The sequence below is a fragment of the Oxyura jamaicensis genome, chromosome 20 (genome assembly GCF_011077185.1).
Source record: "Oxyura jamaicensis isolate SHBP4307 breed ruddy duck chromosome 20, BPBGC_Ojam_1.0, whole genome shotgun sequence".
NCBI lineage: Eukaryota > Metazoa > Chordata > Aves > Anseriformes > Anatidae > Oxyura > Oxyura jamaicensis.
In genome coordinates this window covers 1,118,169-1,183,225 of record NC_048912.1, presented here as the reverse complement: position 1 = coordinate 1,183,225, position 65,057 = coordinate 1,118,169, and the positions used below count along the sequence as shown (strand labels likewise).

General features: G+C 44.6%; 3 protein-coding genes and 1 non-coding gene across 8 annotated transcripts in view; 2 read left to right on the top strand and 2 right to left on the bottom strand.

Annotated features, from left to right (window-relative positions):
• Window positions 1–11,705: 11,705 nt before the first annotated feature.
• On the top strand, window positions 11,706–11,777 carry TRNAE-UUC. Its single transcript has one exon. It is a non-coding gene; the product is annotated as a tRNA-Glu (tRNA).
• A 2,842-nt stretch (window positions 11,778–14,619) lies between these two features.
• On the top strand, window positions 14,620–49,024 carry RBM39 (RNA binding motif protein 39). Of its 5 annotated transcripts, none has more exons than XM_035343516.1 (17): window positions 14,628–14,975; window positions 18,162–18,224; window positions 20,060–20,109; window positions 24,123–24,317; window positions 30,797–30,862; window positions 30,973–31,023; window positions 32,374–32,491; window positions 33,077–33,229; window positions 33,708–33,845; window positions 35,752–35,817; window positions 36,715–36,919; window positions 37,121–37,198; window positions 43,283–43,315; window positions 44,419–44,494; window positions 44,667–44,772; window positions 47,853–47,931; window positions 48,025–49,024. In XM_035343516.1, the coding sequence occupies exons 2-17, from the start codon at window positions 18,174–18,176 to the stop codon at window positions 48,123–48,125; spliced, it is 1,566 nt and encodes a 521-aa protein (XP_035199407.1). In that variant the 5' UTR covers window positions 14,628–14,975; window positions 18,162–18,173; the 3' UTR covers window positions 48,126–49,024. The 5 variants fall into 5 exon arrangements, 3 of the variants coding, with proteins under 3 accessions (XP_035199407.1, XP_035199408.1, XP_035199406.1); XM_035343515.1 differs by having other exon boundaries at window positions 14,631–14,975; window positions 30,970–31,023; XR_004755443.1 differs by lacking the exons at window positions 47,853–47,931; window positions 48,025–49,024 and adding an exon at window positions 39,234–39,414 and having other exon boundaries at window positions 14,620–14,975; window positions 30,970–31,023; window positions 44,667–44,685.
• A 1,823-nt stretch (window positions 49,025–50,847) lies between these two features.
• ROMO1 (reactive oxygen species modulator 1) lies at window positions 50,848–52,984 on the bottom strand. Its single transcript, XM_035343518.1, has 2 exons — window positions 52,817–52,984; window positions 50,848–51,040 (listed from the first exon to the last, which is right to left on the bottom strand). Exons 1-2 carry the CDS (start codon window positions 52,945–52,947, stop codon window positions 50,932–50,934), a joined length of 240 nt encoding a protein of 79 aa, XP_035199409.1. The 5' UTR covers window positions 52,948–52,984; the 3' UTR covers window positions 50,848–50,931.
• A 9,005-nt stretch (window positions 52,985–61,989) lies between these two features.
• The window catches only part of SLA2 (Src like adaptor 2), a 4,839-nt gene continuing 1,771 nt past the window's right edge, over window positions 61,990–65,057 (bottom strand). Inside the window, exons 5-8 of the mRNA XM_035344295.1 lie at window positions 64,478–64,581; window positions 63,460–63,609; window positions 63,189–63,315; window positions 61,990–63,109 (exon numbers count right to left, since the gene is read on the bottom strand). Coding sequence (XP_035200186.1) covers window positions 62,950–63,109; window positions 63,189–63,315; window positions 63,460–63,609; window positions 64,478–64,581 — 541 coding nt within the window. The 3' untranslated portion in view covers window positions 61,990–62,949. The remainder of the gene's footprint in view (window positions 63,110–63,188; window positions 63,316–63,459; window positions 63,610–64,477; window positions 64,582–65,057) is intronic.

The window sequence follows — 65,057 nt, the reverse complement described above, 5'->3', positions numbered from 1 at the left end:
CTCCATCGGAGCGGGTTGCGCGTTGCCGGCGGCCGCGCCGGGGCCCGCGGGCCGAGGGCAGCCCCTGGCGGCGGCTGAGGGCGGTCCGCGGCCCGCTCCGGCCCGGCCCCGGGGCTTCCTCTGGGCACCCGGGTCGGGGGTTTGGGGGACTCGGGGGCGGACCGGGGCATCCCGAGGCTTGGTGGGGGCTGCGGAGGGGAGGCTGCGGAGGGGAGCCAGGACCCGCTCCGACGGAGCCCCTGGGAGGTGTGCGGTGGTGGAGACGGCGGGGCTCTGGCGCCAGGACTCCGGCCCCCAAGCGACAGCAGCAGTTAGCGACAGGGAGCCAGATGGTGCCGCTTCTTCAGAAATGAGCTACGGGACCCGCGCCCCCCTCCCCGGCTGTGCTTCAAAACGAAGCTCCACAGTTACCCAAGTCGCCTTTTCCACGAGGAGACAATAACCCCTGCGGGAAATGGCTAAAGCGCACAGGGCTGCGGCATGCGTTGCCCCTAGAGGGAAATTCTGCTCCCCTGGGCACCGTCCAGCACAGGCAGCACGAAGATGGAGAGGTCGGGAATGCAGCCGTGCTGCATGCAGGCCTCTGCATCCTTTGTGATGCCAGGACGCATGTAAGGATTTAACTCCTGCATTTTTCAAAGTGTTTCTTTAAACTCATTAGTGGGAACAACGAAAGGTGTCTGAAATAAGCATAAAGCAGTTCGGTTGCATCTGTTAAGATGAGGACTTTCTCTGTTTATCAGTGTCCTGAGTCTGGATGAGGCTGTGCAGAAACACCAGGCATGTCCTCACACCGGGAGGAGGCAGAGCCCTGCTCCAAGCACCCCCAAAAGCCTTCGATATGAGTACTCGTAAGAAATGAGCCATGCACTGAAGGCCAGCCCTGCTCAGTGAGCTCAGCCTTCTGTCAGCCACCCATTCGGAGAATGTCACTTGGCACAGTGACACAGCAGAGCCCACATCACAGGGGCTGCTGCAGTGCCCCCAGTGCATTTTGGACAGGGTCCTGTTCTTGCAAATGAGGAGAAACCCTCCTCAGGGGGTTCCTGAGGGAACTTCAGGCCCCTCTCACTGGGGGTGTGAGACTTGGCAGATACTGGGTGGATTTTGTCACTAGCAAAGTGAGTTTGGGGTTGTCACACAGCATGGCAAATTTCTGATACAGCCAGAAATGTGTCCATGCAGCTTGTTAATCACAGCATACCCCAGGCAAGTCAGCCGGCGGGGGCTCCGCACAGAAGGATCCAGCCCTCGCAGTGCTCTCTCACAGACGCCGTTTTGGCACTGCTGAATAACTTTGGAGTAACTTAATCCAAAGACACTCACGCAAAGTCCCCCTGTACTTGTAAATAACAAATAGAGAGACAGTGAGATCATGGCCGCCGTGCTCATGGGCTGGACACGTCAGGGCTGGGAGAGCAGGCCGGCAGCAGCAAAGCCCCCAGCTGGGTGCAGTGAGGAGATGCCTGGTGGCACCACAGGACAGGGGACAAGGAGGGGCTGAGTGCTGCAGGCAGCAGAACTTGGGGACCACGGTATAAACAGGCAGAGGAGAAAAACAGGAGTTAAAGTAGGTCTGCACTGGAAATGGAAGTTTGCTGGTGTAGCTGTAAAATGTGGTTAAACTGGCAGCGTTCCTTGTGGAGATGCAGATGCTATACGCCTTTGCCAATAAAGGCTGTACCTGTCCTCTGAGGGACACAGCAAATCTGTGAAAATGCTTACAGCAGCCTGACAGCCTCTGTTCAAGGACTGTTGTAGATTTAGACTCAGTGTGTAAAAATGTTAACACCCTGTTTGACTTTGCTGTGCTGGCAAGAGCCCTTAGGCAGACTGCAAATAGCAGCTGGGGAGATGGGAGGTCACAGGAGCCCCAGTTTCAGGGACCCCGAAAAGGAGTGACCCAATGAAGTGCACAGGAGGTTGGCTGCAGGAGGGACCAGATAAGAATTCATTTTTTTTCCGTGATGTTGTCATTTTATTTAGCATTTTTCACTATGCAGTGATAATGTGTAGGCTATTTCCAACCTACCCCCCTAACAGGCTTTGGGAAGAGCATTAGTAACTCCATTACTGAGCTGCTGGGGCATTGTGGCTGAAACTCTTGGGATGTGCTTCTGCACACAGTGCTCTACACCCTGCCATGGTCACTTGGTCCCGCTCCCCTAGCCATTTGCTGCCTCCTCACTGTGGAGCTGTGCTCTGAGACCTCCTCTCTGAGACAAGCTTCAAGCAGAGCTGTGGGAGCACAGCTTCCCATCACTGCATGACCCAGTTGCCCGCCCCAGGGGAAGGTGGCACCAGCGTGCACAGCACCCCTAGTTCAGGTGATGGGAGAAGTCTTCTCTCTCAAGGCCAAAGCAGATTCCTGGAGGCACTCAGGGTTGTAGGAGATACACTGAGATGACACCTTCAGACCAGCCCAACTCATGGGCTAGCAGCTGTTTTACACAAAGTCATGCAAATAAAGATCAGGGAAACAAATATGAAGGCAGAACCTCCCACCAGAAAATGGTCATGTACCCACTGGCACCAAGGACACAACTCCACCACTGGTGGATGATGGCTGAGTGAAAACAGATTAACTACCAGACACTATAGGTGGGTTTGTGAGGCTGTGACTTGCACATGCATGCAGAGCTGTCAGAGCAAGGTCATTCTCTTTGGGAGAGCCAGGTGGATGTGAACTGCATGTGTGCAGCGTATGCAGTGACTCAGGGAGGAGGAGAGAGATCATGGATGGGAGGAGCACCTAAGGGGAAATGCCTCTTTTGTAGGACCTCTGCAGTGCCTTTCTCAGAGGCTTTCACTGTGCAGGCTTCATGGGCTGAGGAATACTTCTACCTGGTGCAATAGCATATAGAGATCCTCCTTCAGTGATAAGGGTGGGTAACACTGTGACACACACGTGGGAAATAAGGCAACCAGCCATGGTGCCTGCCATTAATACACCAAAGACAGCAGCAGGAGGGAAACATGAAGTGTCTGCAACAGTCTTTGAGAGCATGGCAAAGACATCACAGCATCTCCAAGAACAGAAGGTCATAAACCCCTGGCCCTTTTGCTAGTAATGGAACCACATTGTCTGTAAGACTTTGGAAGAAACAACCTTCATGAATTATGAGGCTGTGAACACTAGATCACTGCAAGATGAATTAAGAGATGTATGACAAATGTTTCCAGGCCAAAGTATCCCCCTGCTGTCTGTTCATGGCTGAAGGATATTTCCCACAACTAGCACTGAAGAACTGCAAAAAGAGCCAGGTGCCTGAGATCATGCTCAAATTGTTCCTTCAGATGCTGCTCCTGGGTGGAATAAACTGTGCCTGGAGTCATGCACCCACCCCTCTTTTCATGAAGCTGCTCAGCTGATGGATGTGTGCACACACTGCATGTCAGGAAACTGCAGTGGGAGGACCTCACATGAGGGGTCTTCCTCACCTGCGGGTCTGGAAGAACCGGTGACACTAAAGGTAAGGACAGCTTGGTATTGTATAGCTGCTGCCCTGCCCACATTTGCAGGGCTGGGGAGATGGGGCAGTACCCAGGCAGAAGTGCCACAGCTGCAAGCTGACCCAGAATGCTGTCCCAGAGGTTTGGGCCAGTGGGCACTGCCCTGGCTCTGCCTCTTCTAACAAACAAGACTGCTCAGCCCAGAACCTGTCCAGACCACTACCAGCCCCACGGTGAGTGTCTCCACGTACATCAATGGGGAGACTAGGAGCTTCAGTCAGGTGTGAAGGAGAGACTGGTGATACTGGGAGATGATGCCAAGGTTTGGGTGCCTGGGCTTATGGCCAGCACTGACCTGGTGTGTCTCCAACCTGAGATAAGCCTGCCAGGGCACCAGTGCTGGTGGGAGGCTAAGCTGAGGGATGTCTCACGAGGGGCTCCCTGCTCAGCTCAGGAGGGTCCTCATCCTCAGCACCTGCTGGAATCAGGCTGCAGCAAAGCCTGTTCCAGCCCTGGCGTCTTGCTGTCCTGACCCACCATCTATCGCCACCTTGGGCCTGCCTCATCACTGTGGACTCATCAGCAATCACTGGTGTGACTGGTTACCACCACAGGACCTGCTCTGCTCCTCTTGCAGGGTGGGACTGTGTCATCGGGTATAGCACTGCCCTGCTGTCACCTCAGCTGTTCTCTGCTACTGCTCCCCTGCACCATGAGCTCCCACAGCTGGGAGGGAGAGCAGGAGCAGGAAAAGAGCAGCCCGCTCCTGCCACAGCCCCCACAGCTTCCCAGGTTCCAGGAAGATGCAGTGCTTTGGATGCTCAAGTGCATAACCCAGGGGGTGGGTTATGCCATCTCAGCAGTGACAGCTCTGCCTCCCATTCCCTTCACTCCCCTTCCATTTCATGGTAGCTGCAGCAAGCCCCAGCTCTGTGCAGTTCTGTACGGAAGGAGCCAATACTACTAGAAACCATTCAAAGTATTTCCAAGCTACTGCAAGTACCTACATGTGGGTGAGATTTCTCACAGTGGGCAGCTCTTTGTTGTTCCAGTAGACGTGATAAAGTGTTAGGTTCATAAGGGGGTACAGCTTACCCACACAGAATCACAGAATAGGTGGGGTTGGAAGAGACCTCTGAAGACCATCTAGTCCATCCCCCCTGCCAAGCAGGATCACCCAGAGCACGTTGCACAGGATAACATCCAGGCAGGGTTTGAGTATCCCCAGAGAAGGTGACTCCACAACCTCTCTGGGCAACCTGTCCCAGTGCTCTCTCACCCTCCCAGTAAAGAAGTGCCCCCTCATATTGAGCCTCCTGTGCTTCAGTTTGTGCCCGTTGACTCTCGTCCTGTCGCTGGGCACAACAGAAAAGAGGCCGGCTCCATCCCCTCAACACCATCCCCTCAGATATTTATATACACATTGATGAGAGGTCTCCTCTCAGTCTTCTTTCCAGGCTGAACAGGCCCAGTTCTCTCAGCCTGTCCTCATATGACGTGCTGCAGTTCTCTAATCATCTTCGTAGCCCTTCTCTGAACTCACTCCAGTAGTTCTATGTCCCTCTTGTAGGTAATTAGAGCATAGGTGATTGGCTCTCCATCCCCAGAGATTTTCAAGGACTGGCTACAAAGAGCCATGACTGACCTGATCTAGCATTGGTGATGCTCCCACTTCAAGGTTCTGGGCTAATGACCTCCAAAGGTCCCTTCTGATCAACACATCTGCAGTTCTGCAATTCTATGTCAAGGGGCTTGAGGTTCAAGCTGGACAAGCCGTTGTGGTGAATTCTCCATTGTTTCAGAGCACAGACATCTTCTATAAAATATCTCATATCCCTTACTGAGTGAGACCTTGCTGACCTCCATGTGTGAGCTGCTGGCTGAGGTTCTCTGGATTGCACAGTTAATCTTCTCCAGCAAATGGTCTTAGCATGTATGAGGCAAATAAAAAACATCCCTGTTCTTAATTAACCTTGTCTGTGTTTTGAAGCTGACTGAAGCCATCATTTGGAAAGAGCTAGTTGGAAATATATGGCCATTTGTAAAAATACCTGTTTTTAAGAAGCAATCAACAGTGTTGATTTTTTTATTTTATTTTTTATTTTTTTATAGTGGGCATGAATTAAATTTATATAACAAGCCAGATGTTCTGCAATGGGGCTTTTTAAAAATCATCCTGTCCCAAATTTTTCCATCTTACCATCTTTCTCTGCCTTGCAAAGTAAGCAGTCACACTATCACGTTACTGATTGGCAATGGCAGCAGCTGGCTGTAACCCAACCTTAGCAGCATGGGACACGGAAACAGATGGAGGAGCAAATGCTCTTTGTTTCCTCTCCTGCTTAATAAAACAGATTGTGACTAAAAACACAGAGGAGAGGTTTCTGCCATCTTTCCTGCTGCTGTGGCTCCCTGGTTGCCTGTAAAGCTGTGGACTGAGCTTTGGCAGGGGTTACAGCTCCCCACAGCATGGGAGAGCTCTGCCTTTTTAGAGGGGACTGGGAAGAGGGGAAGGACATCTGAGACAATGATTACAGGCCCCTGGAGGGGATTCATAATGAATTTGAGTGAGACATCTGAACTGAGCTGAGGGCTCCCTGTGCATTGAGTCCTGTTCCTCCTGCCGTTCTGTGGCTTGGTTCTGGTGTTCTGCTGAGCCTGGGTAAACCACATCAGGTCATTAAATTGGTGGTGAGCAGAGGTGAGTGGTGATTTGCCAGGCTAGGAACCTGAACTAGATGATCAGGCCACCAGTGGGACAAGTACAAGGAGGAAAGCCACACACCAGAACTGTGAGTGAGGGGAGAGAAGAGCCAGGGAGGAAGGTGGAAGTGGGAATGCCCCTTGTGAACTGTGAGATCAACCCTGCCGTCCTTGGTAGTCCTTGTCCAGAGCTAGACAGACATGGGAAGGGAAGTCTCAGCTCCCAAGTCACTTCCTATGAGCTGAACTCTGAAGCTGTTGGTAATGAAGGTCAGGAAGAAATCCACAGCATATGTGTCGTGCCTTACTTCAAGACTCCCAGGGTCTCAACCAAGGCCAGAGCACAGAGACACCAGAGTAGGAACCTTTCTAAAAAAAGGTGCATGTCCCTGCCACCACATCAGTTACAGGTTCCCAAGGGACTTCTACTCTGTTGCTGTCCCTCACACCTCTTTGTGCCTGTTAAGAGCTCTGCTGCTTTCAGTTTGTCCCCTAAGAGTTCACCCAGCAGTCCAAATGCACAAGCTGGGCTGTGGTGCTCTCTCCCACTCAGGAGACATCATGAACTGTAAAACATGATGCTGTGTGCATGGGTCAGCAGCGTGAGGCCTTCCACTGGCTGCCTTGGGCTGGGAGACAGCTGCTCCAGGCAGAGGACACTGATCAGAGACGAGTGGGTGAAGCTGACAGTACAAGACTGCAACGTTGGACCCAAGCAGCAATGTGAGCAGTGGTGACACAGGTGTCCCAGCACACTTTTAGCTCACTGTTCCCTCTCCCACCAAGCTACACAGGCTGGTGGAGCCATCTGGGTTTGCTGTGGCTGATATTCATGCCAGACAATGTAATGTAGGTACGTGCCAAGAACTGAGCTACTTTTTTAGCCACAAACAGAACCTGTAATTCCTAAAGCTCTGATTTTTTTTTTTCTTACAAGCCTTGACAAATTAATTGAATCCCCATTTCTGTGAGAAACCTGCACAGAAAGTCCCACAGTCAGAACTCCAGAGATGAGGAAGAAAGGGGATTCATAAGGTCACCAGTGCAGAGGCTCTGGCTGGCCTTGTCTTCTGGGGACGTCATTCAAGCCTCAGAGTCCCTGTCAGGGGAATTGCATTATAATCTGCCTACATTTTCTCTGTTTTATTCCATTATTCATGTTATTCTTCACAATCACAGACACATTTGCTCCATTTTGCTGTTTACAGATGTCCCTCACTGATGTATCCGTAGGTTGCTATTTCTTACCATGTCCTTTTGGTGAAAGAATACATTTAAAAAAAAAATAAAAAAAAAAATTAAGCCCTTTTGCCCTCAGATAATGTCTTGAGTTCTGCCTGCTCACTGCCTGTTTACTAATACATATTGATAACAAAATTTCCCATACTGTGTGAGATGTGGTTTACTGCTTTTTCTTTTATAATTTCTCATACACTTAAGGCTTTGAGGACTAACCATGGTTCTGCTGAAGTTGATGGGAATGGAAGCAAGTTCTCTGCTCTACCTTGTATCCACAAGAAGAAGTTGTTTCTAAACCAGTGGTTGCCAGTGCTGCAATGCCAAACTTCCCTGTTTGCATTTGCTGCAATGACTTTGTCAGGCACGCTTAGTTCCTCTGAGTTCCCAGGTAAGCAGCTTTAGGCAAACAACTTTGAAAGCTGCTCCTTGCTAGTTTTCTAAATATCTTGGATATCTGCTGAGCGGATCAATTCAACAAACAAGTTTTTTTATTTTCATTTATCTGCTGTGCACAAAGACTGTGTGCTGACAACTTGAGTGTGTTTCTGTCCAAATATCCCCATGGCTACCCTTTGCTGTTGTCAGAGGAAACATCTGGAGTTCATCTGAGATACTGCTCAGAGGAACACCTGATGCACGCTCCGGGTACAGCACATCTGTAGGAGGCCATGGTCAGCCCCAGCAGGCTGCAGCAATCCCGAAGGGCAGCCCAGAGGCCAAGCTGTCTGGCAGCTCATGGGGATGAGACAGATGAGGGATGAGCTCAGTGATGGAGACCAGGCTCAGACACAGCCTGGTGGTGACTGGGCACAGTTAAAAGACAGAGCTGAGGTCAGGCCAGGCAGTCAGTCTGCGGAGAGACCCAGGGCTGGGCATGGACATTGACATGGGCGCAGGCTTACTCACTACAGCATAAGCTGCACATTGCTCCCAGGGGAGTGTCACTTGACATGGGATCTCATGGGATATGTCACAGGTTCTAAAAATACAGATTTGCTGGAGACAACAGTGCAGCACCCCGTGGACAAATGGCACTCTCAGCTTCACCACCAGCACTGGGGCTTGGTTTCAGGTACCTTTTATAATCATATCAAATGGAAGTAAAGTGTTCCATGTTTGAGAAATTTAAACATTGGAAGGTACTGTGATGTCTCATTCTTCCATCTATGCTTAACCGTCAGTAGTCTGCAGATTAATGGACGTGCAGTTTCTGAGGTGCATTCAACAGAGTGTTGCCAGCAGGTCAAGGGAGGTGATCCTCCCCCTCTACTCAGCCCTGGTCAGGCCATATGTGGAGTATTGTGCCCAGTTCTGGGCTCCCCATTACCAGAGGGGCATAGAACCACTGGAGTGAGTTCAGAGAAGGGCTACGAAGATGATTAGAGAACTGCAGCACGTCATATGAGGACAGGCTGAGAGAACTGGGCCTGTTCAGCCTGGAAAGAAGACTGAGAGGAGACCTCTCATCAATGTGTATATAAATATCTGAGGGGATGGTGTTGAGGGGATGGAGCCGGCCTCTTTTCTGTTGTGCCCAGCGACAGGACGAGAGTCAACGGGCACAAACTGAAGCACAGGAGGCTCAATATGAGGGGGCACTTCTTTACTGGGAGGGTGAGAGAGCACTGGGACAGGTTGCCCAGAGAGGTTGTGGAGTCACCTTCTCTGGGGATACTCAAACCCTGCCTGGATGTTATCCTGTGCAACGTGCTCTGGGTGATCCTGCTTGGCAGGGGGGTTGGTCTAGATGATCTTCAGAGGTCTCTTCCAACCCCACCTATTCTGTGATTCTGTGTTATTTCACATTCATCTGCTCATGCTGGAGTCACACATGAACAAATTTCTACCTGGCCTTTGGGTGGAGAAGCTGACAGTGGTCACCCTTCCATTCCCCAAGGAAGGTCCCTGACAAATGCTGCAGAAAGAGCAGTGAGCCCTTCCATTTACCACTTTGATAAGTTTTGTGTGTGTAAGAAAATGCTGATTTTGTGATTAAGGGTTGAGGACAGCTAGCAAAAGCAAGGAATGAGGAGCCTAAACCATTGAGCATGTGCTACAGCTGTGTTGTCCATAGCAGACATCTGGAGAGCACCTGCACCTTGGCCAGGCAGTATCAAACAGCTTGTATCCTGGCTGCATACATCACAGGGCCTCTTAGGGCAGACAGGGCATGTTCGGCAGAAGCACTGCCGCCTGGCTGTTTACCCTCCATGAGGTTGCACAAAGCAATCCACATCCTAGAACACAACCTATATGCTGAGGGCAGGCAGGGCTGTCCCTTTTATCCCTGGTACTAAATGCCCTTCAAGACCATGCTGTCTCCAGAGGTGCTGAGCAGCTCCTCAAGGTGCTCCAGCCACATGGAGTTCTGGTGGCCCTGACACCTGCCTGGCTGTCTGGTGACAACCTGGAATTCACCCCAGGAGTCCTACCTGGTTTGTTTGGGGCCTCCTGGGTATCTCCTCCAGCTCCTCACTGTGTGGTTGCTCAGCAGACAGGCTGCCACTGTGTCAGCTGCCAGGTCTCTGGGTCTTGCACCAGTAAGAACATGTCATTGGTATGTGCTTGCAGGCCACCTGCGAATACAGGTGGGCATCCAAACTGTAGCAAGACAGGTAATGAACTCTCAGTATTTGCTGAGAGGTTGCAGAGTCCCTTTGCAACTGCCATGACCAGCCTCGGGGCACTCCAGCCCTCAAGAAATGCTGCTTCATTCTTTGACCCCGGTTCCCCACATCCAATGGGTGCCTCGGGGCTGCTAGAGGGCAGTGTGACTACCACATGCAGCAGGAACGCTGCTCCTTCATACAACGGGCTTTTGGAATCTTGAAACAACCGTAGCACTGACTGCATCGGTCTGGGACACACCCGAACAGAAGCCAAACTTCATCTCTGGCATGTGCTATATCCTCCTCATGTGCTTAGCTGAGGAAGAAGCCACATAGAGGAAATAGAGAAACTGGGAGAAAGAGGATGGATAGGCCAGCTTTTGGTATTCCTTATTCTTCCTGCCTTTTTGCTTCTGTAGAAACTTATGTAATCTCTTGCTTATGTTGATAAATTTGCCTGGCAATAGTTCTGAATGCCTGCAAAGGTCTTCATGAGCAGGGCGGCCAGGAATGGGCATAACTAGTGATACCACAAGAGCTTTGATGGCTGTGGGCCTTGCACCAGCTGCAAAATATCCTTGACACACAGCCAAGCCCAGTGTGACTTGCAGCTGTGCAAGGATGGGGCAGGCAGTGCTGCAGCAGTTAAGCCACCTTGTCATTTAATCTGACCTGTAGCACAATAGCACCGAAGCCCTTCCTGGCAATGAGGATGACTGCTTGACCACAAGGCTGGGGATGTATGGCACTAACACAACAGGGAAGCCCACGCAGATGCCACCAGAAGTATCACGAGCTGTTGTGACCTCCTGCAGTGCCTGTGTTCTTTTGGCTTCTCTGCTGCACTGGGTCTGGCAGGGATGGAGTTAATTCTCTCCTAGCAGCCCATGTCATGCTGTGTTTTGGCTCTGCAACTAAAGCAGTGCTGATAACACCCTGATGTTTTAGCTATTGCTGAGCAGTGCTTGCACAGCATCAAGGCCGTTTCTGTTTCCTAGCCTGCCACCTCAGCAAGCAGGCAGGGGGTGGGCATAGAGCTGGGAGGGGACACAGTCGGGACAGCTGACCCACACAGACCCTGACCATGTCATGATCAGCAGCAAAGGCTGGGAGAAAGGAGGAGGAAGGGCTTTGTGGTTATAGTGTTTGTCTTCTTGAGTACGTTATGCATGCCGAGATCCTGCTTCCCAGGAAGTGGCTGGATATCCACCTGCCATGGGAAGTAGTGAATGAATTGCTTATTTTGCTTTGCTCACACGTCTAGCTTTGCCGTGCTTACTAAACTGTCTTTATCTCAGCCTATGATTTTTTCTGGCTTTTGCCCTTCTGATTCCCTCTCTCATCGTACTGCGTGGGTGGGAGCGAGAAATGGGGCTTACGCAAGACCCAGGGTCAACCCACCACATCTGCTCCGTGATGCTTTTCCACGTGCTGGGGCACTTGCATGATCCTGGTCCGATGAGATAAGTGAGCCAAGCGTTGCTTTAATTTGTACGGAACCAGGCACACCTTTGTGCTCATCACCCAGTTTCTGGACCTCGGTTTTGCCAACTTCCACCTCCCCCTTTTGACTGAGGCGCAGGGTCCTGGTGGCCCCGCCGGGCCGGCCGCAGCTCCACTGGCAGCCGCCAGAGGGCGGCGCGCGCGGGCAGCGGCGCAGCGCAGGGACGGGGCGCGGCGGCAGAGAACGCTCGCAAGCAGTCCCACATGGTCTAGCGGTTAGGATTCCTGGTTTTCACCCAGGCGGCCCGGGTTCGACTCCCGGTGTGGGAAAGCGCCATTGTTTTTAGCCCCTTTCTGCACTTTTTTTTTCATTTTTTTTTTTTTTTTTTCCTTTTTTCTTTTTTTGATCTGCAAGGTCGGTTTCACCGTCCACAGCACGGGACCAAACGAACGACTTCCACTCCCACTCCGAGCCCTCCGCAGGCTTTCACGGCAGTGTCGGTAGCCCCGTGTTGTCCGTAGCAGTGTCACAGATGAGGAAACCCTTGGGACGGTGATGCCAGCACAGCCTGTCCTGCAACACCCCGCACTGGAATGAGAGCAAGCCTCTCCTACAGGTCAAGCCCTGTCCCTTAACCAGGAACACTTCTGCCACAAAAGATCTCGCTGAAAGCTTCCCTGTGGCTTTCTGTCAGCTCTGCAGGTGAACCAACATAGGGTCACAGCAACCATGCCCAGCACCCTGCAGAATTTGGCCACCACCTTTATAAAACACATTTTGATTTGGAATCTATGGGTTTAAGTTCTTAGCCTGTAATTGGTTTAAGTAGGTCTGTGCACTACAGAAAAATTAGATTTTCAGGAGACAAAGTTTAAAACTTTTTTGTTTCATATTCATAGGACAAAAAAAATCCACCCATTATTGCTTATCTCGTGCTGACTTCAGTAGGAAACCCATTCAATTTTATCTTTTCCATGTTGAAGAACTGGCCTGAACTTACTGCATATTATTAAACTAAGTTTAAATACAAATGAACTGTTTTCTGGGCTCCAAGATGAAACAAAACACTGTTACTGAGGCAAGCAGATTTTATTTCTCAAGGACTTTCCAAGTTAAACCATTGAGTTCGAAGATGCTTGCAAACTGTACCCGGCAACAGCAGGGGCTTGGGCCCAAGCGCTGCCACAGCAGGCCAGGTCACTGATGATTAAAGTTGCACGTGGGTCTGTAACAGCTAAAAGGCGCTCAGACACTGGCATCCCATAGCTTCCAGAAGTTGTTCCACCAGAAGAGCCAGCCGTGACAGGAACGCAGACCACCTCAACTTCCTGCCCCAAATGTGACCTAGTTTACTACAATAAACAACAAGCTTGAAACATCTGATCTTTAGCACTATCCCTAACCATCACTTATTTCATCAGAGATGAGAAGAAAGAATGTCAACGATGTAAGCACAGACGGTGCATCCTCTGGTGCTCCCAGACCCTAACACCCACAGCTCAGGGGCTTCCTAAGCTGAACGCAGCAGACACATGTTGTGTGTTTGTCACCACAGATCAATTATTTTCACTTGTTGAAAAGGCAACAAACCTTCTTCCTCTGGCCTAACACCCTTAGCAACATTCTCACTTGTTACTGGGACTTTTAGCCTGAGGATTGACTGGAATCTTCAGAAAGGTGTTAGCTTTCTTTTACAGCAATCGTAAAGTTGTTGGATGTAAGATGTGGGTAAAAATTTAGACATTGATGTTAAATGGCTCACCTACACAGGATATATTGTTTCTGGCAAACACTATATTCCACAAACTGTGCAGTGCATTAAGGACTTCATGAGTTAATGCAGCTTTTGAAGATAAAAATCTAGAATACTGCTTGTGGTTACAAGGTGCTTAAAAATGAAAAATAACACTTCCCACAGGAAATACACCCAATCTGGACAGTACACCAGCGTATGGCTGCAACAACACCAAGAAAGCCTCTGCCAGCTGACAACAAACACACATTTTGTTGATTCAGAGACTCCAAAGTGAGAGACCACCAAAACTGTGCATTGATCACTGGTCAGTTTCTTTTCTTGTGGATGGATGATGAGACCTACCAGTGCCCTACTGCCTAATATTGTCCTCTTACAGCATGAGCTGGCCTTACAGGTGCCCTGCTTGTTTCCGCTCTCCCGGGCCCACTTTAGTTTGGCCAGTTCCCTTCTCTTCTCCCCATTTTACAAATTTTTCCTTTTCAGTTACTTTAGCTAAAAGCCCTATAAGAAAGCTTGTCAATAACCTGAATTCAAAAAGGGACCACAAGGAACACTTTGGAATCCATCCTAAAACCCGGTAGCTCAATAAGCATCCTCATGTAACTGGCAGCTGTTGTGCTTCTGCACAGTTCATATGCACACACAACTGAAGTTCTCAGCCTGCGGGAGGGAAAACTACACAGGCACAGTGGTGAAACTCCTACAGCAATAAAATTTATAAATGGTGCTAGCAAGGAGAGAGGTGACACATGACAGAAGAAAACCCAGGGGAAGTAGCAGTTGCCCCAAATGTACAAAAAGACAAAGGACTGTGCCAGGACCTCTCTCACAGGGAGCTTAGTACTAGACCTCCCAGGAGCGCCCTATAAGATTAAGGGCATGGGTGCTCCTGAACCACAGCCCCAAACAGAAGCTGGGACTCCAAACCCACAGTAACCAGTACAAGGCCTGCACGCATACTGATGAGTAAACAAAGACGGTTACATTTCACTCAAGAGGCACCTCCTGACCCACCAGGTACTGCTCAGCTGCAGGGTGCCAGCGAGCCCATCCCGCTAATAAATAAACAAAACAAACAAACAAAAACAATCAAAAAAAGAAACAAACAAACAAAAGCCTCCATAAAAATTGCCACGGCTGCCTGCAGCAGCAACTCCAACCCTCCTAGGGCTCGGAAACCCCGCAGGGACCGCAAGGTGCCGCCCGCAGACGCTGAGGGAGGGGGGCAAAATGGCGGCGCGACGCTCAGCGCCCGCGGGCCACCCCCTACCTCCCAGGGCGGGCGGGCGCGGAGCTCTCGCGAGAACCACGGTGAGGAAAGGGACGAGCAAACCCCTCCTCCCAGGCCTCGCGAGCGTTTGAGTGACGTCTTCCGTCTGCGCTGTCTCGCGAGGCGCGGCGGGCGCAGGGCCTGGCCCGGCCTTCGGGTCTCGCGAGAGCCCCTGCGCCGGGCGCTGGGCGCCCCCGTGCCGCTCGCGGAGCCTACGAGCAGCGAGACGCGGCGGGCGCCATTTCAGGGAGCAGCCGCCGCGGCCGGAGCCGGGGCCCAGCCCGGGTCTGGGGACTGCCCGCCACGGTCGCGCCGCCCCTCGCCGCCTGCCGCCCCGCGGCTGGCTGAGCGGCGCCGTCCGCCTGACCCCCAGCTGCCCGGAGAGGGCTCCCGATTGCTCGGGCCCATCCCCCACCGTCAACGCAGCCAGTGCCGGAACCGGGAGCCGCCGCCGCCGGGCCCCGGACGCCCGAACGAGGACCGCATCTGCCCGCGGCGCAGGTAACTGCCGGGCCGGGGCCGGGCCCTGGCGCTGGGAGAGCCGCGGCCTGGCCCGGAAGGGGGGTGCCGCGGCCCGGGCCCGCGGGCGGCCGAGAGGCCCGGGCCCCTCCCGCGGCCGTGGGCGCCTCGCCCCGGCCGGGCGGCCCCGCTCCCTGCTGCCGCGTCCCCTGCCCGCGACCGCCCTGCGCCTTCACGGAGCTGGAGCGGGCGGCGCCCGGCCTGCCCCTGCCCCCGCCCCGAGCCCCGCGGCCTGGTCGTGCGGGGTTTGGCTGTTCCTACGGCCACGTAGCGGGCGGACCTGGCCGGCCCCGCCGCCGCCTTGTCCCTCCCAGAGTCCCCCCACGATGGCGCTGTGCGGAGTGACTGGCCCCGGCCCGCGCGGGGCTCCGGCCCTGCCGTCGCCGGAGCCGGCAGCGGAGCGTGGCGGGGAGGAGCGGAGCGGGCCCGGGGCCCCTCACGCGTGGGGAGCGGCGCGGGGCCGCGGACGGGCGAACCGCCGGGGGTGGCAGGGCCCAGGTGGCGCCGGTGGAGGCTTAGGCTGGGCGGCAGGGGAGCAAAGGTCTCTGGCCGGTGCCCCGTGCGACGGAGCTGTCAGAGCGGGGCAGATGTAGCTGAGAACCCGAACTTGGTTTCGTTCGGGTTTGGTCCCATAGGAATCCGGGAGAATTCTGGGGTGGGCAGAGGGGTGTGTGTAGCCGAAAGCTGTGCTGTCACCCGTACAGCTGAAGTTCTTTGTAACATTTCCTGATCTTTTCCAGAAGGCTTTTTGCAAAACAAGAGTAGAGGTGTCATTTTAGCTGTGTTAATACATAACAAGAATTTCAAATAGGATGTAATCTTAAAGTGAAGTACTGACGAGATTAGTAGCAGTAAATTTAATATCTGTTTAGGTTTTATGTTAATCCAGAAAGATTCAAGTATAATTAATTCCTTGTTTGCTGGTTTCTTTTCTGCAGAGCCGTCAAGCATATAAAAATGTGTTGTTTTTGTTTTGGAGGAAGAATAAGGGCTTTTTAAGAATTATTTTGAGCTTCTTCAGTGTTTAATGAAAGATATTTGGAAATTATGACTTTTATTTATTTAAAATGCATGGACTCTTATTTGTGAGTTTTAATAGAAAACCGTGCATATTGTGATTTTTAGCTAGAATTACAAAGTTGATAGGTCTGTTACATAAACAGAATTGATGCATTGATGAAAGTTTAGTGTTATACCAACAAAAGTGTTTTGCATTGAGTATATAGATTGCATGGGGTGAGATTAAAGGTTTACCTAATCTGGTATCTTGTCTGTGATAGGGGCTAACAGCAAGTGGCCAAGAAAGAATAGAAGCACAGGACAATCATAGAGTACACAGAGAGAAGTATCACTTAGTCATCAGCTAGTTGTGTCTCAAGGTCACAAGGAGGGTCTTTGTTTAATGAAAAGCCTTTTCTGTAAACTTCTGTGTATGTTTTTTTTTTGTTTGTTTTGAAGCCTGCGTGTGTTTTTTTCTTTGTTTGCAACTACAGCACTCTGGGACAGTGAGTTCCATGGCTGAATTCCTTGTGAATGAGGACCTTTGTTTTGAACCCACCCAAATGATAGTTCACTCACTCTTATTTGGGTGAGCGCAGTAATAGTCATTCCTAATTCACTTTTTTTGTGCTGTTCATGACTTGGCTCTCCCTGTTTTGTCCCCCACGCTCCCCCTGGTCACTCCCCTTCAGGATGAGGAATTACATCCCAAGTACAGCTGGGTATGCTAGCTCAATTGCACGTATGGAAAAGTAGTTATGGGTGGGAGTTGCCTCTGGCAAGGATTGTTTCTTGTAGAAACCAGGGTTTGGCCTGGTGCTTTTTGGTGCTCCTAAATCATACTGATGTACTTGTTCATACCGAACACGGGCAGAGTAGTAGTGAATTTATCCATATGTGTATATCTACAGGACTTGTAAATACACCGGTAAAAAAGGATACAGAGCTGTTATATGTAAATGAAGTATAGCTGAACTTATAAGTGGTGGCACTATAGCCCAAGAGGTAATAACTTGAAAATGAGGTTAGTGTGCCTTATTAGTTAAGCGATTAAGTATGAACTTAAGTGCTCTGATACTGCTAAAGGATTGTGTTTTATTCTTTGATGTACTAATGCGGAAGAGTAACTTGATCCTTAAATGTAGTACAGATCTGTTACAATAATCTCAGTTATAAGGTTATGGGTGAACAGTTTAAAGAATCTTGGAAATTTGGAGCCATTTCATTATACTGGGGAAGAGTCTTGTAAGCACAGTTCTTACAGCAGGACTTGTAATCAAGGTGCAGGAACTAACCCAGATTGGAAAAAAAACTATGGCACACATGGAAGAAAATCCTCAATCTTGGGTTGTCTGACTCAGATCCGGAGGCCTGGCCTTACTTAGTTTTAGAAAGGAAAAAAAAATGAAACTGTTCTAGTAGGAGGTGAGAGGATGTTGAGTCTCTACTTCTACAGAGATCTCTGGGAGGCTCTTAACAGCGTACCTGCATAGGGAAAGAAAATGAAATGTCAATGGAATTCAGAGTATAATAAACACAAAATTACATTAGGAAGTTGAAAAGTAGTCTGAGGTGACAGGTATTACAGGGCATGGTGTTTGTTTAAACACAAAATTCCAGACTGGATGGATCTTGTGTATGCTTTTTTTAATGCTTGAATCACAGGTTTCTTCTGTGGCCTGTGCTGTGCAGGAGGTCAGATTTCTTAAAGGAAATCTAAGTCTTCAGACTAGCAAGTGTGACGGTAGCAAATGCAAGGAAACTGCAAACAGGTTTGCCTGAACATTTGTTCTTTATGTGTCTCTCTTGGGTAGTCCTTTGGTCAGGCTCTAGTATGTCTTAAGATGGCCACTAGACCCATGTTTCTGCATCATAAATTATCCGTGCTCTTTGTTTTGGAAGAAACAAGTGGAATACCTCAGGGGTTTCTACTTGGTAATTGTTTGATAGCATTTTTGTTGTTCGCAGCTGTAATTGGTTGGTGCTTTGTGTCACATTCTTTAACATCTCACTGGGTGAGCTTCATTCTAGTTCCTGTTGGAAATGTCTTCTGAGACAATGCTGTGTGAATTTGTGCTGATGCAATGATGGCCTGTTAAGCAGAGGCTTTTGGAACATAAAGCACAAAGGTGTTTTACCCTCTTAGCTGGATTTTACTTTTTCTTTCAGGTGTCCTGAAAAATGGCTGATGATATTGATATTGAAGCAATGCTTGAAGCTCCTTACAAGAAGGTGAGAAAAACGTGCCAGTGAGGTCCTGCTTACCGTAATTTAGCATTATACATGAAACTACTGCTGAACTGTAAACTAACATCCCTGGAGCCCTCATGATTTATCTTACTGGAGATGCATTACATGTAACTTGCAAGTAAATATATGCTGTTAATGTAATTATATTGTGCAGTAGTTTCACTTCAGCGTGATGAATAAATGCCCATCTATCTCTCTTTGTAGACTTGCCTAACGATATCTCACCTCTACTCCCATGAATTCACCTTTGATTCCAGTGTGAACTGTCAATCATAAGGTAGTAATTGAGTGACGTATCGCTGTACCGTGGTCCCCTAGGTTTAAAAACAAAACAAAAACCAACCAACCAAACAAAAAACAACCAACCCAAAACCAACCAAACAAAACAAACAAAAAATCCAAGAAACCAAAAACCTCTCCTAAAATTGCCAGGTCCAGTTTGGTATAGCAACAAGGTGAATGCAGTGGTTTGGGAAAACAGCAGGGTTCCAAGAATAACCTTTTCACCAGTCCCATGGCAAGTAAATATTTGAACGGTCTGCTCAGTGCAAGAAGAGAGAGACTTGCTCTTAATGCAGAAGACTGGTGATGGTTAATCTTTTAACAGAGCAGGTGGAAATCAATTGCTGAGTGGACGAATTTACCTAAATTCTTGGATCCCTGAATAGAACATTCTTAGCAAGTAAAAGACAGTATCACAGTCTGCGGTGTCATTTAAAAAAAAAAAAAGCTCTTGTATTCTTCTGTCCTAGTTGTTCAATTAGGAAATGACAATTTTGATGCAAATTTTTTTATTGATTAGTGTAGTGACGTCTCTTACCCAAACCAGCAGTGAATGAATACTGTCTTTTTTTGTTTTTCACCAAATGGTGGTAAAGTGTTAACATCATGCATGCTTTAGCACTGGTTTCACAAGTAATGTATATAAAGTTTAAGACATTTAGTAATTGTTCTTCTGATGTAACCGTTGTGATTAAATTGTAAAGCAAGTATATAAACTATATAGCAGCTATTGTTAGCCTATTCTGCAGTGTTACAAGCATCTCATGAATTTTGGATGAGCATTTGTAAGTTTTAAATGGTATATTTAGTTTATGTAATATTTAGTAGTTACATAAAATCTTGAAGAGTAATTTGTAAATTGTTATGTTAAAATTCTTGTGTCCTGGTTTAACATGGATATTTTCCATGTAAACAGGTATGGAAATAGGGAATGTTTAGGCTGGACTGGTGGATTATTGATGACTTTCTTGGGAGTCGACGTTACTAAAGCAGTGTGAATCCCTGTTTGCTTCAGGGCGAGATGTGTGACAGAGGTGGCATCAAGCTCTTACAACCCTTCAACGAAAATGAGCGAAGATCTCGGGAATGGCATCGGTCACAGGAAATCGATAGTGGCTGGCTGCTAGCATAGCCACTGGGGCTTAGGCAGAGATATAGCCTTGGTGCTGATCTGAGGGGCACGCAAACCTTAAACTTCCTCTTACATTTTATAGAAATAACTTTTAACCACTTGAGTGCTGAATTCTACAGGATAACCTAGTCTCTAAACCATGTAAGGAAGTACCTACAATTTAATATACATTTTTAAATGATGTAAGTTTTGCATTTTATAATTGTATGACTTAAAATTAAGCAGCAAAGTGGTTAAACATGGCTACCTAAATTATCTAAATCTTTCCACATTAAACTGTAAACAAGTAATTTAGTATTAAAATTTTTGTTTTGTATTTTCTTATTCCTATTCCCATTACCCTTTGACCACTTGAAATGTTTCCGCTTCGTCCTCACGATGTTCTTCTATCAACCCTGCTTAGGATGAGAACAAATTGAGCAGTGCCAATGGCCACGAAGAACGCAGCAAGAAGTAAGTATCTTCCCATACTTTGCTTTTGGGGGAGGGGGCTGTTTTTTCTAAAAACAAACAAACAACAACAAAAAACCTTTTGAATGCATGTCATTAATGTCCAAGGAAATAAACTGGATTAGCTTGATACTTGTATTTACTGCAGTTGCAGAAATCATGAAACTTTCTTCTTTTACAAATATAGTTACACCCTTGTCAGTGATGCCATCAAATCTGTGGAAACACTTATTGTTTTAGCATCAGATAAAAATACAGACTTGATAGGTTCAGCATGATTAATCTCTTATTTTTTTTGTTTGTTTTAGCAGTGCAGTAAAGTTTGAACTTCAAAATTATTTGGTGTGAAATTTTAAGCAATTTAGAACAGTTCAATGCCACTGCTTTCTTGAAAGGTTTAGTTGCAGAATCACAGAATATTAAGGTTTGGAAGGGACCTTGAAAGATCACCTAGTCCAATCCCCTGCTGGAGCAGGAACACCTAGATCAGGTCACACAGAAACATGTCCAGGCGGGTTTTCAAAGTCTTCAGAGGAGACTCCACAACGCCCCCGGGCAGCCTGTTCCAGTGCTCTGTCACCCTCAATGTGGAAAAAGTTTAGTCTCATATTTAAGTGGAACCTCTTATGTTCCAGCTTGCACCCGTTGCTCCTTGTCTTATCGTTGGGTATCACTGAGAAGAGCCTTGCTCCATCCTCCTGACACTCACCCTTTACATATTTATAAACATTAATGAGGTCACCCCTCGGTCTCCTCCAAGCTAAAGAGACCCAGCTCCCTCAGCCTCTCCCCGTAAGGGAGATGCTTCACTCCCTTAATCATCCTCATGGCTCTGCGCTGGGCGCTCTCAAGCAGTTCCCTGTCCTTGAACTGAGGGGCCCGGAACTGGACGCAATATTCCAGATGTGGTCTCACCAGGGCCGAGTAGAGGGGGAGGAGAACCTCTGTCAACCTACTAACCACAGCCCTTCTGATACACCCCAGGATGCCACCGGCCTTCTTGGCCACAAGGACACAGTGCTGGCTCATGGTCATCTGGCTGTCCACCAGGACCCCCAGGTCCCTCTCCTCTTCACTGCTCTCTAGCAGGGCAGTCCCCAACTTACACTGGTGTCTGGGGTTGTTCTTGCCCAGATGCAGGGCTCTACACTTGCCCTTGTTATATATTTCATTAAGTTTCTCCCCGCCGAACTCTCCAACCTGTACAGGTCTTACTGGATGGCAGCACAGCCTTCCAGCATGTCAGCCACTCCCAGTTTAGCGTCATCAGCAAACTTGCTGCATTGTTTCGCACTCGTTCCCCTCCTCTCCCCTATATTCTCACTACTGTTCACATTCCCAATTGAGTATTTTAGTCCTTGATTTATTAATTTGTGTAACAGCTGTTTATTTGCAATCCATTTCTTTAAATTACACTAAAACTTTTTTAAGGAACCATATTATAAGCACACATTCCTTAGGAAGCATTGCTGAAGTGTGCCCTTCTTAACTGGTCAGCGACATAATTCCAGGGTTGGAATACCAACCTCAGACTTAGGCCGTGAACATCATTCTCATGTTAAATACTGAGACCCCCTGAAACTCTATCAAAATCAGCTCTTACCAATATTTTTGTTTGGAATTTTTATCATTTCAGAATACATATATAGCTGACATGTAAAAGCTTGCTTTTATTTGAATGACTAGCCCCAAAATACAAACTGCGTTCAAAAGAAGAATAGTGTTTCCCCAATTTCAGAACTGGTTCTGACCTGGGTTTGTGGTAGATGAGGTGAATACTAGAATGTATTTCAGCTCGTAGCCTCTCAGAGATTAAAGTGATGGCATTTGTTTTCTCTCTGCCCACAGTCCCATTTTCAGCTTTCAGTCCTGTGCGCTCTGAGTTTATTTTTAATTGAGACAAAAAGTAAATTAAGTTCAGGAAAAAAAAAAGTTCCATCATTCCGAAACAGAAGAAAGTTCAGGTGTTTTGATACTGTTAGTCTTGCAGTCTGTTTTGTGTGCAGTTCTGCCTCTTTCAGCTTTCCTGATAGTACGCATGTGCATGTTCAAAAATGTTGATCCTGTGGTGTACCCTTGTTTCAGTTTTGCAGTAATTACTAACTTACTGTGTTGCAGTTTTGTAATGGTGTGGAGCTTTTTGTCCCAGAGTTGTGACTTTTATAATGCTGAAACTTAAATCCGGAAAAAATAAACAACACCACTTTGTAAATGCTAAATATCAACAGCTAAAAATGAGCATTAATTTAAGCTTTCAGCACTAGTGAACAAATAACACTATGTTTGTGTTAGATTCTTAATTCCTTAAGCTTCTCTACAATTTTGCTATGTGTCTGTACTATCTATCCAATTATGTTTGGAAGGCAGAACACAATTTTTTTTTGAGAATCTTGTCTGTTAGGAGCCTAGCGTGCAAACAAGGTTCAGCGCACAGTGAGATGGTGAATGGCTGGTAACTTCGTACTGAAGTCTAGCTGTAGTTACTAGGTAGGGTGTTGCTCAATACATTAGGCTCCAGATGGTATTTTGGGGGAACTATGATGATATGAGAGTAGGTGATTGAACTTGTTCGCTCAGAGGTTGGCGAGGCACTGAAACAGGTTGCCCAGAGAAATTGTGGATGCCACATCCCCAGACGTGTTCAAGACCAGATAAGATGAGGCCCTGGGCAACCTGGTGGTATCCCTGACTATGGCGGGGGGGTGGAGCTAGATGTACTTTAAAAAGGGACCTTCCAAGCCATTCTGTGATTTAAGGAGATAACAGTAAGTGGTGGATCTTAGGAGAGAGACTACACCTCTAACACTGTCCTATATTGTATTACAGTAGGAAGTGTGGTTAAGTGACAGCAATGCAGATCATTCCAATTGTCAGGGTGGTGTCAAAAGGATTCTGAGTATTGGGTTTTGATGCTGCACTTTCTCTGTACAAAAATAATAGAGAAACTGTTAGGGTATTGTAAAAAAAGTCAACAAGTATCAAAACACCTGAACGTTTCACTTTATTATGGCCATCTTCTAGTTCTTAAAACCAAATGACCAAATCACAAAGTTTCTCTTGAGGGATAATGACGAAGACAGTTGTAATGGGGCTTCCTAGGTAGAGATTAGAGATCAAAAGCTGCTAATGATGATAGGGCTCTGTTATATGTGGGAACTGAGAGATTTTTACTGTAGTAACTGTTTTGAATTTCAAAAGGGTTGCAGCAAGTTTGAGTATTCCCAAAACTTAGTTGGGTGGTCTAAAGTAATTGCTTGGTCATCTGTTTGAAGTGTATTACACATACATAGGTATCTTAAACTGTGAGATGGTAAATTTTTGCAGGCTGAGACTGAGATAGGAAAAAAAAAATCCACCGTTAATCCAAATATACTATGCAAGAATGAAACAGTGGCTCATTGATTTTCAAATATGAGACAGAATTGACTTAAAGGTATGCACCAAACCTGTAAGAGCCACAGATGTAGAAAAGTAAGTGGTGTAGCAAGTAGGAATCTTAAAGCAGAAGCAAAACTCTTAGGCAGCGTGTTAAAACTGGTGGCAGACAGTATCAGAAGAAAACAGCCTTCCTTTTCCTTACTTTCTTTTTTTGTTGTGTTTTGTTGTACTTTGCTATAAAAATACTGAGTTATTCTTGCTTCATGATGGTGTATTTAAAATCTTTAAGAGGTGACACATGAAGTACTGCATTTACTATGCACTAGTTTTAATACATAAAATAGTTTTTCAGTCCTGTTACTCTAAGCATGCTTTGATTACAAAAATAAATTGAACAAAAGTGCTTCAGAGCACTTTATCTTCCTCATGATGAATTTTACAAGGTTTCTGATGTGCTAAACCACCCATTTAACTAAAAGATTGATACAAATACCAGGAAGTAGCAACTTTTTCATGTTAATGTCTCTAGCATTCTGTTAGAGGAGCTGTAGAATGTGCATAAATAATAGAACTGATGATAATGAGCTGCATTTGTAACCAGAGTTGCTTTCTACCCCCCCCCCCCCCCCCCCTCCCAGGAGAAAAAAGAGCAAGAGCCGAAGTCGAAGTCATGACAGAAAGAGGAGCAGAAGCAAGGAACGCAAGCGGAGCCGAGACCGGGAAAGAAAAAAGAGCAGAAGCCGGGAAAGGAAACGGAGCAGAAGCAAAGAACGCAGACGCAGCCGTTCTAGAAGTAGAGACCGCAGATTCAGAGGCCGCTATAGAAGTCCCTAGTAGGTTACTTGTGTCAAATTGCATGCATCTTGCCTCAGTGTATGATGTGAGAGCTTAAAGTCTCACTGTCTTTCTATATTGGTTGCTAATTGCCTCAAGAAAGGGAGCGAGAGGTTAAGGTTGAAGGTGGTTCAATAAATATGGAAAGAAAAAGAGGAGGACAGTGACATATCCCATTCCTCTTAGTAGTTTTCCTTTTTATCTGAATGCAGTATTCCTGTCAGTACTCTAGCAATGCAGACAAAAATGGTGGAGGTCCCAGTCTCATTTGGCACTAAGCCACCTACATGTTGGTGTTTACATACTGCAAATACACTGCATCTGCAGGCTGTGCGTCACATTTCGTCTGCTTTCATCAGTCCTGTGTACTGATCAGCCCTGCTCTGTGTTTCACCCTGGTATGTCTCTTTTGTATCAGGATTTCTGGAGATTTGGGCTTCAGCTCCAAAGACTGCAGCGATGCACGGTTAGCTTGTGTTCTGTAGCTTTTTGGCACCTGCAAAATTACAGGAGCTAGCTGGAATGTGGCACTGTTGAGGCTCCAGACTGCCTTATAAACAGAGGATCCCCAGTCAAGATCTCTTGCCTTTCTTTCTGGTGGGGTCTGCCAGTCCTCTTATTTCTGATGTAGTGGTGTATGAAGGAGAATGCTGCTCTTCTGATGAGTTAGCTGGGAGGCACTGCCTTCTCTTGTTTGTGTTAGAAGGGTTTTCTTTGTTTTTCCTGTCATCACTGGGTGCAAGTTCTCCACCCGGAGAAATTCAGGAGCTTCAGCACCCTTGTCTTCTGAAATACATTCCCTTAGGTAGAAGTTGAAAGTGTGCATGTTACTACAATAACCCATGTCTATTCTGATGCATCCAGGTGTGTTGTGCAAGGAAGGTACACAATTATGAGAGGGCTTTTGCATTCTTAAGATATTCTGCCCTAGCTGTTCTGGGCAATTTCTCTGGTATTGAAAGATGGTGAACAAAAAGACCAGGTATTCTAGTATACCCTGGGAGGGATACTAGGATACTTACTGGTTTGACAGTGTTGCATTCTTTATTTCAATAACCAAGTGCAATTCAACTTTTAAATCAGCTTAGTGGAAGACAGGTATAGGGCAACTAACTACCCGCCTTCCAGAGGCCTTGGCAGTGACTGTTGGGGGGCCAGCAGTTAGCTCTAGTTCCTCTGCAAGTCATGGATGGTGCTTTTTGAAACAATAGATGTGCAAAGATGGCATCAAAATTCTAGGTTTTGTTCAGAAGATACAAAAGAAAAGGACCTCCTTTGGAACAAAAAAAGGCTCTGCACTGAAGTTCTCTATAGTGGATGCTGACCTTTGGGAAGTCATTAGCTGTGGTGAATGGAGTCAAATCCAGTTGGAGGCCAGTCTCTAGTGGAGTCCCCCAGGGCTCAGTACTGGGGCCAGTCCTCTTTAACATCTTCATCGATGATCTGGACGAGGGGATCGAGTGCGCCCTCAGTAAGTTTGCAGACGACACCAAGTTAGGTGCGTGTGTCGATCCGCTCGAGGGTAGGAAGGCTCTGCAGGAGGATCTGGATGGGCTGGACCGATGGGCCGAGGCCAACGGTATGAAGTTCAACAAGGCCAAGTGCCGGGTCCTGCACCTGGGGCACAACAACCCCAAACAGAGCTACAGGCTGGGAGATGTGTGGTTAGAAAGCTGCCTGGCAGAGAAGGACCTGGGAGTAGTGGTTGACAGTCGGCTGAATATGAGCCAGCAGTGTGCTCAGGCGGCCAAGAAGGCCAGCAGCATCCTGGCTTGCATAAGAAACAGCATGGCCAGCAGGTCCAGGGAAGTGATTGTCCCCCTGTACTCGGCTCCAGTGAGGCCGCACCTCAAGTACTGCATTCAGTTTTGGGCCCCTTGCTACAAGAAGGACATGGAGGTGCTCAAGCGAGTCCAGAGAAGGGCAACGAAGCTAGTGAAGGGTCTGAAGAACAAGTCTTACGAGGAGCGGCTGAGGGAGCTGGGGTTGTTTAGTTAGGAGAAGAGAAGGCTCAGGAGCAACCTTATAGCACTCTACGGGTACCTAAAGGGAGGCTGTAGCGAGGTGGGGGTTGGTCTATTCTCCCACGTGCCTGGTGACAGGACGAGGGGGAATGGGCTAAAGTTGCGCCAGGGGAGGTTTAGGTTGGATATTAGGAAGAACTTCTTTACTGAACGGGTTGTTAGTCACTGGAATAGGCTGCCCAGGGAGGTGGTGGAGTCACCATCCCTGGATGTCTTTAAAAGACGTTTAGATGTAGAGCTTAGAGATATGGTTTAGTGGAGGACTTGTTACCGTTAGGTCATAGGTTGGACTCGGTGATCTTGGAGGTCTCTTCCAACCTAGACGATTCTGTGATTCTGTAGTTCTGGAGGTGAAGTCTCCTGCATCATGAGCCTCCTTGCTTCACTTACCTTTGGATCTTCCAAAAATGATGCTTCCATGTGAGGAAATTTTCTCTATTTGCAGTGCCATCAGATCCATGTTTGATAGGTGACAAGCAGAATGCCTAATGAAATTAAAATACCACCTGCTGGATTGAGAATTCGCATCTGGAGCCTAACCTTGTGGGGTTGTTCAGACAGTTCTGAGTTGGTGTTACTGCAGGTGGTGTTGGCTGCTGCATCCAGTTCAAAATGCTTCCTGGTTGTATTGTTTACTCACTCTTAATCCTCTGATCTTTAAACTGCAAGGTGTTCTCACTGCCAGTGGTCATGCATCTCTGCAGTGCTGGAGAGTGGATATCTGTCTAGTGTAGATAATTCTGAAGGAAAAGGAGAACAGTGTGGCATGGAGAACTTGAGGACTTCGAATTTCTTGTCTTGAAGTGTGATACAGTCATTAAATGTAACTTTTCAAAATTGTGATTGGCTTTCCTTGATGAGTGTTGTAGTGGGTTTACATGGCAAGTTTTGGTAGCAGGGGGGCGATTGGGGTGGCTTCTGCGAAAAGAATCCAGAAAATGCCCAAACTTAGATAAGGGCCCTCCTGCTGGCCAGGGCCAATAAGCAATGTTGTTTGTGCCTCTTGTGAGAGCATATTTAAGATACGGAAAAAAAAAATCTGCTGAGGAACAGCATCTGGGAGAGAGAGAGGAGTCAGAAACAGCCCTGCAGACATCAAGGTCAGTGAAGGAGGCCAGGAGGTGCTCCAGGCGCTGGAGAATTTCCCTTGTGGCCTGTAGTGAGGCCCATGGTGAAGCAGGCCCCTGCAGCCCATGGAGTACTGTGGTGGAGCAGATCTCCGCGCTGAAGCCCGTGGAAGACACCAAAGTGGAGCAGGTGGATGTGGCCTAGAGGAGGCTACTTCCTGTGGAGACCCATCACAGGAGCAGATTCTGTGCTGGAGCTGCAGTCTGTGGAGAGGGGACCATGCAGGAGCAGGTGACCTGGCAGGAGCTGCTGCTGCCTGTGGGCAACCCATATCTGAAGCAGTTCTTGAAGCGCTTCTGCCTGTGGGAAGCCCACATAGGATTAGTTTGGGAAGGATGGCATCCTGTGGGAGGGACCCCACGTTGGAGCAGGGACAGAGTGACTGAGGAGTGGCAGAGACAGAGTCCTGTAGACTGACCATAACTCCCTTTCCCTGTTCCCCTGCGCTGCTCAGGGAGAGGAGGTGGAAGAGGGCGGATGGGGGGGGGGAGGCGTATTTGGTTTCTTTCCTTTGTTCCTCACTTCTCTACCTTGTTAGTAATAGGCAGTAAATCTTGCTGTCTCCCTACTCTGAGTCTCTTTTAAACATCACAATAATTGTTAAATGATATCCCCATCCTCATCTCAACCCCTGAGCCCTTTGCGTCATATTTTCTCCCCCCTCTCCCTTGAGGTGGGGGAGTGAGAGAGTGGCTGTGGTACAACTTGACTACCAACCTGAGTAAAACCACAAGTATTCACAGTGCTTTTTCCATTATGTTCTTTTTACTTATCTTGCTGTTTAAGGGTTTTACAGTTACAAGACTTTTTAAAAAACAAGCAGAAACACTTCAGCATGGCCATGTGTTCTTGCGTAGACATCTGGCTGAGAAGTCTCAGCTACTCCTAATGTACAGTAGAAGTCACTTAGACTGTACACTTGCTATTTTGAAACCAAGAACTTGGGCAAAGCTGCTGGGAATATAGTCCATATACAAACACTGACTCTCTTGGACTTTGGTCAAAGTTTACCTCATATGAGATGCTTTAGTTGGACTCCTGGATATGACAGATGTGAAAGCTGACTTTTTACTAGTTGTCTTCTCACTTGATTATTTTCTTGGGCTATGTGGAATCATGCAGTTTTAGGAAAATATTTACCTAGCTGTGCTTTTGTTATATGTGGGGCTTAATACATTTGATTTGTGAAGAAGGTAACCCCCAGACATAAAGATAAATTGCTTGTGAATCAGTGCTTCTGTTATGCATGAAGCAGGAACTGGAGAACAACTGCAAAGAGTTCTTGAAGAGGCAATAGGAGAGAAGAAAATTTCTGAGATCTACAGTTTTACAACTGTAGAACAATGCAAAGAAATGCATCTGTCAGTTACTGTTGAAAAAAGATCTGAAGTTCACTCAGACCATCATATTGCCTCAGCTTCTGAGGCCTTCCTGTTCAGTCTGTTATGCCTTTACTTTGCTGGGGTTTGTAATGTTCCTCCCTATTTGTCCTGTAAATCTGATACTGCTTGTTTGTCAAGTGTGAAGATGGATAACGTTTTTTCCTCTTCTCAGAAGTCATGCATTATTTGAAAATTTACTCTGTATCTTCTCAGTTTTTTTCACTGGGTTTGAGCAAGTATATAATAAGAAAACATCTTTTGGCGTTTGCTTAAAAGTCATGGTCTTGATGGTTAATCATTGGTTAGTTCGTCTGCGTGTTAGCATTCTGAAGATTAGGCTCACTGTAGTTAGTCATGCTGCGTATGAATTGAAATGGACAACACGGTGTGAAGGTACAGGGGTAATTCCTTCCGGTAAACCTTTAAAACCAGTGTCGATGTTTTCAGTTGCAGCTTTTGGCAGTACATATTGTAGACATTGGAGGACCTGATTAGGTGCTCCCAGCAGCCATTCATTGAACTTGAGGAGGAAATGTAGTATTTAACTGAAGGCATTTTCCAGCAGCTGTTCTCATCCACCATACTACCTAGTATGTGCCTGTTCTTTTTCTTTGTATTTTCTCATAACAAATAGCTTCTAAACTGTCTGATTCTTCCTCCCTCCCCTGCCCCCCAGTGGTACACAGAGCCATGTTTTCCTTCCCTTAAGTGGGTCAGCATGGTTTTGTATCTTAGCCTGAAGCTCTTAGCCTTAGATCTTCCACCTGTTATGGTGTCATGGCACGTTTAGAATGGGCATCTTCCTTGTTGTGGATGCTGAGCTTAACTGTCAGCATTGCTGCTTCCCTGGGTAGCAAGAAGACGTGGCTGGCTACATGGATTTAGTGAAAGACTACTTAATGTCTTCAGACCACTTTATCTTTCAGAGTGTCTTCACATCAATTTATAGCCTCAGGAGAAAGAATCAGTTCTGTGCAGATGAAAAAGCTGAAACCCCATAGCATTCAGTCTGTGCCCCTGCTGTTCAGTCGATACATGGAAAGAATGTTAACAGGTGGTGTTCTTTGCCTTGGATCTACAAGGAGATCAAGTTCAGGGAGAAGACGATAAGAGGAATCTTACTACTTGGTCACAGTTTGTTACTCTCTGCCACCATAACTAGCAAGAGGACTACCTCAGTGTGGAGGGAATGGTCAGATGACCATCTGTTGTAATAGCCTCTTTGAAGCCTGGTGAACTAAAATTAAAATCAGCCAAGAGACTGAATTCCTGTTGTGGTGGCATAACTATATAAGGTTTACTGGCTTAAATGGTTCTATGCTTTGATGTCCATTAAAAACTTTACTTAAAGGAGGAAGCTTCATTTATATATATGTAGCACTTTGTAGTGGTTGTAGCTGAGTCAAACACTAGTGAATTTCCAAGAATCTTGCTGGTATCTGCAAGCAGCTACTTGGGTTTCCACTTGCAACTTAAATCTCATGAAGTTTTCAGTTCTAAGATGTTACACCTGAGCGAGTAGTTCTGCCAGCACTACTTTGCTCAAAATTGAGGCTGAGTTCCAGGCAATAAAGGCACTGCTTTGCTGTCATCAGTGGAATATGCATGTGGACAAACATATAAATAAGATTACAACAATAACTGTAGTTCAGAGTACTCTGCATACATAAATGCTGTCTGGCTCTGGCTTCAGTTATTTCTCGGAATCCTGCATATTCTGAGTTTTTTTGCAATGCATATGAAGCTGAGCATGAAGCATATTGTATGCATGGTGGTTCAGTGTGTTATGCATAGCTTATGCATGCTATGGGCGGTGCTAATGGAAAGTGTTTACAAGTTCAACTGGAAGGGTGGGTGAATGCTGTTAATGTATTGTGAGTACAGGCAAGAAATCTTGAATTCAGTTACTCTGGTAAGTAATGTCTGTCTTTGCTTTTGCCGTAGTTCTGGTCCAAAATTCAACAGTGCCATCAGAGGGAAGATTGGTCTGCCTCACAGCATCAAATTAAGGTTTCTGAGTTTTCTCTACTTTTTACTGCATCATTAATACGTTTTCTTTATAGTAAGACCAGTATATTTGAAGTTTTTTGGTAATCTTGTTGTTAATCTCTTTACAGCAGACGACGATCCAGAAGCAAAAGTCCTTTCAGAAAAGACAAGAGCCCTGTTAGGTAGTTATTTTTGCATGTTTACTTTTTTTTACCCACCCTCAAGTGAAGCTGGAAAAGTAATGGTGAAACAATGCATGATCACTCACTGTCTGACATACAGTCACAAGTAATGCTGGGATTACTCATTCAGAAAGCCCATGAAAGGAGAGCATTAAAAATAGGTTGTTTTCTCCCTGTGTTATAAACTGCCGCCTCCCCTCCAATTATCAGTGTACAATTGCAAATAATGTCAATTTGCAAAACATGTCTTGCTTTGCTTGTAATTTTCCTGTATTTCCAAGCTCTTTCAAGTTAATTCTAATTGATGTTAGAGCTTTAAAACTTTTCTGTTAAATCTTACTAAATACAGAATTCAAAGTACTGTGAAAATGCTTTTTTTTCCTAATCACTGTTGATGTTATTTGTAGAGAAGCCAGGTAACTTTGAAATCCAGAAAGTGCTTATTCATTCTTAAGCTTTTCAATTAAGGGGCTTTGATTTAGACAGCTGCTAGTAAGATTATTTGCTAAATTAATACAGTTAAATTTAAATGATCTTGCACGTTTTTTCACTTACTAGTAAAGTCTTACTGAGATAATTTAAAATTCTCTTGTGTATTCTCGGTGACTTTTTTTCATGTAGATACATATAAGTGTAAAGGATTATACTACTAAAAACTCAATCCAGGATCTGGCATATTAATTCTATCCTGTACTTAAGTGCAATTTTTTTTTTAAGCGTTGAATCTTCAACAGTTTAAAAGTGAAGCATCTGACTGATTTCAGCTGGTGTTCAGTATTAAAATAGAACACTGATCTAGTGTCTGGGCTGACAGTAATTATTCACTATTCATGCTTTTTTTGGGTTAACAAGCTAACACTATCAAAAGGTGAGGACTGGGGAGTTCTGTTTGTATAGATGTCATGCTCTGACTGAGGTGACTGTCTGTATGTAATGCTACAGTTTGTAAAGCCAGTAAAAAGAAAAAATACTGCTTGTCTGAAGGTTTAGCTGGCTAGTCTGTGATAATTAATCCTGTTTTCTTTGTTTTCCTCTCCTTGCATCTCATATTTTTGACTGTATACTCCTTAGTGGTATGTTTACCTGTTCAGGAGAGTAGCAAAACGACAGTCTCTGCTTAGGTGGGGCTTCTGAACTTAAAATACAATTTTCCAGTCACACTTAATGCTTACGCAGTGTTTAGTCACATTCAAGAAATGTTATATTCGTATTAGGTTTTCAATTCTTGGCCTTTCTTAATATCGCAGGTGGTTTTTTACCACCAGACTTCAAAATACTGATATCCCTGAACGGCTAAAAGTTTAAATGAGTTATCTTAGATTATTTTTAATGTACCTTTCTTCTTTTCAGAGAACCTATTGATAATCTTACCCCTGAAGAGAGGGATGCTCGAACAGTATTCTGCATGCAGCTAGCTGCGAGAATTCGACCAAGAGATTTGGAAGAATTTTTCTCTACAGTAGGGAAGGTAATTACAGAGAAGTTAAAGTGATTCTGAATACTTCCTCAAGTTATCCTAGTTCAGGATTGATAGTATGCAGAATGGTAAGCGAGTGGCTTTCTGGAGATTCCTGTACAGGAAAGTAATTTATCAGGAGTTAATAATTCATAACGTTATGTGATGCAAAATACCAGGGATGCAATTCTGATACAAACAACTTCATTTTTCAGAACTTCTTGTCTTCTGCAGATGGGCCTGCCAGTTGCAATATAATTTTAATTTTAGCTTAACTTCTAATTTTGAAAATAGTATTTATTCTATCAGTTATAAGCTTTTGGTATAAAGCATTACAGTGCTGCAGGTGTTCTCTCAACCCTTTTCCTGTGGCATACTACATTCAGCTTTGAATCATAGCTTTTAATGCTAGCTTTGAATCCCAGAAATGGGATGTGTTTGTTAGGATAGTTTGATGCTATTCTAGATTTGCAGCATGATTACCAAGCTGTTGTCTTGGCAAGTAATTGTTTGTTAATCTCTCTCCGAGTTGGACTGTATTAGCTCTTTTCCTAGTGTAGCTCTCTCTGTAACGTCTTGTCTGTGCTTGTCTTCTAGGTTCGTGATGTGCGAATGATTTCTGATAGAAATTCCAGGCGTTCAAAGGGAATTGCTTATGTAGAATTTGTTGATGTTAGTTCAGTACCTTTGGCAATAGGACTAACTGGACAGAGAGTCCTGGGTGTACCAATTATAGTACAAGCATCACAGGTAAGGACTTGATAAACCTAACTTTTTAATCATGTTGAGTGGTCAGTGTTATCTTGCTAGCAGTTAACTTTTGAAAATTTGATTATCATTGAACATTTGGAAAACCGTAACAAGAATGGTTAAATAATTTAATTATAAATGGACTTTGGGTTCCAGTAGCTGACAGGCAAATTAAAGCAATTCAAACTGATAAAAGATGCATTTTGAAAATAATGATGCTAAGAAAATAGTAATGACAAAATTGTGATAGTGTTACAAAATCATAGTATATACTATGTGTATGTATATAAAAAAGCAAAGTGACAATTTACTAGGCACAAGCCAGAATTTTGCATGAAGTTGTCCAATTTGAAGACTTGAGACTTATATCTCTATACTTTGTCATGGTTTTGGCTTTTGTATTTTAAATTAGTCAGGTGGGCAGTATGCAGATAATTGAAATTATTTTTTTACATAATTTTCTTATTTTTTTCCATAGGCAGAGAAAAACAGAGCAGCAGCAATGGCAAATAATTTGCAGAAGGGCAGCGCTGGTCCTATGAGGCTCTACGTAGGATCGTTACACTTCAACATAACTGAAGATATGCTTCGAGGAATTTTTGAGCCATTTGGCAGGGTAAATTTTGATTTGGCACTGTGGTGGTGTTTATCTGAAAAACCTACATTAGTTGTTGAGCACTAAAATATCTTCTGGAAATAATTAACAACCGCTAAATATTAGCTTCACATTCTCAACTATTCTGTACCTATATGTCCACAAGTCTTTTGATACTGAGTTAGCATTTGAGGGCAAATGAGAACCACAATATGTGAGGTCCAGTGATTTTTTGACCTGAAGGCCTTATATGATGGAAAGCTGAGAATTCAATGAGTACCTAAAATTACTTAGAATCAAGCTTTGTTTGTTGTAATTTTGTAGTAGTTTAATCACTTTCTGAAGGGTTCTGTCTTAATTTTTGACTCACATTGTTAACCTTTGCAGTGTGTCCCTTCCTTCTCTGATGTAGTCCCCTTTCTTTACACTCCTGATCAGGGAGTCCCAGTTTATGGCATGACAATATGTTCACTCAGAATTAAGAAAGTGAGCAGATTGAATCTGAACTTCCCACTGGAGACCTAACAAATACTAATACAGCACTGTGCTAACTAAGGCATCCTGGGTATATAATTATTAGATAAAGTAAAGGTAATATATGCAATACGCTGCTTAAATATTTGTTGTCAATCCCATTCATATTTTTCATACTCTTAAGATATTAACAGTGCTTCATAAATATTGTAACAGTAATTTTCAGATGTTTTGTTCAGATTGAGTATGTGTATCTCTTTAATTCAGTTGTGCAAAAGCCTAGAAAATTACAGCAGTTCATTAAATTGTAATTCACATGGCTGTTCTCTTATTTTTTCTCTCAAGGTCTGGCAGTAGGATTAATGTAGATTAGGAGGTTTACATAAAGAGCTGTGAAGGCTCTTTCCTTTTCTTGATTCCACGTACTCTGGTCTTAAGCTCAGTTCTTCCTCTCACTTCTGTGTTGCTGTCTCTTTCCAACACTGTTTTCATGGCTCTAGGATGACTGACTGCATTTAAAACATACAAGTAACTGTAAACTTGTAAGAGTTACCATATACCAATAACTATTCAAAACAGGCATTCTTTTCTTAAACCCTCTGCTCAATTATGCAAACTGTGTTTCTTACTTTGTCAAATGGAGTTCCTTGGCACATGAGGTGCCATGACTATATTGTTTCAGTTAGTATTTCACAGAATCATAGTGTGGCTCAGTTAGAAAGGGACCTTAAAGATCATCTAGTTCCAACCCCCCTGCCATAGCCAGGGATGCCACCCACTAGATCAGGTCGCCCAGGGCGTCATCTAACCTGGCCTTGAACACCTCCAGGGATGGGGCATCCACAACTCCACAACCTCTCCCGGCAACCTGTTCTCATGCCTCACCACCCTCTGAATGAAGAATTTCCCCCTAACCTCTAATCTAAATCTCCCCTCTTTTAGTTCCCCCTTGTCCTGTCATTATCCAATTGAACAAAGAGTACTTCATTGTTTTTATAAGCCCCCTTTAAGTATTGAAAAGCCACAATGAGGTCACCCTGGAGCTTTCTCTTCTTCAGGCTAGACAGCCCCAGCTCTCTCAGCCTTTGTTTGTAGGAGAGGTGCTTCAGCCCCTTGATCATCTTCATGGCCCTCTTCTGGACCCATTCGAACAGATCGATATCTTTGATGCTGTCTGTGCTCATTGTCTGCTAGAATGTCACAGAAGACCAAGCCTCTGCCTGTAGCTGGAGTTCCTTTAATGAATAAGTTGTATATCACCCTTATGTTTGCCTGTTCAGTTTGTGTGTCAAAGTACATGTCTAGCTGCCTCTACACTAAGTTTGATTAGAAGAATTAATGATCTTAAAAAAAAGAAAAAGCAGTTTCATGTTAATGTATGTATATTTGGCAGACAGCCTACAGGTTTTGTTCCAAAATGTTTGATAATAAATAGTCTTATTCTTATTTCTAGATTGAAAGCATTCAGCTGATGATGGATAGTGAAACTGGACGTTCAAAAGGATATGGATTTATTACGGTACGACTAGAATTACCAAACTTTGTAGAGAACTTGAATATAACCTTTTAATGTAGCAAGTACAGTTTGGTTAAATCTCCCTTAAGTCTCATCTTAGAAATTTCTTGTTGTATGACATGCAACAGTGGCCTGCCTTTCTTTTTGACAGTTCTATGTGAGGGTTTTGTGATTGAACAATGTACATACTTAGAATGGAATAGCAGATTTGATGGTCAGTGCCTGTAAAGCAATTCAGTTTTTGCAGGCAAGGATACTAGCAAAAAGTAGATTTTTCAGTGTTGTGAAAATGATCGAATTCAAGTTTTTATGGGGAAATCAAATTCCAGAGTCTAAGACTTTGGGTTGAAAACATCTTTCCTTTCCCCTTTGCACTCAAGATACTTGATTTTTCTGAACTTAGGTGTGTTAACTGACCTGGCAGTTTGTGATGAAAGAAATGTCTCAGCCTGGGACCTTTGGCGCTTGGAGACAAATAAAGCAGACCTAACTTCATAACTGATATTTGATGCTTTTAATGCTGACAATATGCTTACATTTTTAATTCCCAATGCAGAACATCTGCTAGAAGTAGTCAGTAAACGCATGGCAGTTAAAAATTATGAAAGAAGTGCCTGTCCTTGGAAAGTGTTGAAAGACAACTGCAGCCGTGACTTTTGTTGACAGCAGTATCTAGATATTTGAGCCTCAATAATAGATATCTACATATGAGAAAGTAAATACCTAACCTCATATGCGTTTGGTTAAATCTGAAAATATGGAGCACATCTATGGTAGCTTGTAGCTATTGTTATTTTAAATGTAATGTTTTTCATGTTTATGTAACTGGATCTCAAATGCAACAGAAGCGCTGCTGAGCAGTGCAGGCAATATTACTAAACTTATCTTTCCAATCTACAGTTCTCAGACTCTGAGTGTGCCAAAAAGGCTTTGGAACAACTCAATGGATTTGAGCTGGCTGGTAGGCCAATGAAAGTTGGGCACGTAACTGAGCGCACTGATGCTTCCAGTGCTAGCTCATTTTTGGACAGTGATGAGTTGGAACGGACTGGAATTGACTTGGGAACAACTGGTCGCCTTCAGTTGATGGCAAGGCTTGCAGAGGGTATGTATAGGGATAAATAAGAAATGCGTGAAAATAGTTTTGCAGGATTTGGATTAATGCATCCCACCAAGTATTCTGCATGTAACAATTTTTAAGCAATAGTAATTTTTGAAAATAGTAAGATTTCTGATATTTCAGTTCCTGCATCCCTGACTGAGTAAAAAGTGCTTGCTACAAAGTGTGTTCTTGTGTCCTTTTCAGGTACTGGTTTGCAGATTCCCCCAGCTGCACAGCAGGCTCTGCAGATGAGTGGATCATTGGCATTTGGAGCTGTGGCAGGTAAGAAACGCCTATTTATTTTTCTAAAATATTTGATCATAATTTTGAGATGAGGTACCAAAATATATCTTCTGATCTTTTAAGATGGGAACATAGATACTACAGCATGTTTTACAAATTGAGGAAATTCTCAAATCCATGAGCAAATAAACAGTATGTAACAGCTTTGATGGGTATGCTTCATTTTGCGATATTTTTGGTAAATCTATTCTAGTTCATTTAATTCATCCCAAGCCTTCATTTCTTTCTTTACTATTCCCAGTGCTAGTGGGGACACTTTAACGTTCTACAGCAGTTATAAATATTGACCGTTAACACTGTCAGGCTCATAATTGTAAGGGGATTGACCCTCTGCAGAGCCCCTTCTGAAAAAGCAGAGCTGTACCAGGGGCAGGAACGTTAGTGGGACTTCATGGAGGAATGTTGCAGTAGTTAAGATTAATAGAATCATAGAATGACTTGGGTTAGAAGAGACCTTAAAGACTATCCAGTTCCAACCCCACTGCCATGGGCAGGGATGCCACCCATTAGACCACATTGCCCAGGACCTTGTCCAACTTGGTCTTAAACACCTCCAGGGGATGGAGCATCCACAGTGTCTCTGGGCAACCTGTTCCAGTGCCTCACCACCCTCTGAGTGAAGAATTTCCTCCTAGCCTCTAATCTAAATCTCCCATCTTTTAATTTAAAAACACTTCCCCCTTGTCCTGTCATTGTCTGCCCGAGCAAAAAGTCACTCTCCATTTATTTTATAAGCCTGCTTTAAGTAGTGAAAAGCTGCAATGAAGTCTCCCTGGAGCCTTGTCTTCAGGCTGAACCGTCGCAGTTCTCACTGCTTTTCTTCGTAGGAGAGGTGCAAGTCTATATGATGTTTGTCCTAGTGAGGTGGACGCTGTACAGCAGGGTATCTTTGTGTTGCTTGGGAGATTGGCTGTAGTTTGTGTGCTCTGCCAGTGGGTGTGTTGGAAGTGTCACTGAGATCTTACTCTTTCTCAAAACAGATTACAGTATGTATGAGGCTAAGGATATTGCTGCTGCTGCTAGTTTATAGCTGGCCTAAATAAAATGTTCAAGAAGGCTTCAGGTAACTTCTATAGGACAGTGGGAATTGAGAGCAGATTTTTTTAAACTAGGATGAGAACAATGGGTGGCAAATTTCATAGCAGTAGAAAAGATGAGGAATGTCACAAATGACTAGATGCTGGAACGTGCAATACCAAGAAATCAACAAAGTATATATACATAGGGTTTTTCTGTCTTCCAGCAGTTTGTGACGGAAGTGATTCAGACTTAAGCTATGCCTGAATCATGTTGCTGAAGTTCAGGTGCAATTTTGAGAAGAGCATACGCGTGAAACTGTAGATAGTTGTGGAAAAAAAAAAACAAACATAAGATGTAACCCTAGAAATACTTGTGAAAGGAAAAGGAACTGGCTAGCTAAAGAAATGTGGATTGAGGAAAAAGCTTATCAAAGAAGGAGATGAAGAAGACATGGTGGCAAGAAAGAATGATAACCAGTACAGAAGGAGAAGAAAGGTAAACAACAGTAAAAGAAGATCACCTTTAATGTAGGTGACAGTGTTGTGACAGCCTTACTTGAAAACAAGTGTAGTTGGTGAGAAAGGAGAGAAATGTTTTAAACAATAACAAAAAAAACAGCAATCCTTTCCTCTCTCACATATCTGAAACAAGTTAAAGAAATCCAGCCAATTGGATGCCAAAAATACCTTTAAGACATCTAAACTGTTAGAATAGCATTGAATTAGTATGAGGCAACATAACTGGAGTTATGTGGAGGAGTGAATTGAAAGGCTGAAGACAGGTTTTTGAAGAATGTGCATATTTAGCAATTGGAGAAATGAAAGTGGTAGGAGTATCATCATGTATTCCACTTGAATAGTACAAAAGGAATAATGTAGACACGTACAATTTGAGTAACTTCAGAAAAGAATAAAGCTTTTTGCTACCATAGAGTCATGAGCTATCCCCGAAGTGAGATTTGGTTATGGATTAAAGATCTCTTTACTCTTGTTAGAGAAAATTACTACCAGGAATTATGTCATTATGGGAGACTTTAACTTCCCTGATACAGATTGGAGAAGATTTGCTAGTAATAATGGTGGGGCCCAGATATTCCTGGATGTGATATCCGACAAATTTCTTCATCAAACACTCACTGACTCATGAAGAAGGGATGCTATTTTAAACTCATTTTGGTAAGTAATGAAGATGTTATGGATGAGAACAGAAATGACCATTGACTGAGTGATCATGAGTTGCTCAATCTTAAATGGAAGGATAATCAGGTCTGTAACTAAGGCTTCTGACTTCAAAAGTGATGGTTGAAGAAATAAGAAAATCAAGTCAACTGGTCTAAGAAACTTGAGGTGTAGGAACAGACAGTACATAAAAAGTTTCTACAGTTCAGCACTGCTAATGTTATATTGGATCTGTATTCCACAGAAAGAATAAATGGTCCTTTTAGAAATGGGCTCCACACTGAACTGGGTGATTAAGTACTTCAAAAGAAATAAGGAATTACCTCAGAGCCTGTGAAGAACAGGAAAAAAGGGAAAGGACTGATAATAAAGAAAACAATGCTGTCAGTTCAGGAAATAGATAAAATGAGAATTACTTACCAAGATTGAGATTAAGTTTGACTCTGTAAAAGACATGAAAGCATACGTGAAGACTTAGCAAATCTTGAAGAGAACAAAAAGGAGGAAGCAGGGCTGAAGTTGAATGAAAAAAATTCTCATGTATGTTACAAACAATGTTTCAAAAGAACTTTGTTCTCTCAGTTTTTAGTGGGGACACTGGTAACATTTGGATTTTGAGAAAGGTAAGATAAGAATATGGACTGAAAAAGAAAATAATTCACAAGGTAGAAGGAACTCTTGAAAGTAAGAACTGAATGTTCTCAGTTCAGGGTAATAAGAAGACTCCCATCAAGTTAGTGAGGGAATAGGTACATGAAATATAAGATCTGGCATTGTCAATAAATACTTTTAAGTCCATGATACATAGCTGAAACATCTATTTATAAATCTACTACACTTAGGAAAAAGGAAGGAGAAAATGATCTGGACAGTTGAGAGTTTACTGTTACTTCACTTTGCTCATCATATTAAAGACAGGCAAACTGGAAATAAGATTAAAATATAGCGTGCTTTCAGAAAAACTGCATGGGAGCACTAACAATCAGTGATAAAAATGGACCTGCATAGACATAGCTGTAGTAAAAATTAGCAAATGAACTTCTGATTTATGTCATTTGGAAGTTTAGTTAGCTTCCAAAAGAAATTGCTAAAAAGTAGGTAGTACAGGAAGTGCAAATACATAGAGGATTGAAGGAAAGAGGGCTTTTTTTTTTTTAATAAAAGCTGGGAAGGGCTGAGGATGTTGTTCCAAGTTCAGGTTTTTGACTGGTCTTCTTAAATACAGCATAAAGTACAATGGCAAAACAGTAGGAATGAGGTGAGTGTAAAAATAGAGGTGCTGTTAATATGGGATGCTTGGGGTGTTGCACATTGTTCAGTTGGTGGGGATTGAAACAAATTTCAGTCATATAGCCTGGGACCTTAGCAGTGAAAACTAGCCAAGGAGGTGGGAAATACCTAACCACCTTAGTTTAGTCAGTGAATGAATGTGACCTGTCAGTGTGGAGTGCCTTTGAAAGGGCAGCTGTGTTCCTAGAGTTAGCATACCTGTATGTCCTGAAGTGTCAGGTACAAATTGGTGAATGGTTCTGGTCACACATGTTAAAGATGAGCTAAATAAGACTGAAATAGGATAGCTAAAGATACATAATTCTATGGGAGACCTGAGAACTTGAATATTATTCCCATTGAGAAAATTACAGCAGGAAAAAGTCAAACACTTAGAGCTGTTGCTATAGCTATTGTTCTCTGTGTAAATTCCGTGTGAAAATCAGAAACCACAAGGCTACAGAGTACTTAAAATGCTTTGTGGAACAAAACATTTTCTTAGTTTCAGGAAAAAAATCTTAATGAGAAAGATTTAGATAGTCTGTAGCAATGGAGGGAGGAGTAGTTGTTATTCAGGACTCGCATTTTAGCTTCTGTTGTATTGTAAATAATTGCTTAGAAAACTGGAAAATACTTAGCTGGCATTTGTTTATTTAAAGCTAGCTGTTCTTCAAAATAAAAATGTCACTTTAAGACAGTGCTTTGGTAGGTATTTGTGTTTCTGCTTTATCTGTACTGAGCATGTACTTCTCAGTCATGCTGAACTCACTGCTCTTTCAGATAATATTTACATAATATACTCAACAAGTTACTTTGAGCTTGATGGATGTATCAGCTTCCACAGTACAAGTTTCCACGTACTGTTCAAAACTGCATGTAGGTTAAAATATTATTCTGAGGGGACATCGTATTTCTAAATTCTGAGTGGATTTAGAAGGTGAAAGGACAATTCTTCAATCGTGAGCAAGGAAAAAATTAAGTTGATGAAAGAGATTTGGACAGGAATGTTTCAGAGGTAGTAGATAATTAACCTATGAAACTTGGTGCCACAAGATATTGATAGCTGATCTGCTGTGCCTGGAACAGACTTGACTCTGAGCCACAGACAGAATTTAATGAACTAGTTACCTTGTAGGTTTGCCATGCTGGGTGCAGGTGGCCAGGAAGACTTGGCTGTAGAGCCCCAGGCTGACTGATACTTGGTGGGTTCAGCTGAAATGATGTGAATGTATGATTGTGTCAGAGTTGCAGAGGGAGAAGTCTCTGTCCTCATCTAAATAGTGATTTAATAGATCATTTGTTTTTATTTTATTCAAGCACAGTTGTTTACCAAAATAAAAAGACAATAACTAACTTAGAAATTATTTCTAGATTTGGACAAATCATGTGGATCCATGGTTTTCTGTAGAGAACACACCATAGGACAGTCTTCCCCATTACAGGATTTCTTGCTCTATGCAGTGGAGGATTCCTTCCTGTTAAAAGACAAAGGAGTAAAATGCTAGTTGTAACCAGCCTTCAGAGCTATCTCCTTTCATCTTATATTTTACGAGATGGTTCCCAGAATGTGTTCTTATATGGAAGTCATTTGGAAGGTACTTGAAGACATGTCTTTCTCTCAGGGCTTTTGCTGCCTAATATTCCTTTAACTTTCTTCCTGTTGGTCTGCCATGGAGGGGCTATCGAGAGGAAAAAAAGTACATAGATTAGGTCCTCAGATATTTCCAAGTAAGCTTTTTCAAGGCACCTATTTACTCACTGCTTTGTAAATAAGCAAATTATGATGATGATAACCTTTAATCTTCCAACTCCTCATACTTGTGAAAATTTAAAAAAAAGAGCGACGAGGCTTAATTTTTTTCTTGCATTCCAAAGTATTCTGTTGCTGATGTAAAGTTGCTAAGTCAAGTACTTGAGTCATATCCTTGAAAATGGCTGAAAAGCCTGCATTTTTCTTTCCCTATTACTTCAAATTGGGACAGCTACATGCTGTTATATAAGTAATTATGTTTACTTGACAAATTAAATGCTCTGAACACTTGAAACTGTTGTAAAGTTGAAAAACACCAAACTAACTTGTGTTGTTAAGACCTTTTAAATGAAAAGATAACAGGTGAAATACCTTCTTGTTCTGCTTGAAATAAAACTTGGTAACTGCTTTCAGAATGTTACATTTGGTTAACTCTGTGCTTAAATGCTTTCATTTAAGACAGCAAACTTTTAATGCCTGTAAGAATTGCTGTAATTCTTTTCTCATGGAAAAATAAAATCTTAGGAAGAGTTCAAGCACAACAAGACAAGGTAGACACAATATATTAAACTAAAGGACATGGTCACCTCTCGCTTTCCTTTTAAGTTATGGTTTCTTTTTGAAATACAGTTGCTTACCTATGTGGTCATGGAATATCTCTCAAATACGGGACATCCTAGCTGAGAAGCTGAGCTAAGTGAAACTATTTACACTTAAGAGAGGAACAGTGAGAGCAGGTCTAGGTTCTTGAACAAGCTCCTAACTGCAAAAATACAAGCTAACCAACCTGTCTAATAAAATAATGCTTGCAAATGTGCTAATTACCTTCTGTATATTTTTCTTCAGATTTGCAAACAAGACTTTCTCAGCAGAATGAAGGTAAATTCGAATTTAATATACCTTGTCACCATTAGATTTTGTGTTGCAAATCTTGTTTCCAAGTGAAATGCTTCTGGTGTGGAGTCTGTCCACAGCCTGAGGTTGTAATGGTGTTTGTAGAAATCACAATATTGACTGAAAAGAACAGAAAGTGTTGTAAACTTTTTTTTTTTCTGTAGCATTTCCTCAGTATTGGCCTAACGTACAGCCTGGGAATGTTACCTAGAAAATATGTGGGTTGGCGTGTGGCTTTGTTTTCTTCCGCTTTAAAGGTAGAGACTAAAGGGCTCATTTGAGAATTAGGAGTTTGGGATTATTTTCCCTGGATTAGTCATGATGTTACTGATTTTTGATGCCTGTGTAGGTAGAGAGGAGGTGGCCTTCATTTCAGCTAAATAAACAAGCTTACAGCCTATGGAGAAGACAGCCTATTGATATATATAAACAGCTTATGTAATGCAACTTTAATAAGATTAATAAGATGTACTGTGATGATTGGTAACAATAGATGGCAACTAGTAGTTCAGTTATTGAGAGTATAGTTCACTTCATTGGTTTAGTTGTCAAATATTACCAGCATGGTGTGTTTCTAATTAAAGGAGAAAAAATATATATGCATATACCAGAAGGATAATTTACATCAAAATACATCTTGAGAACTCTCCGAAGTGCATGTCACCTCCTGTGAAGTCACATGGGGTGGTCCCACTCCATCCTAAGCTGCTGTCTGATTTAAATGCTGAGTATGTGCCCCAGTTAAGTGCTAGCATACAGCTGTGGCAGAGTTGAGATGCATACAAAGATGAATGTATCTGTATTTAAATGTTTAAATTTAAAATCTGCCTAAATCAACATGCAGAGTGATCTTTTCACTCTTGGTAGTTAATCTGTTCTGTCTCCCATACTGATCAGTTTGAGAATTTTCTATGATAGATGGTGACTAGCTAATGATTTCTTGGCCTTCACTTTTCAGTTCAGTTACAATTGTTGCTATTACTGCTGAATGCTGGGGATTTAGAGAATAGATGAAAGATCCATATTTAAATTGGAAAAATGCATAGGGGATTCTTAGATCTGGTATTGTTTTTTTCCCATTAAAACAGTTCTGGCTGCAGCTGCTTCTGTACAACCACTTGCAACACAGTGCTTCCAGCTTTCCAACATGTTTAATCCTCAAACGTAAGTGATTTGTCATTGTTTCCGTTTGCCTTTTGTTGATGACCTTAATGTGTGAGAAAGTAATTAGAATGTTGTGGAGGTGGGTTTTCTAACCCTTTTTTTTATTGGTTGTGAGTTCAGTTTTGTGAGTAGTGTTTCCAACTCTGTCCTGTTCTTCTTCCACCCCCTGCAGTGAAGAAGAAGCTGGCTGGGATACGGAAATTAAAGATGATGTGATTGAGGAATGTAACAAACATGGAGGAGTTATCCACATCTATGTAGACAAAAACTCAGCTCAGGTATGCCTGGTTTCAGGAACACACTGAGTAGTTTTTAGGAGTTTTGTTGCTTTGTACTTGATAAGAGGGAGCATTACAAACACTTTTTTTTTCTTAATCTGATTCTGAATTTCTTGAAGGCACTTGCAGTTTTTTCAAGAATGTAGGTGGTTTCCTTCTGTTTTGAGTCAGTTTTCTGGTGTTGCAGTCTGCTCTTAGATTTCTACAGCTGAAGTTCCTGTGGGAATGCAAGCAGGAGAATAGCAGTAGCTATTGCTTTTGGCTTTTCCCTTAAGCTGTGTATTTCCAAAAAGCAAGGGACTTCTAATTTCCTCATTTTCCACAAAATGCAGAAAGGGCGCAGTGCTCCAGGAGAATTCACATATGCAATTAAATGTGTGCCTAATCCCATCCTTGGAAACAGTTGTCTTCACTAGTGTTAAAGAGGAGTCCTCCATCTTGCTGTGGGCAGTAGGAGTACCTAGACCTATAACAGGGAAGAGAAGAAAGGGCTGCTGCTGAAGGCTTTATTGCAAAGATATGCTGGTGGTTAATACCTGTTTGAGTGAGGGACTCCAAAATACTTGCATTTTGAAAAGCCTAATAAATTTTCCTTTTATGTGCACTTCATCTACACAATCCCCAGATTGATTCTCTCTTCCTTGTATTTCATTTGTTAGCATATAAATTGCTGAAGGTCTATAAAGTGGTTTGAACTCTTGAACTCCTCTATATAGAATTCATGGCCCAAACTGAAGTACAGTAGTAAAACACTCATTTTCAAATTCTAACCATTGGGCCTTTCAGAGTGTTCTGTCCAGGGTGAGAGGCTGAAAGTTACACTGCTGTCCCTGTCAGTATTGCTTAGATGGGATTGTTCTGCCCTGGTGATGTGCTTGGCACTCCCAGACCTTCATTAGCATTGAGCTGTCTCTACAGAAGGCACCTTGGTTGCTGAGGTGTTAGATAAGATGTAAGCTGCCATCTAATACATAAAACAGCATGCAATCTTTCATAGCCTATTTAATCTTCATGATGACTATTTTGTTTAACCACTAGGCTGATCGAGATAGAAATCTTTTCCATAATACATTAGTCTGTATCCTAGATGGAAAAAAGTGTCCTTTGCAGATATTAAAAAAAAAAAAAAAACAAACAAAAAAACAAGGACTTGACATAGATACCATGTAGGTTCTGAGCACATGGAGCTGTGACTCTGCCTCGCTTCATCTAACTCATGGTATGACAGCTGTAATCTTTCCTTTTTCTACCACCTTCTAGGTTATGTGAAATACATTTTGTCATTCTAACACAGAATGGCCCACACACATGGCTCAGACATAAAATACCCACTAGTATTTGAAAATACTTTATTTGGACAAATTCTCACTGTGCTGTTGTCTGGGCTTAGATTCTTGTTATGTTTTCTCTCATTTTCAGTTTCTTATCCCCAATCTTTTGGGGCTCTTTTCCAGACAGACAGACTTCCTAAGCTCTGAGGGCTGTCAGTATTCAGCAATGAAGTCATAATTGATGGGGGTGAAAAGACTGGTCCAAGCTGAACACACAACTTTCTCTTGCACCGCACCAATCTGTGTGCTGTACAAGGAAAACTAAAGCTTTATATTGCTGTCTTGTTTCAAGGTTTAAACAACTTGGATGTCAGTGCAGGGGGATGCTGAGAACAGAACTGTGTGCATTACTCGGTGCTTTAAACATCAGCTTTCTGCTGCCTGGTTGTGGTCTGCTAGAGCCCTTAACCTCAGATTGTCCCCATGAGAACAGATGCTATCACAGTGGGAAAAGTTAGTTGAGTCTGGAGAAGACTGCTAAAGTGAAGGCTGAATTCAGTTCCTTAATACCTTCTATTTCTCTAAAGTCTTTCAGCTAGAATGTGACCTGGTTGAAGAATTACTGGTAGTATTCTGTTTAAGCAGGTGGCCAGAAGCGGAAGTCCACAGTAACATGTATGCATTTGTTTTGTTGGTTTTGAATGTGAATGTTGCCATACTTTGGGTTAGGCTTGTTTACTGCTTAGTTTGCAGATAGACAACTCCAGGTATCTCTGGCAAAGACAAACGATGTGTCTGTCACTCATGTTAGATAACATCTTAGGTTATTCTTGCTGTACCAGCCTTCTTTGAAGTGATGGATGCCCTGTCCCCAGGCACAGGGAGTGCTTAATCTCAGTGAAAACCACCGTGTACTAGTTAGACTTAACTAGTACATCTAGTTAAGCATTTGTCATTAAATGTTACTCATGGAATGTGATGGCTAGTTTGTAATAAGGTAGCCCAACTCCTTGCAGTCTTCTGTTTCACACAAATCATAGAATCATGGAATATCCCAAGTTGGAAGGGACCCATAAGGATCATTGAGTCCAACTCCTGGCACCCTGTGGGTCTGCCCAAAAATTCAGACCATGTGACTAAGTGCACAGTCCAAATGCTTCATAAACTGACAGGCTTGGTGCTGTGACTGTGTCCCTGGGGAGCCTGTTGCATTGTGTGACCACCCTCTCGGTGAAGAACCTCTTCCCCATGTCCAGCCTGAACCTCCCCTGTTGCAGCTTGACACCCTTCCCACAGGTCCTATCGCTGGTCACTAAAGAGAAGAGCTCAGCGCCTGCCCCTCCACTCCCCCTCGTGAGGAAGCTGTAGGCTGCAATGAGGACTCCCCTCAGCCTCCTTTTCCAGGCTGAACAGGCCCAGTGACCTCAGCCGCTCCTCGTAAATCTTCCATTACACAATGAAATTGTACAATTGGTGACCATTAGATTATACTTCAAACAGTATAAGGAGCAAGTAAGCAATCCATTGCTTTCTGCTTCCATAACAGGCTCACAGTCTCTGTTTTGCAAGATCTTAGGAAAGATTCATGCTTCCTACTGAAATAACTGTTACAGCATGATAATGCATATTGGTAGAAATTCTGTCCAGTACTTGCATATTCTTGTGTTCATTCTGTAGTACCAGTGAGTACCAGTAGAAACATGGTGAGGCAGGTTTGCCTCGATAACAACCATTCAAAGGAAGTCTATGAGAATTGACAATGTAGGAAATCTTCAAGCTTCTAATAGACTGTACGCTTCTGTATTACAGGGCAATGTGTATGTCAAATGTCCTTCAATTGCTGCTGCCATTGCAGCTGTAAATGCATTGCATGGGAGGTGGTTTGCAGGTGAGTGGATTTCATCTAGAAACTCATGTTTATTCCTTAATTGCAGAAGTGAACAAATACTGATTTTTTTTTTTTTTTAAATCTTCTGATTAGGTAAAATGATTACAGCAGCGTATGTACCTCTTCCAACATACCATAGCCTTTTCCCAGATTCTATGACTGCAACCCAACTACTGGTTCCTGTTCGACGATGAAGATGGATTTAGTCAGTTTTGTACATAGTTATTTTTTGGAGGAAGATTGAGTTATCTTTTATTTAGATAAAACTAAAGGAAAGGATTTAATGTCATTTTGTGTACACTTCCTGCTACCTTTAAAAATAAAATGAAGTAAGCAGAAATGCAGTGTGTTCATTCTCCCTAACTAGCATTTCCACTGTATACAAAGCTGTTGACTTCTTGTTCTGCCTTGTAATTCTTGTACATTTACTAAGGTGATCTGTAGGAACTGAGAAGTAGCTCATAGAAAACAAATTCTCTGTAAAAGGCAGATGGGACATAATGACATTTTTAATGTTTCACAAGCCTTTCTTTTAATGCAGCAATTACATTTTACATTTCACTAAATGTAGGTGGTCTGCTAAAGGTTAATATCGGAGATAGACTTTATGAAGGGGCATATTTAGTGTTGTGTATAAATGGAGAATTCAAAAGGCTACTGAAAGCTGATTCCAGTCAGCCACTCAGCTTGCTTTGTGCTGAATAATTGGTAAAAATAGAAAGATTGAAGGGTTTTATTTCTTGATGGTAACTTTTGATTAATGTATCTGTAAAAGTTTCTTTGTAAATACTGTGTGAGGTGTGTCTAAGTTTCCAAACAAAACGATCTCTGCATTTCCAGATAAGTTTGTGTATGCAGTGTAGCACAGTTAAAGGATTTCAGCAGAGTCTGAAAATCAGCAGGAAATACAGAAACATGTTTTGTTCTGGTTGCATATAATCTTTGCTCTTTTTAAGCTCTGTGAGCTCTGAAATATATTTTTGGGTTACTTCAGTGTGTTTGACAGGACAGCTTGATATTTCTATCAAACAAAGACTTTCATATTGCAACAATCTTTGTAAGAACCACTCAAATAAAATTCTCTTAAAAAGGCCTTTATGAAGTTTTATTTCTCCCCTCTCCTAATATGATAATATGTTTGAGTGCATATTACCTACCTCCATTCTGAACAGTTCCCTCCAACTACCCTTTCAAAACTGGTACTCTTTATCTCCAGGAGACAATGCAGGTGCTTTTTCCTGCTGTTCTGAACCCATTGTGTGCTGCAGCTGTGGGTGAGGGCCTGTGGGTTACTCACCAGCCTGGCACTGGACAACCTTTCCACTTCCTCAGGCTACCTGTAGACCAGTTCTGGAGGTTAATTCCTCCCCCCATCTTTTACAAATAGTTGCGAATCATGCAGATGTAGAAATCTGAACACCAACCCTGGAGAACCTGGGACAATTGCATCACTGCCTTGGTACCTCTTTGTCACTTCTGTGTCATTCTTCAATCACTGGCTAATAGCAACTGTGTTGGACAAAGGGGCAGGGAGTGTCTTCCTCTCTGGGTGAAAATGGGCTGAACAGAGAATGCTGCTTGTGCTTTGAGGCAAAGTGCGGTGGTGACCTGGGCTCCAGCTAGTTGGGTTGCCATTCAGGGTAGGGGTAGCTTTGGTTGAGCTGCAGCAGGTAAGCAATGGCCTTCAGAAATCCAGGGTGGAGGGCTGGGGCTATGGAAGTGGCTCTGGGGGAAGATGAACTGGAGTGAATAGAAAGAAAATTGTGGGGAGGAGGCCAGAGGCTGGCCCAAAGTACATAACAGCTGAAGAAATCCAAGCAAAGCTTAACTCTGTTTTGCTTGACTTTATTTTTTCAGTTGCCGGTATAAATCCACCACTGCTAGCTGGGGTAAAACTTCAGCTGTTCCAGAGCATCTGTATTGCTCAACTTATTTGCACAGAATTTCCCTCACAGAGGTTATTAAGCCATGTGACAGCATGCAAAGAACAGGCTTTTACTGGCAAATCTCAATTTCTCCTTCAAGAGTGGAGAAATGGCACTTGGACTACCTAAAGCCTGTATGGGCACTGGTTCAAGTTGCTGATAGTTCTGCTTTAATTAAGCTAACCTGTCCTTTCCTGGCATTTAGGAGAAATACAAGAGAAGCAAAGGAAGGCTTGTTTCAAAAGCCAAGTAACAGGAGATTGCAACACTAAGCTAAACGTTTCATAGTCCAACTGTACACAACACCAGGCTATCTAGTGAGTGGTAGGGAGCAACTCCTTTCCTTGCGAAGCTTTGAGCAAGCACCGTAGAAAGTCCATTAAGGAAGACCAGAGAACACTACATGTGGAGCATGGTTGGCTGTTAGCACAGCTTGCTTTCACAGGTGAGGCACCTTCCCTTTCTAAGGGAACTGAAAGTCACCTATGAGCTGGGTACAGGAGGCATCATCAACTCATGTTTGTGCCCTACAGCCTGTACTGGGGGGTGAGAGCCATGGAAGGAGGAGTCTGAGCTATGGCACGTTGCCCTTAGCAAGCTGCCCAAGGACTTGCTCAATACCCCTGCCAGGGGCTGGGTTTCATTGCTCTCTGTAAGGGAATTTGCCCCAGAACAAGGCTTGAGATGATCATGTTACCTAGCACTCGGGAACAGCGTCAACTTCAACTATTTATGCAATAGGAGAAAATTTGACAGATGATCTGAATTAACCACAGAATAACTCTCCTAGACTGGGGAAGGCATAAATGAAATGGATTGGCAGCACATACGCGAGCTGACCAAGCAGCAATTCTCATTGTTATGGACAATTGTCATGGGAGTAAGCGAAGTGAGGAAAGCAGAAATTCAGTAAAGGGCACGTCTGCAATGTCTGCAGAAGGATGCTACAGCAAGGACGATGGTGCTTCACAATTTCATGAAGAGCACTCAATTCCAGGTATCTAAAGACTTTATTATGGTACAGAGGAGGAATAGCTGGACAGGGACACTTCAGGTTAAAAACCCAAGCTCCAGATCAGCAGCGGATTCCCATGCCTATAGCCATGAACGTCCCAAACGTCCCACCACTTTGCATCATTGTTTTGCCAACTCCACCCATCAGCTCTCGTCCTCTCATGCCAATCCTGAGATAAAGAAAAACAGCAATTATGTAAAAGCTGAAGCCTGACACAGACATTAACAGCATAAATCCTCTGGTACAACCAGCTAACGGCTGCATGTGAGCCCAAATCCAATACCTCATCTTCAGGCTAAATTTAAAGCAACATCCTCAGGCTCTGCCTGGAGACCAACTGCCTGACCCCCCACAAAGAAAAGTGGAGAGGGTTTCTTTGGGCACTTCAGTGGCTCTTCTCAACGGTCCTTGTGCATTTTCTGCAGTGGTACCAGCTTGATGCTGTACCTGCCACGTCATTAACAGAGTGATCAGCAGTGTTGTGCTGTGAACTGCATCTGGGTCCCACTCGAGCCAAACCGTACAGGTACTTGCCCCCAGCTCCACCAACCACTTCCCTTCCCTGACGCCACAAATGGATGCACTTCCAGCTGTGGGACAAGTCGCAAAGAGTGCATAGATAGTGGGAACAAGGGGAGCAGGAGCAGCTTTGACTGCCAGCACCCCAGGCGTACTTAATTTTGGGGGAAAAATGTTTGGTGCTGTCCAAATATTTGACTTGCTAGAGAATAAAGAGATCTTACTGGTGTATCATCAGCCCCTCTAGCTTCAGTGGTGGTATTTTTAATACCATCGAACTATAAACCATTTTGTAAAGTAACTTCCTACTTACCACTGACACGGTATTTTTAATGCAAGAGAAATTCAAAAGGCCTGGAAGTGTTCAGACACAATTCTGTTCTCCAGTTTACATTTACTTAAGGTTGGACCAATGCAAAAAAAATGTTTTTCTCAGTAAACTCCAGTAATATTTGGCTTCTAAGTGCTGCAGTAACTGTAGCGTGTAAGGAATTTCATGCATTCAATTTTTAAGACATGGAGATTTTCCCCAAAAAACAGTACAGGAGAAGTAATGTAGCTGCATCATCCAAGAATGACAGAACTGCCACTGCTGCTTCTTCCTACCTAAAAATCTGTATTTTCTACTAGTGTTGTACCACATACAAATAACTTCCAGGATCTGAGAAGGATCAGAACGCTTTTTAAACCATATCAGATCAGGTTTTGTGCCTTTTCCTCCTTTTTAGGCTCACTACCAAATCATCAGCCATGTTTAATCACAGATTTAAAATCCTCAAGCACAAAGAGTGCTGCAAAATACTAAGGAATTTATTCCCTTTAATGGACAAAGTGTGCCAAAACAAGTCAGTGAGCAGCACAAGAGCTAACAGTGCAGTAGTGAGCATTTTGTGTCTCCATGCTGTTATGCTGGATAGCGAGGGGAAGGTGGACTATTGCACAACAGGGTTGTGCAACCACCAGCTCTTGCAATCATGACTCCAGGCAATTGCCTCTGTGCACGGGAGCAGGACACCCAAACCAACACGGCACAGACACCTGAGAGCCTGCAGAGTACCTCAGACAAGCCTGAGAGCTCAGACATGGCTACATGTGGATCTGCACTGAGAATTCATCCAGCTCCTCTTGGAGCAGCATTTTGACAGCTCAGCAGTGCTTCCCAAAACAACCTCCACCACCAGTGGCAGGGAAAGGTCTGCATAACTGATCCACCCGTACACAGTTACGGGTGATACCTGTCCATCCCAGACTTTTTTCCATTTGAAGCAGGTGCTGAGAACAGGCCAACTTTATCCACGGGCAAAGTTTCATCTGTGTGACAAGTAAGAACCAGACCTGCGCCTCCCATCCTAGCCCAGAGCAGGAAACATTTCTCCCTGGCTGTGGCTGTTGTGCCCTGTCCACGAGAGCCATTTCTGTGGCATACCTGAGGCAGGAAAACGTGCCAAACAGTGCTCCTGCTGCCATGCCCACGGCAAAGCCCATCATGAAACCCATCTTTACTCTGTCAAAGCAGCTGGGCTGTGATTGCCCGTATGGGCCCACGGTCACAGGCATCTAGAAAACAAAGCACACACACAAGAAAAACCACAGATGGATTTACTGCCATGCCCAACACACTTCTATAATCAAACAGGGCTGGAAAGCGGCAACTGTGAGGTCATGGAATCATAGAATGGCTTGCGTTGGAAGGGACCTTAAAGATCATCTAACTCAAGACACCATGCCATGGGCAGGGACACCACCCACTAGATCAGGTTGGGCCAAAGCCCCATCCAGCCTGGCCTTGAACACCTTCAGGGATGCGACATCCACAGCTTCTCTGGGCAACCTGGTGTCTCACCACCCTCTGAGTGTGAAGAATTTCCTCCTAACCGCTAATCTAAATCTCCCCTCTTTTAGTTTATGATCATTCCCCCTTGCCCTATCATTACCTGCCTGAGCAACAAGATGCTCTATTTTTTTTAATAAGCCCACTTTAAGTATTTAAAAGCTGCAATGAGGTCTCCCTGGAGCCTTCTCTTCTTCAGGCTGAGCGTGCCCAGCTCTCCCAGCTTTTCTGTATAGGAGAGGTGCTGACCCAACTTTGTAGCCATCCTCTGGACCCTCTCTAACGGACCCTCATCCTTCTTGTGCTGGGGGCCCCAGACCTAGATGCAGGACTCCAAGCGGGGCCTCACAAGGGCAGAGCAGAGGGGCACAATCACCTCCCTCCATTGCTGTTCTCTGATGGAGCCCAGGATGCAGTTGGCCTTCTGCTGGCTCATGTCGAGCTTTTGATCCACCAGAACCCCCAAGTCCCTCCCTGCAGGGCTGCTCTCAGAGAGCTCTTCTCCCAGCCTGTGCTCACGTCCAGGGTTGCCCTGACCCAGGTGCAGCACCTTGCACTTGGACTTGTTGAACCTGATGTGCTTCACGTGGGTCCCCTTCTCCAGCCTGCCCAGGTCCCTTTGAATGCCACCTCTGCCTTCTTTGGTATCAACCGCACCGCTCAGCTTGGCGTCATCTGCAAACTTGCTGAGCACGCACTCGATCCCACTGTCCATGTCATTGATAAAGACGTTAAACAGCACCAGTCCTAGGGACAGACTCCTGAGGGACACCGCTCGTCACCAGCCTTCACCTGGACATGAAGCCACTGAGCACCACCCTGGGTGTGGCCTCCAAGCCAATTCCTTATCCACTGAATGGTCCACCCACCAAATCCACATCACTCCAATCTGGAGATCAGGATGTCATGTGGGACCATGTCAAAGGCCTTACACAAGTCCAGGTAGAGGACATTGGTCGGTCTTCCCTTGTCAACTGGCTCAGTCACTCCATCCTAGAAGGCCACCAGGTTGGTCAGACACAATTTGTCCTGTGCTGGCTGTTTCAGAACGCCTCCTTGTCCTGCGTGTGCCTTGACATTGCTTCCAGGAGGATCTGTTCCATGTGTCCTAGTCACAGAGGTGAGGTTCACAAGTCTGTAGGTCTCTGGGTAACTTAAATGTCACTTGATTTATTTTCTTAGTTATTGAAAACTATGCTCTTTTCTTTTTGTATTATCTTAATCAAAAACACTTTAGCTATTGATTGTATAGCCATTAAAACAGCAACTTATCTAGCAAAGCTGTTGGGAATCGAACTTTTAACACTATAGAGGTCCTCCTCTTGTAGTTCAGTAAGGTACTGAGAGGTTAAACAACTGAAGAAATCTTTTGGGTAATAAAGATCAGGCCTACAGTTACAATGCCTGTTTCATAAATTAAGAAGGTAAAGTTTAGTCAGGCTTTTTGTATCTTCTTCTAGGCTGGAGGGCTGCTCAGTGTTACTGCTCTGCTCAGAAATTTTCTTACTTGAAGGCTAGATGTAATGACTGGCTAATGCCTGGCAGTTCTGCAGACACTGCCCTTGCGTTAAATTAGACTGATGTTGTTAGTGGCAACATCCACTACTTGTTCTCCTAACAGATGTCTTCTGTCTTCCACCTGGCCAAGGAAATAATCAGAGGTTTGTGGCGTGTGATATTGCCCCATCCTCCTCATGCATCTTAGTTCAATGCAACAGCCCTTTTTCTGGCCGTATTACATTGTTGCCTGAGGTCTCAGTCAGTAGCATGTCTAGTTTGCATTTCACACTGAAGCTTAGAAGAGGAATTTGTTTTGAATTTGTTTTCTTTGTGTAGTAGTCTGCTGTTCATGCTTTTAGGTTTCCTCCCCATTTTGTTTCATCCAGTTCTTATTGCCTGGCCAGTTGTCTGTGTAGATGGCAAACTTCTTACATTACTGTCCTGTTGTTTTAGGATCTGATCTTAAGTTACTCTGATAGTATAATCTTCCTGTTCCGCAGCATCCTTGCTCTGGAACTGACACAGGTCTGAGGAAAATTAGCACTAGATTTCACAGTGTCTGGTACTGAGTTTTCCTTCACTGCCCTGCTTTTTCTTGGGAACCTCTGTTTTATCTTTTAAAACTTCCTTTAAATGTGAATTATTTTGTCACATTGTATCAAAAGCTATTTGTAATGATTGATAATTTAAAGAACTTGTTTTGTGGCTTAAGATGGTGTATTTGCTGAGAACTGAAATGGTGACAGTTTTGTTTCTCTCTGCAGTTTTGGAGAGTTGGCTGGATTATACAGGAGAGCTGGAGCCACCGGAACCACTAGCTCGACTCCCACAACTCAAACATTGTATAAAGCAGCTTATAACGGACCTAGGCAAAGTGCAACAGATTGCACTTTGCTGCTCATCATGAGACTAGCAAGTATTGGAGACTGTTACTGAGTGAAGTTGAAGCATCTGATGTGAACAGCTCTGTGTATTTAAATGAAATTAGCATGCTGGTTGCATGTGATAATTGACTTCAGGGATTTGTGAAGAACTGCTGTTCAAAGAACAGCAAAAAAGGTTAATTTTATCTCATAATTTTGGGTTTATTAGGCAATTATAACAATATGGAAGAGGTTAATACTGTTGTCTTCAAAGGTTGAGTGTTTATTGATAAATTAAATTTAAATCTTCACTCCTTACAATTTGTTCATTGAAACGGTAGACTTTTTTCATAATTAAATTGACTAAAAATTGTGCCACTGAAGAACAGAGTTCTAAGAGCCAAAAATGTTTAGTTGACAGAGGTTGTAAATAACTTTGCATAGTTTAAGTGACTTGTCATGTTTTATTCCTCCTGGTTTATGCATAATAGCACACAGTATTTAATCATTAGGAAATGTTATAACAGTTTTCAGACTTAGTAAGTATGAATGTCCTGCTCTTAACTATAAATTGTTACGTGGAAGTTTGCAAGTAACAGTGGCCTAACTCTCCTGTTCTATTATGTTAAATAATGTAGCAGAAGGTCACAGGTGGATTGCACTTACTTTCAGAATAAATGATTGTTTTCCATATTTATCCTGTCACTCTCACGTGACTTGGTACCGGGGAAACCCCTTAACGTTGTGTGTTTGTGCATTCTTGAACTCTTCAATCTGGCCATACCGTGCCTCCTGAGCTAGTGCTGGCAGGATACCCACACCCTTGTGGCAGTGTAAGATACTGATGTGAAAAGACTGGGGATGTGCTTGGAGTTCCAGACTTGAGCAAGGTCTGTAATAGACATTACGTAGTTTTCTACCCATTTGTTAATAATTGCCATTCTGGTTATATTTTGAACTGTAGATTTTTTCAATACTCTGAACGTGTTCATTGTAAAGACTTGCTATGAATGTGTAGTTTTGGGAATCAGTTTATATTTGTGTAAATAAAGCCTCAAGATCTATGCATGAGGTACTGTCCTCACAGACAGTGAGTGGGTTATTATGTTAACAGTGTATGTTCACTAAGTCCCTTTTTCTACCTTACGTTTTAATTTTCTGGTTTGTATTACTTTGTCAGAGCAAGGTGAAAATGCTGCTTAAGTTCAAGTTATGTTATACAATACTTTTTGAAACATTGATGTGTTGTAAGTATTTGAAATGTTAAGAGCCTTTCAACTGCAGATCATAGCTCCATAAATAATGGCTGCAACTTCAGTTTTCCTTCCCTAATGTTGCCGAGTTAAGTTCACTGTTGAAAATGGTAAGCTGTTTTTGCATTGAGAGGGTGTCCTGAAAAATCTGGATTTATCTTGATTTTTATGTGTGATGGTACCACCGAAGGGTAAAATCAAAGAACAGTTGTCATTGGAAGGCCTGTAACTATACAATTTATTAGTCTTGGATATGAGCCTGTAACGTTTGTATACTGCAAAGAATAATGACTTACTATGTAAATTCCTACAATAATATTGGAAATTAAGTTAACAGTATCTACACAGTGAATATTTTAATCAGTTCCTTCAGAAAACAATAATTAGGCTTCTCTAGTAGTAACTAAGGCTTTTGTGCCAGGAGTCATTTCAGGGAATAATTTGTCTCACAGTTTTGTAGTTGGTATATAGCGAATACAACATATGTACAGCAGGAAAATAAATTTATTTTTCTGTAACACAGTTGGAATAAAGCTTACATGATATTTAAGTAGCACTTGGATCTCTGAAGATGATACCAGTGTTATATTCTCTCTCTCCTGTTAATGACACCTCAATTTATAAATGCTGTGTGTAGCTCTAGACCAGGCAGCGTTAACCAAACAACCAGAACAGCATCGGAGGAGGACTCCGAGCAACTCTGAAGGTTTGGGGGTTTTTTCAGGTTAGAATGACCAGAAGGGTGTTCCCTGGTTGAAATTCAAAGCAAGCGCTTCCACCAGGAGTCTGAGAAGAACATAGCTGCTACTGAGCCAGCTGTGCTTGCAGTTTGAGGGTGTGAAGACAAGTCAGTTCCTGAGCAGACACTTCTCCAGAGTGGAACTTCTTTCCGAGCAATTGCTTTTTGTGTGCTCGTTTTAGGTTTTTACTTCTGCTGTGTTTTTTTGTTTGGTTGGTTTTTTGCTCAGGGCAATACTTAAGGTTTGGAAGAAAAGACAGTTCTGATGGTTGAGTGAAATGACAAATACTGGAGGCTTGTTTTCCTTAGTAGATCTAGAGAATAAGTTCTTGCAGGTAAAGACTGAAAATATTTATTTAAAATAGACTAGCATTTTTCATGTTCAGGAAAGATTCTTTAATGTACTTTGCCTGGTTTCATTTTTGTCCATGTTTTTGCAAGTTTCCACATTTATTTCTTAGTCTGGACCAACTGTTTGGTCTGGCAAGTCACTTTTTTATATTTCTTTAAATCACTGGTAAGTGAATGCAACGTGGAGCCTTGATGAAATGAGCAAACATTGCACTGTGGATACATAAGTATATTTGTCTTTGTTAATGCACTATTAGAACTGAGGGCGCTGTATATAAAATTTTGCTTTGGAGCAATATTTGCAAAACTTGAAAACTGTACCTTGGTGTTTGGAATAAATAAATAGGTTTTTGTTGGTTAAGTCTTAGTATAGTCTTTGTTTCAATTAATGATTATTCACTAAAATAATTTTGGACTTTTGTGTACACTTCACATTGAAATTCACATTGAAACATAGTTGTTAGACCAGAACGGAGATCTTAATTGTTCTCAAAGTATCAGTGCTTGTTTTCCAGATCTGTCTCATAGATATTCCTAATAGGTAAACTCTGTGTTATACTGTTTTAGAAAGGGAGCTTATATTTTATTCACAAATCCAAAAATAATAATAATAATTGAACACTTAAAATATATATATATTTCAATGATGAAGCCCACCAGAGATACTGCAGACTATTTTGTATTTTGCAGTGTCAATGAGAGGCACCTGGCTCATCTCTTTAGTGATTTATTTCAGAAAAGACTCAAGTTTAATTTCAGTACTATTTTGAGGTGTAGATGTTGCCCCTTAAGCAGTGGGCTAGCAGGTGTTTCAGGTAGACCTGGGAGGCTTGAGCTAAAAGGGAATGGTTATGTAGCACCTGTGACTAATCCTGAAAGCTACTGGTCAAACTGAAGGCCAGCAGCAGCAGCAAGCTTAGTGGAAAAGCTGAGTCTTTGCTGTACAAGGGAGTGATGATAAAGCATAAACACAAGGAAAGTTTGTTCCTTTGTCCTAACGAGCCAGTCTGCATAACTTCATTCTTGAAACAAGCTTCCAGTAGAGCTCCAAGATTGTCAAGCAAAAAGGTACTGCTCTGCTGGAGCCTGGCTTGTGAAGCCCAGAGGAACCAGCCACTGATGGCAGACCCAGGCTTGTGTTTCATGGTTGAATGAAATCTGCTCACATTTAGAAAACCTGGCTATGATGTTTAAGTGATCAGCAGTATGAAATACTGTGCTGAAATGTGTGTAGTGTCTGGCTATGTTTCTGGCAATGTGTGCCCTCTGCTGTGAGCTGCTTTATATTGTACTTGCTTGGTGTTTACTTGCTTGGTGTTAGGGTTCTCCTGGGGGTAGAATGTCATGTCAGGAGACAGTTGCCAAATCATCAGCCTACACATGGGTAGATTCATCTTGAGGCTTTGTCAGTCTAAGAAATTTTATACACAAACATTTGAATATTCTCACTGTTACTTCTCCATGTTACCAGCTATTCTAATTATAATGATATACCACTGATTGTCATCCAGACCTTGGAATCTCATTGACACATTGCTGCTGCAGCATTGGTGTTTAAACTGATCTTCACTCTTGTGAAGACAATACCTAGAGCTCTGCACTCCTCTCCTCACAATAAAGTATTGTTCAAATAAGTAATCAAAACCTCAGAAAACAATACACTTTTTCCTCATTAGACTGTACATGCAGAAAAATGCAAACCAAAGAGGAAGTCTTCCAGATAATGAATGCTTCAGTAATAGTAGCACAGCTTCTAAAAACTAGATTTAAAAAAAAAAAAGGGGGGGGGGGAACCATAGAGTTTTTGCATCAGTAATGGCTGAACAGTGCCTGTGAGTATTAAAAATATGCCATGTTTAAGGACTGTGGGTGCATGCTTCCCATGCTTAGGGACCTGGGTTTGCTGGCCTCTGGGGTAGAGGTAGGGTTTTATGTACTGCTGAAGGCTTCTGAGCAGTTGGTTGATACGTGGATTGAGTATGTGTGCTGTTGCAAGGGTCATCGGAATAGAACCTGCTCCCAAACTGCTGCTTTTCTATGCCTTGGAGTGTCAAGTGTATTGGCTGTTGAGAGCCACACTGAACCTAGGCTGCAGACATAGCTGTGTCCTCTGAACAGGGGACCAAAAGGAGATACTTTGATTATTGTGCAGCTCATTCAAATACCTTCAGAAGTCCCTTTCATCTCAGCAAAGGCTTGGTGGCCATGGTTCTGCAGAAAGAGGAGAGGATGCTTAGAAGGAGCTAGACAGGATGGGTCGATGGGCAGAGGGCAATGGGATGAGGTTCAACATGGCTAAGTGCCAATTCCTGCACTTTGGCCACAACAACCCCATACAGCGCTACAGGCTTGGGGCAGAGTGGCTCAAAAGCTGTGCAGAGGAAAAGGATCTGGGGGTGCTGATTGATGCTCGTCTCAACATGAGCCGGCAGTGTGCCCAGGTGGCCAACAGCATCCTGGCTTGTATCAGGAATAGTGTAGCTAGCAGGGCCAGGGAGGTGATTGTCCCCTCTGTGCTCTGCTCTGGTGAGGCTGCACCTTGAGTACTGCGTTCAGTTCTGGGCTCCTCAGTACAGAAAGGACATTGAAGCCCTGGAAGCATGTCCAGAGAAGGGCTACAAAGCTAGTGAAGGGCCTGGAACACAAGTCCTGTGAGGAGTGGCTGAAGGAACTGGAGGTGTTCAGTCTGGAGAAGGCTGAGGACTGACCTTATTGCTCTCTACAACTACCTGAAAGGAAGGTGTGGGGAGCTGGGGGTCGGCCTCTTCTCACAGCTGATAGGACTAGAGGGAATGGCTTCAAGTTGCGCCAGGGGAGGTCTAGGTTGGAAATAAGGAAACATCTCTTCTCAGAAAGAACATTCAGGCATTGGGATGAGTTGCCCAGGGAGGTGGTGGAGTCATAGTCCCTGGGAGCGTTTAAGGAATGGTTGGACCTGGTGCTTAGGGACATGGATTAGGGGGTGAGAGTGGTGGTAGGGTGATGGTTGGACCTGTTGATCTTGGAAGTCTTTTCCAACCTTAATGATTCTATGAAATTATTTCATGGAGGATGGGGAGGAGCAGAGCATAGGCTCAGTGAGATGCTGCAGTTTGCATGTCACTAAGTACTCATAATTTCAATTTTCAGAAGAGGTCAGTGTTGTCTACCATGTGGCTAATCTGGCCAAAACGGCCACATCTCTGCAGGCTCAGCATGCCTGCAATGCAGTGGAAAGTATCTGCTGTCCAGTCACTCCCTGAGCAGCTGGAGTACCTTGGGTGCTGAGGACAGCCTGCAGCAGCAGGCCCCTTCCCCCTGCCCTGCCTTGGCAGCCTGAGGCAGCTGGCAGGGCTCCTGCTGCCCATGCACCCTTGGGTCTGTCCCTTGCAGTGCTGTGCTGCAGGGAGTGGGGCTGAAGCAGAAGCCTTGGCCACAACACTGGGGTTTGTGCCTATGCTTCCCAGCAGGAGAGAAGTGTTTGCAGAACCAGGAGCTGCTAGGGTTGGGAGCAGAACTGCCATGGGGCTGGAAGGAAGGAAGGCTCTGAGGCAGATGGGCTTGGAAAGGACTTAAATAGGCTTTGGAGCCAGGTGTCTTTCATTTTTACAAAGTCACTAGAATGCAAATAGCAGAGGCAGCTGCTTAACTACATCTTCCTTCAGCACCAGCAGCTGCCTTGGCTGACTGTGGGTCAGACTGGAGGCTGAGGAATAAACCCCACTGGGGCCAGGAGTTGGGCAGCCCCTGCCCTCAGGCGGCACCTGGGCCCAGGCTCGGCAAGCATGTAAAGTTACAGGCTGCTTAAGAGAAGGAAAGGTAAAATTTGCAATGGATGTGCAAGAGCAAAGTAATTAGATGTGAAAAATGAAGTGACGATTTGAGTGTGTAAAAGGTAGGAAACACGTCAATAGTTGGGGTCTTGCTGCAGCAACTTCTGAGAGCTCAAAGAAGGAAGGAAAGAAGGTTACTAGGCAGTGAAATTGCTTCTACATCAATTCTCACCACAGAGGAAGCTTCAGGCGCTTTCCACAAACCTTTCTTTGCTGATAAGGGGCTGCTGAAAATGAGGGCTCAGTTGTCTTTCTGTTTTGATGCGTTTTTACTGCTTTTAATGAGGTCACAGCCTGCTTCAGTTGGCTGAAAGGGTGATCAGCATTTGACAACAATGTTTGCATTCTCTTCTCTCATCTAGTCTTTTTGTTGGATCAATATCTCCCCCTACCTCCCAGAACATCAGTTAAAATAAACATTTTTAAACCTCTAGGCCTGATTAATGTATCCTGAGCAGTGTTGCAGGAACCATCTGGGCCAGGGCAACAGCACAGGCAAAGCCCCCACAGATGTAGTGGATGGAAACTGGCACTGCTGCTACAGCTGTCAGCTCATGATTTAGTCACCACCCTTCACCTGTTAATGAGGTGCTCTTTCATTAAGATATTGGAAAGTTATTGCTGTTTGGCCAGCAGGATCCTGGTTAATGGACAGTTTAAAGGTTTAAAAAGCAGCTTCTTGTGATGAAAGTGGGGTGGTTTCCTCCTGGCTGCTTCTGCTCTGGGGCAGGGTCTGTTCCTCATCAGGCTGAAGGAAGTGATAAAAAGAGGGGGCGTGCTCCCAGGCCCTGTGCTGCACAGATGACACTATCACTCAAAAAACAATAATCTGTACATGAAGTGAGGGGCCTGATTAGGTTGGTTTGTGCCCCTGCCTGAGTTGTGTTGCTGTCAGTGAGCACAGCTGTGGCCAGGCCAGGTGCAGGCCCATCTCCGTGGAGCAGTCGGGGAAGCGTCCCATGGGAGCAGAAGGCAGAGGCCTGGGGTGATGCCTGGGGGCTCAGCAGACCACAGAGAGGAAACCTGGGGCTGGGATGAAGGCCTTGCCATGTCTTGAGGTGCCTGGGCATCAGCGCTGGAGGGTCCTCGCTCCCCAGGAGCGCAGTCCCTGGGCACCCAGCTGTGGTGAATGAGAGCATCTGAGGCAGGTGAAGGCTGCGACCAGGCCTGGGTGCCCATTCTGGGGCTGCAGCTGAGGGGGGTCCTGCCCTCAGCTATTCTTCACCCCTTTCCCTGAAGTTCCCATCTCTGGTACCTCCTCATCTGTCAGGAGGAGGTAGGAGCTGATGGCTTCCCGAAGGCCCAGGCTGATGGGGGAGTCATCCTCCTCTTCCTCCGGTGGTGGCACAGCCTCTGACAACAGGACAGAACTGCAGGGGGGAGATGGGGCCATCAGCAGGCAGTGCCAGTCCCCCAGGGGGAACCCACAACCTTGGTAGCCAACCCTACCTGTCAATCTTGTCCCAATTGAGTGACGGCTTCTTCACCACGGTGGGCTGGGCCAGAGCTGGAACTGCCCTCACACTCTCCGTGGAGCAGGGCTGCCTGAGGGCACAGCACAGACCCTCCCCACACTCTGGGCGGGGGCCAGTGCCATCAGTGCAGTGCCCCTATTCCTGCACATCAGCCCCATGGGCAGGTGCTGGACCAGCCACTGCCCACCTGCTTCCCCGCAGGGCCCTGGTAGGCAACATCTGGCCCGGGGACTGGTGGGCCTTACCTGTGTAGTGGTCCACGAGGTCATGCAGGTTGGAGAAGGTGAGCCGCGGAGAGATGTAGAGCCAGCCATTCTCCAGGCGGTGGATGCGGTAGTGTGTGACCGAGTCCCATGAGGTGAGCTCAGTGCGCCTCACCGACAGAGAGTAGCAGCCTGCAAGGGTGCAGGGCTGGGGTGCCACAGGGCAGGACCCCACTCAGCCCCGGGCTGGAGCAGCCTCAATTTTTGTCACCCAACTGGCGTGGCTGGGAGCACTCATGGGCCCATGCAGCTACCACGGGGTGCCAGCCCCACATCACAAGCACCCCACCCTGGGGACAGGAGAGTCCAAGCAGTGTCCCCTGAAAGCTGCCATGGCACCAAGATGGTGGTGGTGCTGCTGCAAGCAGGGAGCATAAAGCTGCTGGGAGAAAGGCTGAGCTGAGCTCTGCCCTGAGACTTGGCCCTGCGCCAGGGCTAGGCACTCAATGGATTTCCCTCGTGGGGGCTGGATGGGGCCCCTGTTTCATCTTTGAGGCTGAGCCTTTGCACATTTTTGCTTAACCAAATGCTGCAGGAAGCCTGTTTGTTGATTCTTTTGGGGCCCTGTGGTGGAGGAAGAGGCTCGGCATGAAGCAGAGAGCAGCAGCACCAGGAAACCACCATGTGTTGCCGTTGCCACCAGGTGCAATGGAGGAGCAGCCCCACAGCACAGGGCCCTGCTTGCACCCTCAGCACCCTGGAGTAGACGGGCCATGAGAGGGTTGAAGTGCACTGGGGGAGGGGTGGGGGGAAAGGGGGCTGGGGCAGGGCAGGAGCAGGTGATATCAGGACTTGACAGCACTGTGCACAGGCTCTGGGGGAGTCTCAGGGGATCAACTTTGTCCTGCATGCGATGGAGCTGTCGCCACTGCCACCCTGCCCCAGCCCAGCAGAACTGCCTATCCCTTCTGTCTGGTCAAAGACCCTCTTTGCCTGGGGCTGTCTGTCCAGAACACCCCTCCCTCCCCCTTCAGCACACACCGTGGGGCCATACACTCACCTCTCCTGGTCTGGCTCTGCCGGATCAGGAAGGACCCACTGTGGTTGCCAGGACAGAGCAGCAACTCCTCTGCCTTCTCCCGGCTGATGCCCTCGTACAGCCACCTGGATGGGCAGTGGGTGTTGGCAGAGCTGTGCCAATGAGGCTGCCTGAGCAGGGTGGCAGCACCTCACGCCCTGGGGATGGGGACAGGTGGGGTGGTCCCACAGCATAGTCTGTGGGCTGCAGGGTGCAGCATCTGGCCTCAATCTTGTGCAGCCTGAGGCATGGGGATACAGGGCTGGGACACCCTGCACACTGTGCCACATCACCAAGCTCTGCCCCATGGCTGAGTGTCAGCAATGGAACTTCAGGCCCCAGCACAGTGGCTGGGGTTTGGCCTCAGGGACAATCCCTCCTCCTCTGAAGTGGGAAAGCAGCAACAAAGCACCCCTCCTCTGCCCCTGCCTGGACTCCTGCTGCCCCCACCACCCGGTAGCACTGGGGAGGAGATGGCAGAGCCATCCCTTGGGTGCCCCAATGCCTACGGAACATGCCCCCCCACCCCCCCCCCCCCCCCCCCCCCCCCCCCCCCCCCCCC

Excerpts from the sequence above, each read along its gene's own strand:
- RBM39 (XM_035343515.1), top strand. The coding sequence starts at position 18,174 with ATGGCTGATGATATTGATATTGAAGCAATGCTTGAAGCTCCTTACAAG. Across the intron at positions 32,492-33,076 it reads TTTTCTCTACAGTAGGGAAG|GTTCGTGATGTGCGAATGAT; the intron begins GTAATTACAGAG and ends CTTGTCTTCTAG. Across the intron at positions 44,773-47,852 it reads TAGACAAAAACTCAGCTCAG|GGCAATGTGTATGTCAAATG; the intron begins GTATGCCTGGTT and ends TCTGTATTACAG.
- ROMO1 (XM_035343518.1), bottom strand. The coding sequence starts at position 52,947 with ATGCCTGTGACCGTGGGCCCATACGGGCAATCACAGCCCAGCTGCTTT. Across the intron at positions 51,041-52,816 it reads GGCACGTTTTCCTGCCTCAG|GATTGGCATGAGAGGACGAG; the intron begins GTATGCCACAGA and ends TCTTTATCTCAG.